Below are 68,889 nucleotides of genomic sequence, written 5' to 3'. Positions count from 1 at the left end.
GCCGGCTCTGAGGCAGAGCAAAGGGCAGGGTAAATCAGGAGAACGGTGCCCTGAAGTGATCAGTGTGAGCTGCACGCTGTTATTCAATGGCCTCATTGCTAAGGGAAACCTCGGTGGCCCTGATATTCAGGGAGGCAATATCTCCCGAAGGCAAAGGAGTGGGGCAGAAAAGCAGACTGAGATTCTGCTTTCAGCTCAGCCTTCCCTGCACGTTATTTGTAGCAAATATGTTCCTTTACTGCCTCCAGAGCGTTTTCAGTTCCCATTTCTCCTTCCCACCTGCCCCAGTAGTCCCCTCCTCCCTGCTTCGCTGTGCCAGTGCTGTCCAGCTGCAGCTCTCGCCAGCTAACTGTGATCGATGGAGGCAAGATGTACCAGGCAGCCTTGCTTGAAGGGGACATGATTTCCTGCTTTTTCTTCTGGGGCCATGTGAGGTCTCTGGAAAAGAGGTGGGTTAAAGGAATTGCTGTTTCCCCATCAGCCCTGTGTCCCCAAATACCTCCTGTCATGCTGTTGTTTGGTGCAGGGCTGACTTAGCAAGTGGCTGTTGTGCTCAGATACATGCTATTGGCACAGAGCCTCTGTGGCCTCGAAATCCCTATCTAGCAGCAACTTTTGGAGCAAGGGTTGACCACACCTGCATTCAGCTTGGCCAGGGGGATGACGGGATTGCTTTTGCATAATTTAGCAGTCTCTTGAATTATTTATGGTGCAGTTGTGCTCTGGAACAGAGTCTTCTTGCTTCCCGTGAGTTCTGGTGGCGGGGGAGGGGAGGGAAGGGGAGTTTGTCAGGCATCCAGAGTCTGTCACTTAGTGATGAGGAAATGCTATGGGCTTCCTTTCTGACCATGTTTGTTCGTATGTGCCTCTGTGCAGCCGAACTGCCCTGAAAATGCAGTTCTGGTTTCTGCATCGCTCAGGTGTATGGTACTGTGCAGCATCTCTGTGGCTTGGGACTGTGCAAGAGGTTCCTGAGTTTGGAGCCTTGTCTTTGTGGTAAAGAGACCGTGTCAAGCTAGAGACAGTGAATCTGGTGCTTGGATTTGGTCCCTGACTCAATTACAGTGCTGTGCTGTGGATCTGGGGCAGGGATCACTGGGATTGCTCTCACAGAATCACAGAATCAACCAGGTTGGAAGAGACCTCTGGGATCATCTAAAATATTCAGATGCTTGAGAGCATTTTTTTCTTTTGAAGGCTCATCTTGTCCTCCAGAAGTGTTTTTTAGCTTTGGCATGACACGGTCCATTGGACTTTACAAGAGATCATCAGGCCCTGAAGACTTGAAAGATCAGGTGGTTGAGCAGCAAACTGTGCAGCTGAAACTCCCATCATTTCTCAATGATTAAACCCTGAAGGGCAACCAGTTGAGGACAGAAGGGGACTGGGGCAGTTTTTTACAGGCTCTTGCAGCAGACGAGCATTGTGAAGATGAGCTGGTGGGCTGAGCACCCACCCCAGCTATGTATGAGCTTAACGCCCTTTGGCCCTCTGCTTCACTGTGGCAGGTTGCTGTACCATGCAGATGGGCTGTCCTGCTCCTGCCCTGCTTGTCCTGGTGGCTGCAACATGACTGTGAGTCCCCCCCTCTGTTGCACATCCTTGTTCACCACCAGTTTTCATGGTGTGCTTACTCATTAATTTTATCTTCCTCCTCTCCTTGCTTTCTGACCTGGCTGTGGCAGCTGACCTCTCAGAAGCAGTTAGAGTTCAGTATAAATGTTTGTGTTACTGGAAACCTGAAAGGGGAGGGAAAGAGCTGAGGGTGGAGAGGGAAAGGAACTTGGCCTGTAATCAAGTGATTGTGGCAGTAAACTGCTCTGTCTACTGTACTGTTGAGCAGAAATGCTCAGCTTCCCTGTTTTTATCTGCAGTGTCAGTTTGTGGCTTTTGCATTTGGGGAAGAGTTGACCAGGCAATCACCAAATGTCCCTTGGACAAGCTGTGCTGTTACACCTGGCCCTGGACTGGTTCTTGGGTCCTGCAGCCTGAAATAAAACCCATTCTTTCATTGAATGGTTTTACCTCTTGTCAGGGATGTTGGCAACTGGCTAAATGCAAAATTCCTCATCATCCTTCTCAAGAAATAAGGCAATCTAAGGAAAGAATGTGAAGACAACTGGTCCCAAAACCTGTGTGATGTCCAGGATGGCATTTAATTTCACTGATGGAGACTGGCTGTCTCCCTCTTTCCCCATAGACCTGCTCCCAGTCCTTTCTGCTTGGTTTAATCTGAAGATCAGGGTACCACTTTGCTTAGTGAAAGGGGATGTTTGTACAGAAGATGTAAACATGTTGTTGAGACCCAGGCCTGCTGCAATGCCTGTAAACAAGATCCAGCCGTCCATGGGAGGCAGAAGAGAGATTTATGTGACCCTGAGTTAAGTGCATTAGGAGGCTTTTGATTTCATTCTGGGAAACTGCCCCTTTTCGTGGTACCATATGCCTGTTACCATCGTAGAGCCGTTACTGAAGATTTGGTTTGTGTAGATTTAATCCGAGGGGCTGTGATGCTGCAAGCAGAAGGATTACATAAGCAGGGGGTTGCCTCCACAAGCTGGAGCCTGAGGTGCTCTGCAGAGCCCCTGAGCCTGTGCCCTTTGTCCACCCCAGAGGTGGGAGTCCAGGCTGATTCACTTCTGCCTTGGGGCAAGGCATTGAAGAGCTCTCTGCCTATCAGCGCTTTCTTTATGAAAATAATAACAAAGTGAAGTGGCAGCGGGGGATCCAGGCGGCACTGTGTCGAGGTCTTGCCTAAGTCTTGAAAGAGGAAATGAAGAACAAAGTCAGAAGAGACAAATAAATAAGGGTCTGTTCCTGGTCCAAGAAAAATTCCCAGGGGTTCATGTAACATTCTCAGGAAGACACGACACTCCCAAGGCTGGAGTTAGTTTTTGAGAAATGAAAGGGGAAATCGGTGAGAGAACAAGGAGTGGGGGGTCGGGGATGGGGAGGAGAGAAGGAGGGAGAGACGCCCTAGAGAAACCTCTCAGCACGGAGTCAGGTTTCTCTGGCTGTTCCTGGTGAAGAGGGGTTAATGCTCTCTCCACGGGATTGGCTGGTCACCAGACATTCAGAGAAGAGGGGGATCAGGGGCTGCCAAGTGGGACCCCTGTGGCCTGGGAGGAGGGGAAGGAAGAGGCTGGGAAGGCTCTTCCAAACAGTAACAGATTGGCTACTGTGGGAAAGTGAGCACACTGCCAAACCCCAAGTGGTTGGTGATGGATGAGGGAGGAAAGAGGGCGGGGATGGAGGGCCAGCTCTTCTCTGTGGCTGCTAAGATCTCACTCCTGTTCCATGGCCTGTCTTTATTTATTGTCTTCCTGGGGTTTAATTACTCCCCTCTTCGATCCGTCTTGGAGAGCTTTTATCCTGGGGATGCACAAACAACTGCCACCCGCTTCAAAAATAGCTGGAGGCAACGTGGTTTCTGCCTGCTTGCATGGGTCTGTGCACTCTACCCATCACCATGGCATCAAGCGCTTCTTGCCTCCATCCTTCTTTAACTACCTCACTCCAGGCCCACCGGGCACCCACCTCACCTTCTGGGCTGTTCAACCTGCATCTCCATGGTGCTTGGACTGTCACCTGGACCCCAGGAACTCTCCTGTTTTCTTTTGCACAGGGTTTATGTCCATGGTCTGGCACATCTGCCATGTGCTCGTCACCCATGGGCCCTTGGCTCCAAGGGTAATCTTGATGGCCCATTTTGATGCTGCTCTCAGGATTTGTGACTTTTACTCCACTTGGCTTGGCATGCATGGACTGCCTGCCAGGGTCTGATTTGAAAGCAGTTACCTGCTGCTGCTTCTTCCAGATCCCTCCTTGAGATGTGCTCCTTCCCTGATGCTGCTAGGAGAAATTAGTGAGCTCATGGTAGTTGAACAGCACTTAAAGTCCTGTGCTTTTGAGTATCTGAGAATGTATCTACATGATGCCACAGTTTTGGTGATAAGTGGACTGGTGAAATGATTTAGAAAGTGTCTGCTGGTCAGCTGCTTGTTCCCATGCCTAGGCACTTTTCTTGAAGTTTATTTTTAACCCAGTTAGATCTGCTGCTGATTTGACTTTACAAAGCAGACTTTCATACAATTGACAACTGGAATTCATACAACTAACTGAGGGATGATGAGCTGTGAAGGTGGCAAGTGAGGGGAGAGAACCTATGAAACAACAGCCTGTGTTACCACATGCTTCACTTGAGGTCTCTGCATGATTTTGTTTTATCCTTGAACAAAATGGTTTTGTCCTGTCCCTCTCTGCAAGGTACTGAGACTAGTTGGGAGTTCTCGCATACTTCTTTGATTACGCCATGGCCTGTCTGAGGATGTAAGTTGCTTTTTTGTACAGTTTTGTCCTTTTGTTCCTTTCCTATTCCTCATCTCATGATGGAGTGTTCCTTCCCTGTAAGACACCCAAGTCAAGAAGCAAAAGAGCTAGCCAGCTCCATTTTGCTCTGCTGTAACCACTGCACTCTTGAAGCAGTGAGCAGCAGCAGTACTGTATTTGGCTGGGAGAAAGGCCTTGCATCCTTGGGGTGGGGGTGTGTGTGTGTGTGTGTACACTGCAGAGTGCAATCAGCAATGCCTCGGCTCACCCCCTGACAGCCTGAGAGACCCGATCTTGGAGCCAAGTGGTGATGCAATCTCCAGGGCCATCACAGCAGTCTTTGTGGAACCAGATGTTTTGAGGAGACAGTAAGCAGGGTTGAGGAAGAGTCCTTCCAGGATATCAGGCATAAGTGAAGAAGAGAAGAGGATAAGAGAAGTGCTGCTTCTCCTTTAGCTGAAAGAGTACTTAGACTAGTGGTGCTGAGAAATTAAAACTGTGGCTTCTGAGAGCATCTGAAGGATCAGAGTGTGCTGAGACATCTCTGGAACCATGGAAATAACTATGGTGAGACTGGCCTTAGCTGGAGAGGGGAGAATTAGTTACAAGGGAGCCCAGAAAAGCTGAAGGATACTGAGAAGAATATTTTATAGATTTCAGTGGAGTTGTAAATCCAGCTTGAAGTTTTCTTTAGCATGCAGTACTGTACCCTTGTGATGTCCAGGTACTTCTTGGATAAAATTAAATTGGTGTCTCATAGGCCATTATTGGATTTCAGCAGAGTTTTCTAGTCTTCTTGGAGCAGATCTTCTTTTAAACCGGGGGCTGGAGAATTACATAATGATGCTGCTATTAGTATTATGGTAGTTACGGTAAGAACAGTCTGTTCAAGTGGAGGGTTCTATAATGGACTCTGAAGGTGTTCAGATGCTGGTCTATTCTACTGGAGGATCAGTCTCTTCTGGAGGATCAGTCTTGAGCCAAAATCCTGTCAACAAAGACCACTTTATTTCTGGGTCCTGTGTGCTCTGTATGGAGGGTTAAGAGCTGCTTTGTCCCAGAGTGTGCTATCTCACTGTGCCTGGGGATGTGGCACCTAAAATAACTAAGGCTTAGTCCACCGAAGAGCTGGACAAGACACTTGAGAGAACAGTTGAAACAGTGAAAGCCCATGGAAAGCATGAAGTCCAAAGGTACTGTGCTTCCAGGAGATGAAGAGGTGAGCAGCCACAGTACTTAAGGAGCTGGAGGCTTTGTATTGCATCCATCTTAGCTTCTGTATGCAGCAGATTGTAGCTAGTGGCATGGAGCACTTTGGTTTCCTACAAGAGTGTGTAGGAGAAGAGAGGAGACGTGTTTTCTTTTTGACCACAGATGCTTCTGGTCAGTTGAGGCCTAGCAAGGCCTTGCACACAATCCTGAGGCTTGTGGTTGACATGGTGTACATCATGTGTCTGCCTTCAGTGGGAAGGGGAAGGCAATGCCTTGGTTTCTCAGCTGTGCTCTCACCCTTCCCTGGCCAGCCTCACCTTAGCCTTGTGTAGATTCACCCTTTAGCTGTCTTTTTTTTTTTTCTCCATCCAGTTTTCTTCCTGGCTTGATTGACACCCATTAATGGTGTGTGGATGGCAGCTCTGGAAGTCAAATGGATGCTATGGTGGCATTCTGAGAGAGCGGTCACTTTATCTCTCTGCTTACCTCCCTGTTGAAAGGGAGGGAAGATGTTTAGGACAAAGCCTGGTTCTCCTTTAGCCTGACCTTACTTGGAGAGTGACGGTGCTGGATGGCTTGCTCCAGCTGGTTGTGCTGGCAGCAAGTCAGTGGCACCTTGTGGTCAGTTGCTTCGAAGCTGCAAAGGAAACGCATAGCATGAGGTATTGCTGTTTTGCATTAGTGCTGTGGGCAGCAGCTCTTGAGGAAGGTCGTGGAAGAACGTTGTATTCCGTCCTTGAAACTTGAATGGAAGCCGATACGGACCTGCCTGCATTCAGACCACCTTGTACTGTGGGTCCGCCAGAACTTCCTGCTGACATCCTCCTAGCTTGCAGTCCCTGAAAACACCACCGCGTCCTTCATGTGAAAGAAATGCTGAGCCCTAGCTACCTTCTGGTACATCCTGCTTCTCTCTGCTTTCCCTCCTGTCCAGCTTGGCAGGATAATCTTCTCTTCCTATCCCTAAGCAAAGAACAATCTTGTTGTCCCTGAGCTAGTCACATTTCAGTTGTAGACAAATAGTAGGTTTTATAGTTTCTCCTTGCTTCTGTGGGTGTTTGCAGGACAAAAGTAACTTGAGATTTTAGTGTTTTGGGGTACTGTGACCCCAATGCATGTTGTGATTTCTGTGCCCTGTGGGTGACAGGTAGACCTGGTACTTCAGAAGTGTGGAGCCTGTTCATTTGTCTGTAGCTGAAGCAAAGAAAGAGAGTTTGACCCTCAGTGTGGAGTGGGGGATGGAAGTCATGCTGGATTTCGATCTTCCGTGTGAAAGCAATTCTGATTTGAATTGTTGCTTTGTGTTGAAGTGTCTGAGTGCCGGGCAAATATGTTACTGCATGGGTGTTATGGGGTAATTTTAGGCAGCGGAGATGAGCATCTCGATATCAGGGGAAAAAACAGAAGCTTCTACTCTGACTTGTCCTCCACAGCAGCTTTTCTGCTGCAACAACGGGAGAGGTCTAGGGAGTCTTGAGTCCTGTGCCCTAACGCAATGGAGTGTGGGGTGTCGTGCATCCAGCGGCCTGTTGCATGGCTTCTTGCCAGTGTCCTCCAGAAGAGAACATTAGGACTGGTGAACTGCCAGCTCTTAGCGGTGCATATCTTTCTCTCTGGCTCCTTGAAACATCAGGATAGGATTTCAGGATGGTATAAATCAACTGGTCACTTGATATAATGGTAAAGTAAAACGGTAACAGGTGCCTGGGGACAACTCATATGCATACCACTTCTAGCTTTCCTCCTTCTCTGAAAGCCCTTCCCCTGCATGGTAGAGACATAACTTCAAGCAAGGAAATATCAAAGGGATCCCTTATAAAAAGAAGCTTTCAGCGTGTCTTGCCGAGACTGAATGTTGCTGAAGTGGTTTATAACCGCGTGTTCCCTGAAGAGCTTTGTCTTAATGGAGCTGACTGTCCATGCTCCTTCTGGCTTTTTCTTCTACTTGAAGATTAAAGCTTTTCTTGCTGTTGTTTTTAACCTGACAGCAACTTGATCACTCTCCCTGAGATCAAGTTGACTTTTTTTCCCCTCCTCACTCAAAATTGTCAGAAGGGAAATATCTCTTCTTGCTGTTTTCTATGTTCCTATTAACTGATGGCTGCTTTGTGACAGAGCAGCTGGGCTCTTTTATGACAAGCTGAGATGTCTCCCTGACTGGTACCTCCCTTCTCATTTCCACCACATGTAAATGTTCTGGATGGCGAAGGTGGGTAATAACATCTTCCTCCCCTGCTGGCCTCTGTCTCCAATTAGCTACCACTCAAAGACACATCTTTCATTGCAGTGCTGATCAGAGGACATGGGAAGGGATAAGTGACTGATGTTTTTTAGCATCTCGGCCCACCCAAGGGTGCATGAGTGCTCTCCACTACCTGGCAGAGGAATCCCTGGCATGTGAGAATGGAGGTGGTTTCCAGGGAAGAGGTTTTGAAGAGGACACAGCTTTCTTCTTTGCTTCCTTCCTTTTAGGAGGGGACAGGAAATGAGTTCATGTTCCCACTCCCTAACAAAGGCAACTGAGAAATGAAAATTGCCTCCTGGGACATGTCAGCAGCGAAACAGCAGAGGGTACTGCAGGGCCAGCTTGCTTTGGCAGAGCTGCAGCGGAGGGCTGTGCACACCAGCCCGGCTCTCCCAGGCACAGACCACAATAACAGGGAGGTAACGCAGCCGTGCACGGGCAGAGTTTTGCCAGTGGGTGAAGAGCCTGACAGATATTGATATATGCAAATGTCAAACGAGGACAATATGCTTTACTTCCTAAAACGATGTGTCCTGCTATGTTGACATGGCACACCACATCCCAGAAAGTGAAGCAGTTTGTTGAATGTCAAGAGTTACGACCTTTTGTCTGGGAATTTACCGTGGTATGCGGAGCATCGCAGTCATCTGGGAAGAAGATGATGTGCCTTGTGTGACTCCTTCAGCACCTGTCCTCTGTCCTGGGCTGGCCCAAAGGAACCTGGCTGCCCTGCATTTGAGTCCTCTAGGAACTGGAGTGAAACCAGCATTACCTGGCAGCCATTGGGATTGTTCCTTATTGGAGCAGGCCAGCTGTTTATCTCACCCGGGCTTCAGCATCTGAGAGAGAGCAACCTGATCTATGGAAGTAATGCCTCCGAGAAAGTGCAGGACACCTTACTGGAGAAAGCTGTACTAATTTACCAGCGAGGGACATTTTCTCCTGACAGCCAGTTGCTGCTAATTTAGTGTTTTCAGCTTCCTTGTGCCCTTCTCTTCCCCACACTCCAAGACAGAGCAAAAACTGGTGACGTGCAAGGAAAAGGCATTGGATACTCCTCTACCTTGCAAATGATCTCGCTGCTCCAGCAAGACATGAATCTTAAGGGGGGAAAAAAAAAAAAAAATACCCTGGACACAACGAGATGCTCTTGTGGGCTTCTGCAGCCCCTTGTTTTGCCCCCATAAAGAAAGCTTGACAGCAAGCCCCAAGATGGTCCTTCATGGCTTTGAACAGGAGAACATCCAGCCCCTTTATGGCTGGGCCACCACAAAGATGACCTCCCACCAGCTGGGCCATGACCAGGCACGTGAGGTCGGGCTGTGGAGCCATGGCAGGTGGGTGCAGGAGGTGAGGGCCTGCCCTGGCATGGCCCCCTGAGGAGAGCCACCATTTCCTTCTTCCCAGCCTGCCCGATGGCCTCCCATGGGTGCATAAAACAAGGATCCCACCCCTCCGATGACCTGTGTCATGTCAAAGTATATCAGAAAACTATAATAAATATTAACAAATAGGATTGTGCTTTCCCTTTTTTTTTTGTTTTTTTTTTCTTTAATTTTTTTTTCCCTCCCATGGCAATACTGTAACTTTCTGCTGCCTTCAGGCTCGCAGTGTCCCTCTTCAGAGCTTGACGTGGGGGCTCTTCACCCTGCTGCCCGAGCAAGGGGATGGCATGAGTGGACGACAGTTCTCACTAAAAGGTGACCGACCGCAAAGTGTCCAGAAATGCTTCTTGCTGAGCCATAAGGTATAACCGCAGATGACCTGTCTACCAAAGTCCGTATCAGAGGCCATCTGTAGAGAGACAGATAGTTTTCCTTTGGGTAGTTGCCATCTGTCTAAATGCTTATGGCTTTTCACTTTAGTATTAAATTCTCTCCAAGTTAATCAGTAAACACGCTTTGCTGTATTTTACTTAATACCCTCTGAAGCGGTGGGAGCAGGTTGGGTGCTTCTTCCCTCCACTCCTGCCGCAGGACACGTGTGGGCTGCGAGGAGCCCTGGAATGGCCCCTGCGTGGGGCTGGTGGCGTGGGGTGACTCCCCGTGCCCCCCAAGAGGGGGGACCGCCTCCTGCGAAGGCGTTGCCAGCACCATTGTGTGCTGGGTGGAGGGTTTATAAGTGATGGCACGGGGTGTGTGGTGCTTCTCGGGAACTTTGGCCAGGGGCGGAGAGCTGCCATAGGGGGGGAGCGTGTGGTGGAAGGGGCACAGCGGTGCATGGAGCTTGGAGGGGGTCTCTGCCTCTTCACCTGCTGCTGCACGAAGGGTTTCATGCTCCAGGGAGGAGAGGACAGCCTCTGCATTGCAAAGGGCTTTTGAGTGACCTTGTTCCCCTGCCCATCTTCGCCCCAACCTTCCCTTCCCTAAACAGCAGAAGGTGAGCGCCTTTTCTCCTTTCCTTGGGTGAGCTTAGTTTTTTATCCTTTTTTTTTTTGTCCTTTTTTCTGGATTGTGGTCTTCAATCACTTCTCTGCCTGACAGCAGCTCTGTGCTCCCTGCCTGGGCTGAAGGAGGGGATGTGGTGTAGGGAGAGGATGAAGGCAATATTTCGTGGTGTTTGGAGGGAAGGGCTCAGCACTGCTGGTTTCTTGCTGGCCTGATGTGGATCCATCTTGATGGCACATAATTACCAGTGGAGACAGCTAGGCGTTTATTTTAGCCACCTTGATCCAGATGCAAAAAACCCCCAGCATCTGGTCCACAGAAAATGGAAAGCAAAGGGCAACATCTGGAGATACAGTGGACTTCAGAAGGACACGAGAAGAGTAAAAGTGACAGAATCTTAATTTTTTTTTTTCCTGTTTCCTGTATGAACTTGGATAGCATTTCCTAGGAACAAGGGTGGTTTTCAGGGCGTGTGTTGAGCAAACACTGAAAAGATCTGGGGAGCGTAGGTGTTTTCCCGGCTCCGGCAGCCTGGTTAATGATCTTGGTCCTTTAAAGCTGCCTGTTACACTAGTCGTGTTTCAGCTGTGTACCCTTACTCCCTCTTGTCCCTCCTGCTCTCTGCTCTGTATTCATCTCCCACCAACCTTCTTGTGATGAAGGGCCTGAGGAGGCCTATGTTCATTTTGTTTCCATCAATGAATAGGGACAAATCTGCCAAGTGCAGCGAGTTCACTAGATCATGAATTTCTGCTATTCTGGATTTCTTGTCTTTCTACCCCGTTGCCTTTCTTGTCTTTGAGTTTAGAAGACTGTGACTGGTCTAGAAGAGGTTCAGCTTGGTGTAACCCAGCTGAGGCAAAAGGCCCACTGAAGATGGCAGGGGGTGGGGGGAGTAGTTCTTGGATTCAAGTCTCGAAAGATGCATGCTGAATTTGGACCAGCTTTCTGCCATCCCCACCCTGTCTTCCTACCAGTGGTAAACTTTTTGCACCTCAGTAACTACTGAATGTGACTTTCCTTTTCATGGCTTTTCCACAGGATGAAGATGAGACGCCATAAGCTCTTTCTGACTCTCTGCATGGCTGGTCTCTGCCTCATCTCCTTCTTGCACTTCCTCAAGGCCCTTTCCTATGTTACCTTCCCCCGGGAGTTGGCTTCGCTTAGTCCCAACCTCGTCTCCAGCTTCTTCTGGAACAATGCCCCTGTCACACCTCAGGTCAGCCCTGAGCCAGGGGGTGCAGAGTTCCTCCGCACGCCCCTGTACTCTCACTCCCCCTTGCTCCAGCCCCTGCCTCCTAGCAGAGCCAGCAAAGAGCTGCACAAAGTCGAGTTTGTGCTGCCAGAAGACACAACAGAATATTTTGTCCGTACCAAAGCCGGTGGCGTTTGCTTTAAACCAGGCACCAAGGTGCTGGAGAAGCCACCCATGGGAGGGCGGCCAGAGGAGCGAGTGGATGGCACAGCCTCAGGGCGGCTGGCTCGCAAGCCGCTGAGCGCCAGTGGGACCAAGCGGCGCAAGTGGGTAGAGTGTGTGTGCTTGCCAGGGTGGCATGGCCCCAGCTGTGGGGTCCCCACTGTGGTCCAGTACTCCAACCTGCCCACCAAGGACCGCCTTGTGCCACGGGAGATCCCCCGACGGGTCATCAATGCTATCAACGTCAACCATGAGTTTGACCTGCTGGAAGTCCGCTTCCATGAGCTGGGAGACGTGGTGGATGCCTTCGTGGTATGTGAGTCGAACTTCACAGCCTACGGAGAGCCGCGGCCCCTCAAGTTCCGCGAGATGCTTCTCAATGGCTCCTTCGACTACATCCGCCACAAGGTGCTCTACGTCTTCCTGGACCACTTTCCCCCCGGTGGCCGCCAGGACGGCTGGATTGCTGATGATTACCTGCGCACCTTTCTCACCCGGGACGGCATCTCTCGCCTCCGCAACCTGCGCCCGGATGATGTCTTCATCATCGATGATGCCGATGAGATCCCAGCCCGTGACGGCGTGCTCTTCCTCAAGCTCTATGATGGCTGGACGGAGCCCTTCGCCTTTCACATGCGTAAGTCACTCTATGGCTTCTTCTGGAAGCAACCAGGCACCTTGGAGGTGGTCTCGGGGTGCACCATGGGGATGCTTCAGGCTGTCTATGCTACCGATGGGATCCGTCTGCGGCGCCGCGAGTACTACACCATGCCTGGCTTTCGGCAGTATGAGAACAGCACAGGACACATCCTGGTGCAGTGGTCACTGGGCAGCCCTCTCCACTTTGCTGGCTGGCACTGCTCCTGGTGTTTCACCCCAGAGGGGATCTACTTCAAACTGGTGTCGGCACAGAACGGGGACTTCCCCCGCTGGGGTGACTATGAGGATAAACGAGACCTCAATTATATCCGGGAGCTGATCCGGACTGGTGGCTGGTTTGATGGTACTACACAGGAGTATCCCCCCGCCGACCCCAAGGAGCAGATGTACGCTCCCAAGTACCTGCTCAAGAACTACCAGCGGTACCGCTACTTGTTGGAGAACCCCTACCGAAAAGTGGAGGGCGCTGGGTGAGGCCACCAGGGCTCGCGTGGGAAATCGGAGCTTCACAACAAAGGGAAAGAGTTGGGTGTTTTCGTCTGTTCCTTTCTTTTTTGTTTTCTTTGATTCCGGGTAAGGTGTGCCATTTCTCCAGGGTCTCTGCCCTCCCTTTTCCCTTCGTCACAGGGTGACACCTGGTGACATGAATTCCTCAGTCGAGTGAAGGGAGGCCTGGGCAGGAGGAGGAAAGATGTTGGGGACCTACTCTGGTAGTAGCATAAAGACTTTCCTGCCTCTCCCAGACCTCTCCTGCTGACTGGAGAGAATCTCTGCAGCCAGCTGGTGGATTTTCCTCCGGGGGAGGCTGGGAGGGTCCCATGAGGAGAGAGGGCAGCTGTTCCCATCCACTCTCGTCCTTTGTGGATCGGAGCAAGCACAGATGCGAGCCTGGGCTATTCTGTGAGTGTGTGAGTCAGCAGGCACAAACCAATGCGAGTGGTCACGTGTGCAGATGTGTGTCACAGGAATTTTTTTGGATGAGTGAATGTGCAAAAGCATCTCAGAATGCGTTTATTTTTTCTATACCTCTATATTCAAAGAATATTTGGGGAAGGGAAATCCTTTGTTTCCAAGGTGTTCTCAAGATGCAGCCTGCTCCCGCAGGCTTAATACATCTGTCCTGGGCTGTATCTTGCCCTGATGCTCTACCAATCCTGGAGCAGGCAGATGGGAAGCAGAGGAGAAAGCTGATTTTTTTTTTTTTTTTTTTTTTTTCTTTTCTTTTAACTCCTTTTTCACCTCTGCCCCCACAACACTGCACTAGCTTGGCCCACAGAAGCTGAAGCATCTTCCCTGCAGTATGTGCTTCTATTGGTGCTGGGATAAGCTGCAGAGGACTTAATCAGATGGTGGGGCTGTATGCTTACAAGTGCATGGTTTCCTATGTGCATGAGTGCTAACATGCATGATTTTGGTATGCGCGTGGGCGTTTGTTACCGGTATTGGGGGGGAAAGGGACATAGTTGGGCTTGGGTGTGTATGCTTTCAGGAAATGGTGGAATCCAAAAGCCGTGATCTCTGTCTCAGCATGGATGACTTTTTGGGGAATTCATAGGAGAGGGCCAGGGAGAGCATTAGCTCTGCATAGAAGTGCTACACATGTGGGACTGTTGTGTGCCTCTCTTGCTGCCTCTGCAACACTGTGGGCTGTGTCTGTTGCAGGGTTGCTGCTTACACATGCTGGCTAATCCTCCTTGCTATGGGGTAAAAGGGAGAGAAGGGCAAAGCTCTGAGTCAGCAATGGGTGTTGTGGGGAAACACAAAGCCTGTCAAGGCACAGGATCCATCTGTCAGCTCTTAGGGTGTGAGGAGCTTGTGGAGAAATGGGTGATGGGCAGACTCCCCCTGGGGCCAAGAGACTGTTTTGGGACCGTCATGCAATCCAGAGAGCATGTGCAGCCTGGGCCATGCAGACGAGACCATGCAGAGGAGAGGGGATCTAGGAGGACGCTAGCTGTAGCTGGTTGGGCCAGTGTCTACTCAGAGTTTGCCAGTGATGGGTATCAGGATCTGGCTTGTTGTTGTATTGGATTGATTCAGCTCATTGAGGAGGCAGATCCACGTCTCCACCCTTACCACCCTTCCTTAGCAGATGGCTTGACGGGATGCCCGGAGCCTGGGCTGTAGCGGGCAGAGGGTGAAAAACATGATGAACTTGCTCTGTTAGCCTTGCAGTGGGAAGACTGGCTCATGTTCTAAGCAGAGAAGTGAGGATCATATGGAGGAGGAGGAAAATGTTGGCATGAGGAAGAGTGGCCCTGACATCAGGCCAGCTGTGCTGAAGCGGGAGGGTTTCCATTGCCATTAACTCACTCCATTACGGCTCCATATTCCTGTGTTGTCCAGCTCATTCCCACCCTTGTGCCTCATTCCTCTCTCTGTATCTCTCTTTTCCCCTCCTATTCCCCTCTCAAGAGAAGTGAAAAACATCAACAAAAATAACTTGATTGCCTAATAAGACTTGTCACGGTTTAAAGCTGGGCCGGCTATTAACCTGGTGGCAGACACTCTCTGTTAACCCTCTCCCTCTCCACCCTAAGGGAAAGGGAAAAGGGGGAGAGACTTATGGGTTGGAAAGTTAAAACAGTTTTAATAAACTATAGTAATGAAAAAGAGTATAATAAGAATAATAGAAATAATCAAATATATACAAACATATACAAAACCAAGATTGAGAGCTTGGAAATCCTCCTCAGGCAGAGTTGCTCCCCCCAGCACGGGCAGAGGGGAAAATGCAGTAGCTCCCCCTGCCATCACACCTGCAGGCTTTTAACTGGAGAATTGGCAAAGCTGGTACCAATCAGTGGAAGACAGGAGGGCCCCTCCTTCCTGGGCCCCACCTCCAGGAGGCAGTGGGTTAGTGATAAATAGGAAAGTGAGAATGACATGTATGAGATGGAATACCTCGTTGGTCAATCTTGGGTCACCTGCCCTGTCTGCTCCTCCCTGCCGGTGCGAGCCCCCTTTGGCTCTTCACTCATAAGCAGTGAGGAATTTAGCAGTGACCTTGGTTTCTTTAAGACTAATTGGCCTGGTTTGGGCCAAACCAGGACAGACTGAGACTGGAACAGAATGAAGATGAACACCTTTTTCTGATCAAACTGAGATGGAGTTCATCTTAGCTCCCTCCACATCTCATGTACCATAATGCCTGCTTAGAAGAACTGAAGGAACCTCTTTTTTTTGTTGTTGTTATTTTTGTTTGTTTTTTGAAATCCCTGTTCTCACTTCCGCCGTGTCTTCCCCACAGGCAGAAAAGCCCCTTTGGGAACTGAACAGAGGGAGAAGCTTTGGTAGGCAGAATGCTCTTCCCCAGAGGGAAGCTGTGTCTCTTCTAAGTCCAGACTTGTTGATGCAACAGGAGGGAGATTTGTCACAGTCGTGGGGTCTTTGTGCCAAACGGCTGCGTGGAGGTCTTGGGTATAGAGAGATTATAGAGAAATGGGGACACAGCTGAGAAAGGAGGAACCTGTGTTGAGCAGGATGAGAGCAGTAGCACTGAGTCTGCAGCACGAGGGGAACATGCTTTCCCCAGGGGCAGCCGGAGGAGGGCTGCTGTGTTAGCTCGTGGGATTCAGTAGCAGAAAAGTATGGAAGGAAGAAGTTATTTTTCATTTTTACTCTTGGAAGGGAGCCTGAGATCTGCTCTCAGACCTTTGGCTTTGCCTTATCTCAGTGACAACAACACGAGCCCAGTGCCAGGCCTTGCTGAAGACAAAGAGAAGTCATGGGTGCTTTGGCAGCACCAGAGCCCCGTGAAGCAGAGGATAAAGTGCATGTGTGCTGGAGCTGCACCTCATTATTTTTTGCAGTGGGAGCAGCATCTCCCCTGATACCAGCCCTTCCCATGCATGGGCGTCCTTGGGGATTTTTAGTGCACTGCAAGTCACATTTTCATTGCTGAAGTATGGCCCTTGTCTCTTGGGAGTTTCAGATGAGCCCACAGCTGCACCATCTGGATCTCCTACTCCTGAAGTACAGCCTGTTGCTTTCTCTCCCCTCTCCTCCATTATTTTCTCCATCATTCTCTGCCTCTCCCTCTGAATTGCCTCTCCCTTCTGCCGCCTTGGGCAGGAGGAGAAGGTCCTGCTGGAAGAGCAGCACTAGGGCTCTTCTGCAGGACTCTGGCCCTGTCCTCCTCCTGGACTTACTTCCTTAATTCTTAGGAAATTAAATTTAAAACAGACTTCTGTTGCAGTGGGAGGAAGGGACTTTACAGATGAAATGCATTCTATATTTTTTTTCTCAAGAATCATTTAAGAATTTTTTGATTTAAGGCCAAATCAGTTAATGTTTCTGTCTAATTTGTCTGGCTAACCCTGTGTTTATTATCCTTGGGGAGCTAGAGTGCTTGTCATTAAAAAAATCTTCCTTCTTGTCCCTAGAGGGGATGGGGACTAGCAAGCTGACTTTTGCACAGTGATTTCCCAAGGTGGTGGCTTGCCCTCTGTCCAGCCTTGCCTGTACTGCTGTGCCAGGACCTCTGCAGCCAGCACGCAGGGGTGCCAGCCACCCTCCTAGTCAACCTCCACAAGAGGGAACCCAAAAGCATGTGGGTGCGTGGGGTGGTGAGAGAGGCAAAGGAGGAGGCAGGTTTGACAGATCCTCGTTTCCCAACGCTGAACTCTTTGAAGTGAGTGTTGAGGCTCCTTGATCTTGTCTGAATCAGGTGCTGAGGTTTGAGAAGTGAAGGACTTAAAAAACAAAACAAAACAAACCCATCCTGCCCCTGGGCTGGAACTGGGATGACACCACCAGAGCCTGATGCCTGTTGTTAGTTGCAGCCATGAGCAGTGACGCCACGTGCCTGCTGCCTCTCTGGGAGCAAAGCTGTCTGGTGGAGGGAGGGAAAGCATCACCAGCCTTACCCTGCAGCCCTCTTCAGCTCTGTGCTTTTTGTTCCCCAAAACCTTTCCACCTTCAAATTAATTGGTGCAAGGGAGGGCCAGGTAGTAGGTGAAGCAGTGTGTGGCATCCCCAAGCCTTGCTCTTCTCTTTCTCTCTGCCCATCTCTGTTCTTGTCTGTCTTTGTGCTTCCCGCCTAAAAAAGGGATTGTGTGCCCATGCACGGCTTTGGAGTGGGGAACTCATCTTCCTCCTTTGCCCCAAGTGAAGGGAAGGATGTGGGCTTTGGTGGACCTGCAGCAGGTGAGCTTGCTAAAGTAGAGGGAACAGGGCAGGTCAGCTGTCTTTGCCCCTCTGGAGGACTAGGGGTAATGCTGTACCCAAGTGACAAGACAGAAGAGATGAGGTGGTTTTGTGCCTGTGTGGTTGGTATGAAGGATGACACATTAAAATCTGCTCTCGCTGTTGCTTTCTCTGATCCCTGTGTCCTGCTGAGGTGTTTGCTGTCATGCAGCTGAGGTGTTTGCTGTCATGCAGCTCAGGCCAGCCTGCTATATATGTGTCTGTGGCAGGTAAACGAGGGGACCTTGTGGCCTCCAGGTAATGTATAAGTTGGGGTGGGGGGAGAGCGTCAGAGCAGAATGGGTATTTGTTCCCCACCAACCCTTGTGGGATGGTAGTATCTTTTCCCCTCCCAAACATCCCCTGGGCTCTGTCCCTGTCTCCCAGCTCCTGCCAGCAATCTCTGCAGCTGCTATGCCTCTGCACTGTGAAGACACATGTCTGGGGCCACTCCTGGTCTGATTAGTGAATACTGGTGGTGAAGAGGGAAGGGATGGCTCGTCCTGGCTTCACTGACCTCAAACCTTAGAGAGAAAGGAGGGAAGTGAGTGGGAGAATAGATCCTGAATCCCTCAATCGTTGTGTTCTCCACCCCCCTCCCACCCCCTCCCCCCCAAAAAAACCAACTCCTTTCTGATTTCTGAGACATTGGACAAACTTGCTTTTATTATGGAAAGAGAGGGGGAGCTGGAGGTAATGGGGTTGGCAGGAGGGGCTCAGATCCAGCATCATAAAGGAGAGCTGTTTTTAATGCAATACACTGACATTTAAAGCTTTGGGGACTACAGATAATGGATTCAGAAGGGATCTGAACTACTCTGAGACTAAGAATTCAAACCACTGTTTTTTCCTTACTGTGCGGATGATGATGCAGTTATCATCCTGGAGGTGGTCCAGCAGCACTTCCGAGCCTGGTGTCCACCTGGACCTACTGGTGGTGGTGCTCCTGGGTCAGTGGCCCCAGAACACCCTGCTTTGGCAAAAGAATGCGTGGACCTGCCAAAAATAAAATAGAAGAAAAAAAAAAAAGTGTCTGCAAAGCTCCTTTCTACTCTGTAATTTATAAACAGCAAGTAATAATGAACTTTTTGTAAGGATAAATCAAACTGTACATTCTGAAATCATTTTCTCTGTAAATGGTTGGATTTCATTTCACCCTTAAAGGGATGCTTAAAAGGAGGAGATAATAATAAAACTTTAAAAATTTACCAAGTATGAAAGGAAACAAAGGCATGTGTGTGGCAGCTTTTATTTCTGATCGCCTAGCAGAGCAGTGGCTGGAAAACAGAGGGAGGGAAGTTGCTTCCCACAGCAGGACCATGGTCCCAAGGAGGGAGATTGAGGGGGAGCCTGGCTGGTTTGCGGAATGATTCCTGATTTTTGTGGGCCCAGGTCAGACCTGATCTTCTGCATGTAGGTGAGTATGAGCACATACAGGCACACAAGTGGGGAATGATGGCTGCCAAGCAGCTCTCAGAAGAGCTGGTGCATGTGGGAACCGGCATCGCTGCTCATGAAATGGTCCCTTGTCGCCATCTCTGCTCCCTTGGATGCAGCCACTTTTTCAAGTAAAGCTTTGGAAACCCTGGAGCCCCAAATTTAACCTCCCCACTGCAGAAATGTCTCTCTGGTGGCTGACTTTTGGCACGTTGTGTGAGAGAACGTGACCTCCTTGTTTTAGCTTATTTTTTAAACCCATCTCGTGTAATTTTGGCTGTTCCCATTACTCAGTATCAAAGCCCAGTCCTGCTCTGAATCCTCCGAAGCATCTGGCCTCAGCAGTGCCTTTGGCAAGGGCCTGGTGCAAGCTCACATGCCATCTTACAGCTATTTCACTTTCTACCTTTTAAGTGTCTTGCACTTCAGGTTCATTCCTGGTCCCATTTAGAGACAGCGACTGTAAACATCATAGGTGAGTTTCCTTATAACCATTAATCCAGCACATTTGCTCTTCCTTCTCTCTTCCACATCAGTCTAATATTTTTAATTCTCTTGTGGAAGGGTCTCCATCAAACTAGAGACTTGTGTATTGCTTAATACCTTTCTGCTGCTTCTGTCTCTGGAACAAAGGGCCTGGAATAAACGTGCCACTCAAAATTAACAATTAAAATTTGCTATTAAGAATCTTTAGTATTTTCAGTGACTGCTGTATTTTTGTGCCTGAATAGGGCATAATCCAAAAATAGATGTTTACCAGAATGCTTGAACTTCCAATTTTTCAAGAGGGCAAGATAAATATATAAGCTCAGGCCAATGGCAATTTAGCACGAAAGTCTCAGAGATGAGAGCTGACTAGGTCAAAGGTTCTCCCATGTATTTTTTCTTGCCTCCAACGCAAAATCTTTTATTGACGTATTATTTTAAGAAGTAACGTAAATGGGTTTTTTTTCAGTTTCTTACGAGGTTTTAAAAGAAGGCATTGACAGAACCCAGGACCTTTTTCCCTGCTTCTGCTGTGGCAGCTCAAAGTGCCTCCGTGAGCGAGGAGTTGGCTCTTCTGCAAACCAGTCTGCAGTAGAGGCCCTCATTTGCAGGAGCAGTGCTGACGGTCAGCTGAGCGTGGGGGGCATGTGGCTCCACCACGAGCCTTGTATACCATCTCTCAGAGGGTCCCTCAAGGAATCAAAAGGGATCTTGGTACGTGCAGCGTGCATCCTGGATGTGATATGGAGCCATAAGCGCTGCATTGAACCAGGAGTGTGCAAGCCATCCGACGCTGAGTAACTCCTGTGTGTTTTGTAGAATGTCAGTACCCTGATGGGTGATATAGGGGAAGATGCACCACGGAGGGGCTCTGGCATGACCTGCTTGGAAATAAGCTGTTTCTCCCAAGCTCTCGCTGTCAGGAGTGCCCACTGACCACCACGGGCACCGTGCAACACTGCTCGGTGGGGACCGAGGCTGCTGCAGACCCTCTGGCTGGCGGAGGGGCTGGCTCTGGCTGGTTCCCAATTGATGCCTGCAGCAGGTTTGCTGATTGGGGGCAGACATGGTGTTTCCAAACACCAGGGCGCTTGGAAACAAAGTGACTTCGATATAAATTCACAGCACCATTTAGAGAGCTGGAAGTGGGATACCAAGAGGCTGGCTTGCTGGCTGTTTGTTTTTGTTGCTCAGATACATTTGTTCCCTGTGTAAGGGCACAGCTTAATATGCTGTTTAGCAGGGACAGTTAATTTTTAATTATTAGTCCATGTTTTTTTAAAAAATCTTGCCGCTTTAGCGGCTCAGCTGGGGAAGCAGTGAGGTCTCAGCTGGCTGGCAGGCAGCCTGCAGAGCAGCCAGGGAGAGAGTCACCCTAGCCCTGGAGAGCGTCACCAGCGAATGGCTTCATGCTCACGTGCCCCCAGCTGCAGGCGCCAGCTGCCCTGCTTTCCAGAGCACCGCAACGGATAGAATTTGGCCGCAGCCATGGCAGAAGGGAGGCATATTCTTGCTCCTGGCAGCGGCACGTGTTTCTGTGGCTCACAGGGCACGCTCGTACCCCAGCTCTGTCAAACCTTCACCTAGGACCAAGCTTTGTAAGGCTTTGCTCTGTTGCTGTGAAATGGCCTCAGAGGAGCCGTGCAAAGGTGTCCCACCCGGAGAAAGGGCTCCGGGTCACTGAAGTGAGAGGCTGACATAAGGAATATAACCCACGGACGCTTGGGAGAGGAGCCTGGCTTGGGGCCAAGCTGCTGCAAGCTTTGCCTTTGTAGCTGCATCAGGGACAAGTCTGACAGCAAAAGGATAAAGGATCAGCCCACTTCAGCTCACGTTTGGCACATTACTGTAAGCATCTCTGAGAACCCCAAACACAAACCCTTACGTGAAACTAAGAAAAATTTGGCAATCCTGACATTTCTAGGATTTCTGGGTGTGCTTTTTTTTTAAGGCAAAGCCAAAAGAGAAAATAGTCCTTATCATCTTTTGAAATACATTATAGCTATGTAAAAATACAAATCTTTCATGGCCCTATCTCTCCTCACCCTGCCAAACAAAGCACAAAATAAAACTCCATTGTTTTACTCTTATGTTTCCTGTGCCTTACGGCTTCAACCATGGATCCTCTTGGCTGAAGTCCATCCCAGTAATGATTTAATTTGGGAACCACACTTCACCTTTCTAAAAATAAGGAAAACTGAGAAGAAAAACAACTAAGCTGTGCTGAATAAAGATCTAAAATGACTTCTCCAGAATCTCAAATTAAAGAAAATATGTTGCCCAGAGAATGTATAAAATCAAATGTTATAAGCCTGCCTCTATGCAGCAAACTCTTCCCTGGCATTTTAGCCATGTTCTACAGTCTGGACCTTTTCCAAAGAGAGAGCAACAAATCATCAGTCATATCTTTTTTTTTTTTTTTTTTTCCTCAGACACTTATTAAGAACCTGGCACACACGCAAAAATAAAAGAATGTAGAAAACATCTACCCGCTTCTGTTTGGTTCTCAGTGTTTTTAAAGCATTTGACTCAAACTGTTACCCAGGAATGAACGTCAGACTATTGCAAAACCAAAACCAGACAAATTTCCCCAAATAGGGCAGAAATAAATCTATATAAGGACCCATGAGTTAATGGGACAAGATGTGCAATAGGTGCCTTCACCTAAAAAAAGAAGGGAAGCAGCATCAAATGGCAGCTCTGCTCTGCTCAGGTTGTATGTATGTACATGGGACCAAACCCCACACGATGCTGGGAGTCCAGACTCCCCATACACAAGCCAAAATCCCGTGTTCGTGCTGGTAGGACCTCACTGCAGCATGCAGCGGGCGGAGGGGTGCAAAAAGCCTGGCATCAGCATGTGCAGCCCTGCTCAGGGGGCTGGTGCCACCAGCTGCAAGCTCTCAGCTCTCCGCAGACACATCCAGCACAGAAAGACCACGAGGCTGTCAGAGTGATGCAAAATTGCAAGGATAACAGGACTCACAAAAGCAGGGTCTCTGAATGGCTCTGGAAACCTGCTGCAGCACGCGGCTGGTGCACAGTACAAACTGGTGGGGGGGAAAAATCTTACTAGCCAGGGAATAGAAAAAAGTTCCCAACAAACCCAGCCACAGGGAAATTTGGTTGAAGAAACACGAGTCACGCTGAGAATAAAGGTGTGCACAGACCCCGACTGCAAAAACACCGCAACAGCATTTTCAGTCTGCTACGTAATCAAACTGAGCTTCCTCAGTGGCCATTGGTGCAGACCCTCGCAGCGGCAGCTCTGCATCGCACAGGAGACCACTCGCCGCTGCCAGTGTTTGCAGCCCGCCGGGCTGCAGGGGTGGAGGTTGGGGAGCTGAAAAGCCCCGCTTCAGCAGCAGCTGGGCTGGGAACTTTTCCTTTCTTCCCCCCTGGCAAAAACATACCCTGAGTGTGGCTCCCCAGAGTGGCTAGGTACTCTCTGTCACTAAAATCTGGGTCTCGGCTGTAAACCAGGACTGCCCCTCGAAAGGCAGCTGCGTACCTGCCGTCTCTCCTCCCTCAGCACCCCTCTTCCTTCCCACACGCGCTCAAACATCAAAGCTGCTGGGAGTTCGGGGAAAGAAGCCACCTGCGCCACCCTTGGCCCGCTGCCCCTCCTGGCTCATTGCAGCCAGAGAGCAGGAGCCCAAATGCCATTATTCCTTGCGATTGCTTGAGAAAAGTAGAGAAATAGGGCTGCAATGAAAGAGCTATTGAATGGAGCTGGACTGCCAAAAGGCCTCTTGCAAGGTCCATTACTAGAAGATATTAAGGATATTAAGCCGAAGCTCAGATGGCATTGGTGGGTCACTACCCATCTTCCCTCTCACATTTTGGGATTGTTTTCTGGCTCCTGTAAGAGGCCAGCCTTCTGTTTCCAAGCGCAGGTTTTTTCCTGACCCTGCAGAGCCCCTCCAAGATGCCGTTTGCAGCTCTGTGGGTCACGTTCACCTCCCTGCTGCCAAGGGAGGGTTTGCTGGCTGGTGGCGGGCAGCACAGGGATGTCTCCCTGGATGGGAATGGTCCTGCTCCTGCAAAATGGGTGACGGGAAGCCCTGGGAATGTCATTTGGCTCCCAGGAGCAGAGGCTGCAAGCCAGGCTCAGAGGCAGCACTTTGCTGCTTTTGGTGGCCATCAGAGCCCGTGGCAGTGGCTGCTTGAGTGGGAGGACTGGCTGCAAGCATGAGAAGACCTGCAGAGGAGTGGCAGCTCCAGAGACTCCCAGGGAGGCAGGGGACAGGGGCATGTCTGTGCCTTATTCCGGGTAACAGCATGGGTTATTGTGCCCCATCACCCATGCTGCCTTTGATATTTCGCAAACTCACTCATTTGGGGAAACAAAGGTTGTTATTGTTCTCCAGGTGCACAGCTAAGGTGTGCTCCCTCCTCTCCACCTGCACCTTGCACCATCGGGGCAAGTAAATTCCCCTTCTTGCAGGGAGGCAGGCTGGAGGCATGGGGGGCACCTCATTCCCAGTGGGTCCATGGGGAAAGAAGCCAACAGGCAACAGGGCTTTGCAGGCAACAGAGCACCAGGGCCAGCATCCCATCCGTGCAGCACAAGTCTCTGGGGCTGCTGGGTGGCTCCCTGCCGGGGTGGCTGCATGCAGCAGGTCAGCAGAGGACCCAGCCAGGTTGGGAAACACTGGGAAGAGGGGGGGGATGTTCTTTCACTGCCTCAAAACGGAGTTCAAGTTTACAACCCCCGGCATGTCACCAGAAGTCTGATGCTCGCACGGCAGCTGGGACGGCGTTGGTCACAGGTCACTCTGCCCTTGCGCTCACCCTTCTCTTTGCAAGAGAGAAGGGGCAGGTTGAACACCAGTGCCCATGTGGCACAGGCGTGGGAAGCCCGTGGCAAGCAGTTTGGAGGCACACTGCGTGGCGTGGCCAGAAGAGTTCACAACACACACATGCAGCTGCTGGCGGGGGGGCCAGGAGCTGGCATCGAGCCTGGGGGAAAAAAACAAAAAGAAACACTAAAACAGGCGCAACCCAAGGGGGCCAGGCTGAGGAGGGGGTGCTTATTGAAGCCCGCAGTCCTTGGCTGCCATGGCAGGAGGTCAGCAAGGAAAGCCTGCTGTTGCGCAGCCTGATCCGGCAGATCCCATTCGTAGCACCTCAGGGACTTGCTGCACATAGCTGTGCAAGTTTTGATCCAGACTTGGGGAGTTTTGGGGACTGGGCTCATAAGCGCACCTGCCCAGAAGTGACAGAGCCCTGTTGTGAGGAGTGAAGTATTTCTGTGGATCAACAACCCAAGGAGGAGGCAGGAAGCCAGGAGGAAGGTTCAAGGATCGATTTCCATTCTGGCAGAAGGTTAAGGGTAGGGAATATGAATGCTGCCTCCAAGGTCCTGGATAGCTCAGTATATGAACTGATGATCTGGAAAAAAGATGAGCAATATACCAAACATTTTTAAGAGATGACTCAAAGCTATTGACTCTTGAGGAGATCAGAAAGGACTGTAAGTAAAATGCAAATGTGGCAAACGGGCAACAACACACATTTGCCAAGGCTCAACTGGGCACATGCAAAGTAAACAAATCGCACATAAGAACTACAAAGCTCCAGACAGTCTCTAGCAACTCAGGAAAGGATCTGGATGTCACACAAACCCTGGCTCTGTGAGTATCTGCAGGTTAAAAAAAAAAGCATGCACAAAATATTAGCATGCAGAAGGAAGAAGGGGAGAATAATATGGAAAATATGATAATGCTATTATGTAAATCAGTAGCGTGGCCTCTCTGGGAATACTATCTGCAGTTCAAGTAAGCCTTTCTCAGAAAGGGCTGATTAGGGGCATGGCAAACTCGCTCACAAAGAGATATTGAAACGATTGGGGTTGTTTATCATCTCAGAAAGGGAATGAACAAGAGGAGATTGGTACGGAGCGAGCCAGTCCAGAGCTTCTGGTTTTCTACCTGCTCAATTCTATCGCTGTCATATCTGGTGTTGCTGAGAATTGTGTGAAGTGATGTGATTCTCCTCTGTCACACACAGTTTCGTCTTTCTCTCTCACCCTCTCCCCCATGGGAAGCATGGCACATGCAGTTGTTTTATATTTTGGTGGGATCTGGGCAGGAGGAGATGGCTAAGGAGGAATAATTACTCCCCAGAGCAGGCATATAGTAGAGAAGGTGAGAATGGAAAAGCGGAATTTGCACCTGGACAGAGGGGTGGAATGTCCTGGCTTCGGGAGGCTCTTTCCATCTCCTCAGACAGAGCCCAGAGAGGCTGACAGCTGCTGCCCTTCTCCCAGAGCCTTTGAGACTTCCAGACCAGGCCCCAGGATTCCTTGGAGGTAAAGATAAAGAGCTTGAATTGGGTAAGTTATTCTGTAAAAAGCATCAGGGTAGTCAGAGGTACCTTCAGACACGCAGCGTTAACCCACTGCTCCCTGCCTATCCTGAAGCACCAAAGAAGCCTTCTCTATTTACCCCTGCATTACCCTAGGCAGCCAGCATGCACATCTGGAGACAACGTGACAGCCTGTGCTGTGGATGTCGACTTGCTGCAGCGTGCTGAACTCTCCCCTTCCTCACACGAAGCCGTTTGATGGCATTTAAGCCTGTCAAAGCCAGAACGACAAAAGGAAACGCCTATTAGTGCCCGAGGTGCTCTGGGCCGTGGGGAACATGCTCGCAGGCACATGGAGCCGCTGAGGCCAACAGCCCAGCCTGTTCCGCCACAGCACACGAAGCCCAGGCTGCCAACAAGACCCTCCGTGGAAGAACAAGCCCGGTGTCCCGAGGTGGGGTCGGTGCGGGTGCCCACCCCGGACTCGAGGGCAGCTGCAAGCCTAAGGGGGAAGGGGAGACTCCCGTCTCCGCCATGGTGACAGCTCAAGCCAAGGTGGGAAGCGGCTGCTCCACCCTGGGCTGTCCAGGCTCAGGCTGGGTCCCTCCAGGCTGCACCGCAGGGGCCCCTCTCGCCCCTGCTCCCCTCAGCCCTTCCCCACAGCCCTGCAGGGTGTCACGGACCCCCGCCCTGCCCACAGCCACCCCCGCGGAGGCTCATCACCGGAGCCGCCACCCCTTGAGGGGCACACGGCCTCCTCAGTCCAGACCAGCGCCGGGCCCGGTCTGCCCCGTCCCAGCCCCAACTGGGAGCAACTGGGGGCGGCGGTCTCCCTCCCCGCCGGCAGGGGGAGACAGAGCCGCGCCACCGCCCCCGCGCGCCGGTCGGAAGTCCTCCGCTGAAGGGACGGTTTGGGCTCCGGCGAACTCGCTCTATGATTGGCGATCCCGGAAGCGGATCGGCCATGTTGCCGGGTGACCCTGGGAGCGGTGTCGGGAGGGAGGCGGCGGGGTCCGCCGAAAGGAAGTGGCAGCCGTGAGGGACCCGGAGCGCCTCCCCTTACCACTCTCTGTCCTTCTGGGTGAGTGCGATGCGGCCGGTCCCCGCGGGGCCGCCGCGGGCTCGAACCCAGCACGGGACCCCGGCGGGGAGCGGGCGCTGCGAGCGGCCCTGGGGCGGCCGCCCATGGGAAGGGCCCGGCCGCGAGGCCCGCCGGTTCCCCCGCAGTGGGGCGTGCGGCCTTTCGCTCTGAGAGAGCCCGTTATCCCCGTTAGAGAGGCTGTCCCGTCCATTCCCGGGCCGCAGAGGACGGCGGTGTGTGGGGGCCAGCAGTGGAGGGGGAGGCGGCGGCCTGTGCGTCCCTCGGGGAGGGAAAAGCTGACTCGGATCCCGCGCTTTGTCACCTCCCTCTAGGTCGCCCGTCCACGCACTCGTCCCCCATGGCAGCGTGGTCCCGGGAGGCTGTCCTGACCCTCTACCGGGCTCTGCTGCGCCAGGGCCGCGGGCTGCGCTACACCGACCGGGATTTCTACCTCGCTTTCATCCGCCGCGAGTTCCGCAAGAAACGGGGGCTGCAGCGGCTGGAGGACAAGGAAAGACAGTTGGAGAAGGGGCAAGCTTTCCTGCAGAGCAAACTCGGGGGCCTGGTTTAGAGATTCCCCGTGGCTCCTTTTGGCCCCGCTTCCCTCTTCTTTCCAAAATCCCCTCACCAACCAAAAGAGATGGCTAACGCTCCCTGCCCACCACTATTGTGAGGAAGTCTGGAAGGTGCTTCCACAGGCACACCAGGAGCGCTCTCCTGTTCTCTTTACAAATGCATTAGGTCACAGGTAGGTCATTTACAATGATATAACTGTGTTGCTCATGCTACTATTGCATTGTAACATGGTTACAATGATATAACCATGTTGCTCATGCTACTGTTACAGTTAGCTTTGTGAAAGTGGATTTTTTTTCTGCCTAGGGATGAAGAGTGACTGTGTTCCTGGTTCATCAAGGCAGGAACATTCCTCCTGAGACTATAGCTTGGCCTTAGAAAAACCTAAGGGCAGTTTTAAACCACCCAAGTCAGGCAGGCTCTGAACCTTTACAGCTGACTTAGAAAACAGATCTTGAGTCAGGTTGGAAGAGTTCCCTGGTGTTTTCATATAGGTTCACTGAGGAGCCACTTATGGGTACAGCAGTGGCAAAGTGTGTTTTACATGTGTGGTTGGCCAGGGAGACTCTTTAAATTTAACTATTAAGATCAGGTTAAATGGGAATTGGAGGAAACAAAAGTACACATGTAAGAAAATATTAATGTTCATGTTATACATGACTTGTATGAGAGTCAAACCCACCAGCCTTGAGGGCAGGAATAAATGCCCAGTGAAAGCAAGGAAGCTGTTCCCTTTGTGGTGCATTGTGGTCTCTACTGTTGATTCTTGGGTGTCTTTGAAGTATCTGGGTCCAGCCATTGTCCAAAAATGAGTCAGGGAGAGGGTGCTCTGGGACTGCCTGTCAACTCTTGGGAAGATTCTGATTTGTTATGGACAGGCAGTTAAGCATCCCTGCATCGCCTTGTCTGTGGGCAAAATTACACGCATTAGCTTGAGAATAAGAAAATAAATTGGCATTAAAAAAGCCTTCCTTTGGTTGAGAACCACAAATTAAAAGGAAGCGATCTGAATGGTCACAGAGTTTTACATAACATAGAGGATTTTATTGCAAAACATTGCTGAAGTAAATCTTTCTTTTTTAAAAAGCATTAGGTGATTGCACAATTAAACCTGCTTCAATGGTTAGAAGCTCCATATCAAATTTGGGATGTTTTTCTTCAGGTCATAAACGGAGCTGGAAGCAAAGAAATGCTTCATTGCAGAGCTTGGTCAGTACTGTTGTTCTGGCATGCCTGGGAATAAGCAGCTCCTTGAGGGAAGAGAATTAAAGTGGCTGCAGGGCTAGGTGGTCCCTTCTAAGACCCCAAAGGAGCCATGAGAGTGGGGCAGAGGAGAAGGGTAGTGAACTGTTAGAGTTGCTGTGTTTTGACCCGTTTGTTTAATGCTCCCTCTCCTTCCAGGTGAGATGGCAGGCGCTGGGCAGCGCAAAGGGAAAAAAGATGACAATGGTATTGGCACAGCCATCGACTTCGTGCTGTCCAACGCCCGGCTTGTGCTGGGCGTGGGTGGAGCTGCTATGCTGGGCATCGCCACACTGGCTGTCAAACGGGTGAGTGAGTGTGTGGGACAGTGGGGTGGGAACTGAGCACGGGGGCACAGGAAAGAAGGCGTGGGGAGACAAAAAGACCCAAAATGCTGGGTAAAATGCAAACGTTGTTCCCTTAACGACTGGTGGTGTTGCTTTAGATGTATGACCGGGCAATCAGTGCTCCCAGCAGCCCCACTCGCTTGAGCCAGTCGGGAAAGAGAAGCTGGGAAGAGCCAAGCTGGCTGGGCTCCTCCTCACGCTTACTGACCCAGGACATGAAGGCTAACCTCAGCCGCTCCCTGCAGACCCTTCCCACTGATCCTTCGTCTGCAAACACAGGTAAGGAGAAGGGTGATGCGTCTGCGTTGCAGAATCGTCCAGGCTCATAAACCCTGTATTCATTTAAAGGAACGCAAGGAGAGAAGGAAGAGAATATTCTGTCTAGTCCAGGATTTTTATGTTTGGTTTGTTTTTTTTTTTTAAAGCAGGGTCTACTGGTAACCTCAAGAACTAGAAGTCAGATTGGGAACTAGTGAATAATACTAATCTATTTCCATTCTTCATTCTTCTCATGACTTCATGGTGTTAAGCTTTGTTCTCCCTCAGTCCTTTCTCTTTCAAACTGAATACTTACCTGTGCAATCTTATCTGATAAAAAGCTAGTGCATTCCTTTGAAGCTCTTTGTTGCCTTTCTTTGCACCATTCCAGTTTGTTCGTGCCTTAAGAGGGGAATATTCAAATTGTGAATGTACTAGCAATTTATAACAGTATTTCCTATATTATTTTCTACCATTTTCCTAATAATTTCTGTAACACTTTGCTTGTTTAGTGCTGCTTATCACTCAGTTAGTCTTCATTGGGCTATAAAAAGTCACCTGCAGTCTCCCTTTTGAGTGGGATAATAAGTAATGTAGAGTCCGTCAGTGTTTGTTATATGTGTTTGGTTGGTTTTTCTCACTGGTTTTACTTTCCATCTCTGATCATTTTGGGAGATATACACTTGGAGATTTAAAATAAAAATCAAGGACCTTCTTAGATTGAGTGAGTTTGAATCTGAAAAATAACAACCAAGCTTTAACTTGATTTCCAGATTCTCTGCAAGAAAGTCAGCTTCAGGATAGCAGTGGATTTTCTGCTGAGGAAACATTAAATAACTAGACAGCTGCGTTAAATGGAGTCTAGATCATTTGATTGGACTCCCCAAAGATGAGGATTGAGGAATGATGATGGTATCTTGCATTCTTGACTTAAAAATAAATTAAAACTTAAGATGGAAAAATAAGTTTTTTCAGGAACAGGCAATGAAGTCTTGTTCCCTGTGGTTTTCTGGGCTATTTCCTTTTCACATAAACCCTCAAATCTGTCCAAAAGACCCCAGTGGGACAAAAGACAGCAGCTGCTGAGGTTGGGCAAGATGGGTCTGTGCGCAGCTTGGTCAGCCATTCTGCATGTGCTGCGTGGCCAAATGCCTGTTGCCAAACAAATGTGCAACAGCTGATTGCCTTAATGGGGCCACTGACATGCACCCACAGCCCTTCCAAAGATCTCTTAGATCTGTAATTCCTCCTTAATTCTCATTGACAACTTCTGACACTCTTGGTCCATATTAAGAGAAGTCTGAAAGACAGGTGGGAAGCATTGACTTATTTCTTTAGGAAACAGGCAGAGAAAAAGGGGCTTAGAGAATCTGTGCAGGTTAGACATTGCTTAGTAACACAGATGGCAGCGTAAAGCGTTGTATTGCTGTACTGTGCCTAAGAGTGTGCTCTCTGCTCTTTGGCCAGTGAAAGTTTGAGGGACGTTTTCACTGGGGCTATGATTGCCTGAGCTCTGCTGGCTCCAAGATCTGTCAGCTCACCATCCTGATAAGTGTTGATCAGACTCCTGACAACTATTTCATTTCCAGGTGTGTGATCTTCTCTGATGTCGTACCCTAGTCAGGGCTGGGTTTTGCTGATAATCTGTAAAAATCCATTATGTTAAAAACTTAATGAGATCATGATGGTTGTTCAAGAGTGTTTTATCCACTGGTCTAGCATCATGTTGAAAGCTGAACTGGTAACAGTGCTGAGTTTTTGATGAAATTGAACGGAGGTACGTAGCCATTAAAATTACTTCCTTGTACGCAATATTAGCCTTGTTCTGGCTAAATTCCAAATCTAGTAACTTGCTTTCATCCAGTTTGATGCTCGTAGCAGTATCTTTTGAAGTTTCTCAGCACATCCCTTTTAACTGGTACCTGTGTAAAGCATGCAAAATGTCTGCTGAAAGCCTTTTGGGACCTGGGAGGCTGCAGTTCCGCCCTGATCAGTTCACAGTGAAACACTGCAGACAATCAACAGTTTTCCTTCTGTCTTGCAGACTTTTTCCGACCCACAAAGCCCAAGCCATCTGCCAAGAGGAGTCAAGTGGAGCTGAAAAAATCCTGCCTTCGTCTGTCTCTACAAGAAAAGCTCTTTGCTTATTATCGGAGGAAGGTGGCTATCCCAGCAGACGAGCAGGCCCGGGCCAAGCAAGCAGCTGTGGATATCTGTGCTGAGCTGCGCAGCTTCCTACGTGCCAAGCTGCCGGACATGCCCCTGCGTGACATGTACCTCAGCGGCAGCCTCTATGATGATCTGCAGGTAATTCCTGGGGCCGCGTGATGGGTCGTTATTCAGAAGGCTGACTAAGCAGGGGCATTTCAGGCGTCCCTGTTGGTGGTGCTGGCTCAGCACAACATTCCTCTGTAATAAGGCTCTTGGTGTCGCCTTTCCCACTGTGGAGCCAGGCGTTGATTCTTGCAGTACTGTTTGAACAGGCGTGACCAAGCTGCTCTGGCTTTGTCTGCAGCAAAGAATTTGCTTTTTGCTGGTTTATTTCTCCAGATTATCTCAGCCCTTCTTTCCTTCCCCTCTGTCTCTCCCTTTAGCTGTGTGTTTCTTGCTGTTTCTCCAGTAGACCCCTGTTTTCTCTCTGTCCCTTCTATCTCCTTCCTAATACATTATATTCCCTTAGAACTCCTGTGTATTCATGTAGATTTTCCCTACTCTTTTTTCCTAATGTATGACAGACCTGGGTTGGACAGCAGTCCCTGCTGCCTGTCTCCCTGATGGCAAGATGCCCATGGCTATAGCGTGTGATTCAGAGGCACACATTTTTGTTTGAGTCAGAGCTCTGGAATGGAGTGTTGAGTGTCCAGTGAAACTTAGATCTGGGGTCTTAATTACATTGGTGAAAAGGGATCTTTAATGACATTTTTCCAAACAATGTGGCAGACCAGGTGAGGGCAGTACCTAGTTGTAGCATGGGATAATTAAACCATGGCAACTTAAGGTTGTCTAGAAACTTAATACTCTGCCTCCTGTTTTAAATTATCGTGTGGTGTTGCGGTGCCCTGGGCCAGCTGCATCTCACATGCAAGGAGGGAACTTAGAGCAATCGAAGGCAAAATGATTCATCGATATGCAGTCCATGCCAGGTCCTGAAGTATTTGAAGATCTCTAAATAATACATACCATTTAAGCACTAGCTTGGGTTATACCTTGGAGTTATCCCACTGGCAATGGATAATAGTCATTCAGAACGTCTTTTGACAAAGGGAGGCTGTGAATCCCATGCAGAGAGGAGAGTGAGACAGATGAATCGTTATTCCAAGTTGTTTTGAACAGAAGTCTGTCTAAAGGTGGTGGATAAAACTGAGTGTGGAGAGAGAAAGCTTGTTCTTAACAACTTTTCTGTCTTGTGAAAGGTAGTGACAGCTGACCACATCCAGCTCATTGTGCCTCTGATGCTGGAGCAGAACCTCTGGTCGTGCATCCCGGGGGAGGACACTATCATGAACATTCCTGGCTTCTACTTGGTGCGTCGGGAAAACCCAGAGTATTTTCCCCGTGGGAGCAGCTACTGGGACCGCTGTGTGGTGGGAGGTTACCTTTCCCCCAAAGCTGTAGCAGATGCCTTTGAGAAAGTTGTAGCTGGCTCCATCAACTGGCCAGCAATTGGGACTCTATTGGATTATGTGATCCGTCCAGCAGCGCCCCCAGCCGATTTGACACTGGAAGTCCAGTATGATCCAGAACGGCATCTTTTTATTGACTTCCTACCATCCCTGACACTGGGTGACATCATTCTTGTGGCTAAACCCCATCGATTGGCCCAGAATGACAACCTGTGGCGACTGAGCCTGCGGCCAGCAGAAACGGCTCGCCTCCGAGCTTTGGACCAGTGTGATTCTGGCTGCCGTTGCTTGTGCCTGAAGATCTGTAAAGCAGTATGCAAGTCAAACCCAGCCCTGGGCCACCTCACTGCCAGCCAGCTCACCAATGTCATCCTGCACCTATCCCAAGAAGAATCCGACTGGTCCCAGGACATGCTCGCTGATCGCTTCTTGCAGGCGCTGAAGTGGTTGATCCGCTACTTGGAGGCAGGTGTCCTCCCTAGTGCTCTGAACCCCAAGGTGAACTTATTTTCAGAGCTCACCCCTGAAGAAGTGGATGAGTTGGGCTATACCCTCTACAGCTCTCTGTCAGAGCCAGAGGTCTTGCTGCAGACGTAATGGGGCCTTACCTAGGGAAGTGTTGATAGGGTTTAGCCAAGGTGGACTTAGATTACTGCGAAATGTGTCTCCTCCACTTCTCTCTCTCTGTCTCCTTTTGGTTCATTATATTTCCTGCTGGGGAGTTGGTGCTCCCACTGGATTTCTTGGTGCTACTGGTCCATTTCCACCATCTCTGCCCCAACAGGTACCCATTGGCTAGGGAAAAGAGCGTAAAACTGCAGCTCTAAGATCTTCGCATAAATTCTGCTGATGTTTAAGTGTCTACCAAAAGAAATAAACTGAACTATGCACTTCTTTCTCCTGTAGTACACTTAACTGCAGCGAGTCCATTTTGGTCTGAAGAAGGTGGAACTGGGCTGGTAAATCCAGTGATGATTTTAGCAGACTTGCATTGAGGTCCTTTCCTCCAGTCTGACTTTGCCCCATGTTTCTTTTTCTCTACTGTATCACACTGTCTCACTTTCCTCTTTTTTCTTTTTGTTTTTCTTTGTCCCTTTGACCCAGTCATGCAGGGCAGACTGAGTGAGATGTTTTGGATAAGGTTGTGTTTTGTAATTCTGCGTGGATAATGATTACACTGTCAGTATTTAGAGCTGTAGAGCTTGGAAGAGGAGAATACCCACAGCTCCTGCTCATACGGAGCCTTCTCATCCTTTGCAAGCTGGGTTCAGGAGCAAGGGCTGAGGCTTGTCCAGTCTGCTGCAATACAACCTCTAGTATGGGCCATTCTCACTGAACCTGTCGCAGGGGAGGAAGAAACCTTTGTGGTCTGTCTGTGTGATGAGGCCAAAGGAGCAGGGCTTCCCATTCCTGCCTAGCCAGATCTGCTGGGTGTTGCTGGTGGGAATGGCCCTGGGAATGGAGAACAGGGCGGCTCCTTAGATGTCTGTCTCTGGCCTAGAGGAAGAGAGGGTGATTATGGGGGAGGGGTAGGAGACACACGTGGGAACAGGGATATTTTTTTTTCCCCATCTTTTCCTGAAGAGCTTATGGCTGTTCTGGTTTATAGGAGGTGGAAGCAAGACTGTGTGCTTCAAAGGGCTTTGTAATAAGCACATGTAAGCCAGATTCTCACCAGCTAGAAGTCTGTTAAGGTGATAGGACTGAACTGGTGTCATCAGCAACGTTCTGTCCCATACACTGATATTAGGGTACGTATGCAGAGCTGGCATTTAGAGATATGTTGGCTTTGCCATCTGCTCTCTGTGTTTTAGTCCCCTCCCCAGCCACCTCAGAAGTGAGGCTGTCCATCCCCTCCCTCATTCCCATGCACTGACTTTCCAGTGCTCCCAGTTTACAATTACTCTTAGGAAGCTGGTGAGGGCACACCTTCCCATTCTGTCTGTTTGGACTTGCTGGTAACACAGTTCTGTCCACTCCTGTTTACAGCTGCTGTCAGGCCGTTCTCCCTTGGCTGCCCTTCCATCTGCTGCTGGCCTGCAGTATGGCTTTCAGGGGGCAGCTGCTACGCTGTTGGTATCTCCTACAGTAGCCATGTGGACTCTCTATACTCTGCATTCAGCCTTCTGGCCTTCTGTCTTCAAAAAGGGGGAGGGAGGGTGTCTTCCTGAGTCTGGGGCTGTCTCTCTCTCAAAAGACCAGCACAGCTATTGTTTTAGAAACATACTTGCCTTTCCCCAGCTTTAGTACCCTTTTTTCCCCCTCGCTGTCCAGCTTCCCTAGCCAACGGGTACTGCAGCAGCAGAGTTTGGAGGGAGCAGGAATCCTTTTCTCCTCCTTTCCTCTCAGGACTTCCCCCCACTTTGACAGAGAAGTGTCAAGGTGAGTTTCAGGAGTGGAACCACAGAGGGAGTCTTTAGCCCTTATATTCTTTTTTTAGAGGCAATGCTGGTGAGATGAGGGAGGGAGCATCTTTCTCAGACAATCCATCCATTTTAGCCAACCTGTCAGGTAGTAGTCCGTATACAGTGATAATGCAACGTTGCATTTTGAATTATTTAATCCTTGGGGTACTGGTATTTTCTAGACTGCCAGCTGTGTACTTTGAAGTTTGTGTGTGTATATAAAGTCTGTAGTGTATAAAGGTTAACAGAAATTCTGTTTGTATGATTTTGTGTTTTGTAAGTTTTGCAGCAGTCAGTATTGGTCAGCTGTTGATTGCTCTTCACTCTGGTTCCCAGATTTTTTCCCCTCTTCCTTTCCTTGCTCTCCACTGCCTTTCTGATGTCAGCCTTCCTACCCTAACAGCAGACAGATGAGACTTGCAGCCTATAGGCTATTGGGGGAAATTCCCCTTTCTTCTAATTACTTGAAGGTCAACAAAAATATTAAAATATCGGGGTTGTCAGGAGTTCCCTGTAAGTTCATTTCTTCAGTGTGATCTCACCCCTCGCTTGGTGCTGACTCCAATACCATGGTCTTCACGCAAGATTTGAGCAGCATCATGCTTTGGAATGATCAAAACTATAGATACAAAAAAGGTGATACATAAGCAGGAAGAAGCCACTGTCTGAGCTGGCTTGAGAACAGTTGCCACATACATATCTGTATATAGAATTTTTTACATGAATGCTTTTACTTCCTGGCAACCTAATGAATTAATATTTTATGGCCACTTCTTGCTGCTATTGAGCTCAATTTGAGTATCAAATGGAGACTGAAGCTGCCTTTTTGCCTTTTCTGTAGACTTTGCTCCACTTCACTTGAATCACTTCCATCATTTCTTCCCTTCAGTTTTTTCCCCTCCTCTGAGCTAGCCACAAGCCCGTTTTCCTGAGGCAGATGTTCACTGCCTACAGGCAGCTGCCACAGGGGGCAATAGCTGCCCTGGCAGTGGCAGTCTCAGCAAAGGCCAAAGATGTAATGGGTCACAGGGACACTGCAACTAGGAGTATTTCAAGAGCAGGGTCAGGCATAAGGGGCAACAGGCAGGGAAGAAGGAGCAGGGTAAGTATGCAGGAAACTTACACTAATGCTGTACCCAGCCTGTGGGTCAAACAGACTGTTGCAGGGTCTTTCAAACTGGCACCTTTCAGTATTAAATGCAGTACACGTGTTGACGTATAGCCCGGAGGGCTGCCTTACCTGTAGGTAGGCTCCTTCCTAGTCAAAGCTTGTAGCACAGAGCAGAAGGACCTAAAGCTGAATGTGAAAAGGGCAGCTCCTGGCCACCTTCCTGGCCGAGTGGCTCAGAGACAAATTGATTGTAAGAGGCGCAGAGCGTGCGTTTGGTGGGTTGCTCCCTGGACTCCAAGAATGCCTCGGTGCGTTCTGCTATAGTTTAGCTCACGTGAGCTTCCCACAAGATTGTAACCATGGGGCAAGGACCAACTTGCTCAGCAATGGGGTTTCACTGCTGCTGAGCTCCACTGCTTCAAGTCAGATGGATTTTTTTCCCAGTGTTTAAAAGCAATTATGGAAACAAGAGGCTGCTTTCTGCCTCCTGGCGAGCTGCCATCAGGGCCCTCACTCTTAGCATATGGGTACTCGCAGTGAGAAGTGAAGAGATGATTCCCCATCTCTCCCAGGCCTGGAGGCTGTTGATTTTAAAGGGTAAAGTCTAAGTGCATGGTCTGTGACAGAGTGTGTGAAATTCTGAAATAAAACGACTTTCCACAGTACCCTGGTTGTCTCTGGTGTGTTTATAAACAAAGGAGCATCTCTGCTTTTGTTTCAGTGCATCACCTTTATGCTGACATAATTCTACACCACACCAGTGCCTGGGGACCGACGTGTCCCTTGCCGATTCACTTGCTTTCCCTTTGCGGCTCTGGGCATTCAGCACTCTGCAACTTGAGAGAGCAATCAGCTCGGTGCTGCAGCGTGCTGGCTCCTGGCAGCGTTTGCAACGGTCACAAGATGATGCGTAATTATGGCGCTGTGCCTCCCATCCTTTCTGTGATAGCCCGCGTGCCCGGACAGGCACCTGCTTTTCATGTGGCTCCCCAGACTTCACAGGCTTCCGTGCCTCTTTAATACTAAACTTTCCTGTGCGGACTCCCCCGCCCTTGCTCAGTCACGCGCTGGTTTCTACGTGCCAGTGCTCTCCCCTGCCAAATGCACTCCTCTCTTATCCAGGCATCAGCCTTGAGGCGGTGAGGAAGCCGCTGCGCCAGGTGCCTGTCTGTGTCTGGTGTATTGAAGCTTTTCGCAGTAAGACCCAGTTTTATGTGTCTGCTTGGGAAGGTGGGGCGGAAGAGTTGGATGTCAAGAAAAGCATGAAGTGATGCCGTTTTTGATGGATCCCAGGCTCCTTAATTCTGGGAAGACATGCTACGGTGACAACATTGTCCTGTGAGACTTGATTTAATGAGGACTCGGCAATTAACATGTAACTATTTTGGAAGATATGTTATGATACAAACGGAGTTCTACATGTCAACATTTTTTTTCCTGGTAACCCCTTGCCTGTGGTGTTTTGTTTTTTTCCTTTAATCTGTGCTGTGGTAGAAACAGATCAGATGAGATCAAGCACATTTCACGTCATACGGAGTCTTATGGGAACAGCTAAAACGAGCTGCTCTATGGAATCTGTGCCAGGTATTATGCCCTCAAGTTAATGCCCCTGGAAAGCCTAGAGCTTGCAATACATGTTTAACGTATGCAGTGGTTTGCACCTTTGCATAAAAGCTGTCTGGGCGTGAATAGGGAGGAAAGATCAAAAGATAGGGGTTTGTTTAATGTAGAGAAGAAATAATTGAGGGGAGTCATGATAATTATTCCAAGTATGGAAAAGGTTGCTAAAAAGAAGAGCATAAATGGTTCTCCAGGCTGCAGAGACTCGTCATCTCTTTTGTTCTTAGCCTAAGGAACAAACAGCTTGGGAGGAAGGTGAATTTTGGAAAAAGCAAAAGTGGTTTTTGCACTTTGTTATATAACCACAGTCCTGTCCTGGAAATGAATGTAGCCGAGCTTACATTTTACTTATTTATTTTTGCATCTCTTAATTTTAAAAATAAATAAATAAATTCCAGCCTGACTATTCTGTAGCTAATCTTAGGCTGGGGAGAGAGGCTGACTGTACCCCAGATTTGAGATTATCATGCTGAAGTGTTGAACTGTATGATGAATGTTTCTTTTTTTTTCCCTAAATACTTAATCACCTGTTTTTTTAAGGTTTATTTTAATATTTTAAACATCAGAAAAGCTGCAAACAGCTGCTGCTTTTTTAACTTAGTCTCATGGAAAAAAGAGGAGCCTCTTCCAAACGAAGAGTTTCTCTTCCAGATAAGATAAAATATGTTGGCCCACTACCTGCACTAGGTATGATTCAATGGCTCCAGCATGGCTCACTGAATCTGGGACTGGGTCTTCAAATGTTGGACTTTACTGACAGATGCAGCAAGCAAGAAATGGGATATTCTCCCTCCTACCAATGAAACCCCGTATTGGCTTCCAGCCCTAGGAGGACTGCTGCAGTCTAGACACTTGGGGAACTGTTTGAGGTATCTGGATTTTATCTTCTTTATCCTTGTCAGGCTGAGTTTTATGATCTGAGTTTATGATCTGAGGGACTGAAGAAATACCCTCCTTTTTTTCTTTTTTTTTTTTCCTTTTTTTTTTTTTTTTACGATTCTAAACCTTAAAATAGCTGTCATGTAACAAGTGTGTCCCCTACACAATCAGGGGTACCACAGTGTAAAAGTTTTACTGGCATACTCTGAGAAGGACAGCATTATTTACAAGTCACAGAGCCAGAAATGTGGTGGTGAGCAGGCTAATATTATCTTTACAGTATGTGATCCTGTGGAATGATCTTGCAAATGGTAAGGCAGAAAAAGGGTGGTCAGACCAACGGGTAAGGCAGGGAAGATCCGAAATCATTCCGTACATAGAAAGCATTCTTGTCATTTTACGAATAGCAGGAGAGTGGGAGACAGAGTTTGGCTCACAAAACTCAAGCTTTTCATGATCTTAAGCTTTCCTAAGTACTCATGCAGACGTCAGTTCTGAACAAAATTACTTTAAACACACTAAAAGTCGTATTGATTTTTATTTTGCTGCCCTGGTTCAATTTCCCTGGCTCCAGTAGCTAAGTAGTTCTTTGATCTGTCTATTAACACTCAGTGCTAAGCTTCTCAGGGGAAATATATATATACCAATTCTAACCACATTCTTCATGAAAAGCCTTCTCCATACAAATACTGGGCCAAAGTTGCTTGCTTGAGTTTTCAGGTTTGTTTTAGATTTTTAGGCAACAGTTCCCTTGGTTCAGCGCAAGCCCACCCCTTCCCCTGCCTCTTCACTGTGGTAGAATTGTCACCGTTCCACAGAAGCAAAGGCAGGGGTGATATACTGTCCCATCAGACAGCCTATTACCATAATCCCAGTCATGTAAGACTCTCTTGTCTCATTCTGCTCAGCATTGCAAAGGACAGAGACCTAGCAGGCAACACACACAAGGGCCTAGATGGGAAATGATAGAGTGTTTTGGCTCTTTACCTCTCCCGTGACAGACATTACTTCAAAACTCGTAATGCCCTGGCAGGCTCCGTACCCCCTTAGAAAGGCAAGAAGCAATTATTCCTGGAAGCAGTATGGCAGAGAGACATTTTTGCCTTCAAATTCTTGAATTTATTTAGCACGGAGGATAGTTACGGCCTTGGACATAATAACTACCGCCACTTATGTAGATAATATCTGAATTATGTTCAACTCTGGGTTGTTTATAGCAGTGGTGATACTCTGTTAGAGGGCCTGAGATATGCTGAAGCAAAGGTAATACAAGATGCAGTAATCCCGCAGGCCACAGAGCCGTAGCTCCCACGTTGCTTGTTAGAGAGCACGTTGGCAGGGGTCCCAGCTTCCTGGCATTGAAGTGGAGGTTGGTTCTTGCTGAGGCGAGCACGCGACCAAAGCACAAACCTTCTCTTTTCCAAATCACTGCCTGTGGCTGTGAGAGAGACAGTAGAAAGCATCTAGTCCAGTGCCTTTTCTTGAACAATGAGCTAGTGATTTGGATTAGGAAACTTTCTCCTCTTTTTTTTTTTTTTTTTTAATTTTGTAATTTCTTTCTTACATAAGAAGAGAAAGTTAATAAAAAGAAAAGCGATCCATCTTCAGTCCATCACTTTGCACTGCAAAGGAAGATGTGTGGTGTCACCGGCAGGTTGGACTCCCAAGCCTTGTGGCCTGGGACAGACTTCACCCTTTTGTGGTCAGACAGAGCCTGCCCTGCCTAGGGGAGACTTTTATTTCTGATAAGAGCTCAGCATCCAAATCAGTCTCACTGAGACTGCATGATTAAGGTGAACGGCTCAAATGTTACCTTCCTGAACAGCACCTATGTTGCCTCAGACACAGAGGAGATGTCTACTGTCATCGCAATCCCAGGATGAGGCCTCAACAAAGTCTCACCCTTGGAGTGCCAAAACAGCAGGCCAGCAGTACCTCCCCAGCAGAGGTGCATTGCCATGGCTGGTTCTTCAGACACACCTGGCTTTAGTCTCAAACCAGCTCTCTCAGCAGTTGAGCACAGAAACCTTGTCCCGTTAAGAGAACTGCAAAACTCCCTCAGCAAGTGCCACAGTGATACCAGTAAGAGGGGCAGTGGATTGAGAAGCCACAGCACCCACTCAATACAATACTTTGGCCACAAAGCCTTCTTTGAGGACTATTATCCAGCTTGCCCATGGCCAGTTCCCCTGTAATGCATCTGAGGAGGCTCTGCTGAGGCCACCCACAAGCCCATGTCCAAATGCAGGGAGCAGAGCAGTCTCAAAGTCTTCTGAAAGAATCTTCCTTCTGACATTGTTTGCCAAATCTAACATAGTGACCTTATGAGGGAACATGACAGTCATTCAGGAAAAAGCTATAAACTCAATGTTATCACAACTGCATCAACATCCGCCAGGAATTTCTCTCTCCTCCCACGTAAACAAGTGTATATTAAAACAGATCAAAGTCTGCTGGTAAATTCCAGCCACCAAGCAGCTGTTGCCTACAAAGAGAGGAGAAATATTACTGAATAATGTCTGCAGTGTTCCTCCTCAGGGACCTGGGGAGCTACAGCCTCAATGGTAATTTATCCCCAAATGAGTTTCAGAGCTTCATCTGAACTACGTGGTTTGTCAGTTTTCCTGCTGAAGCTGCCTGCCAGCATCAGAGACAAAGAGATCTCACACGCACACAAGATATCCCCAGGATTCTGTTTTATTTCATTGATAGGGTATACCCATTCACAGTCTCTCTTCCTGGCTTTACCAAGACGCTCTGAAGTTACGTGAAGTTAAAAACAAATCCCCAGATGGAGCACAGAGAGTCTGGTATTATCAGCCTTTCATTGTGCATCCCCTCTCACTGAACTGAGAGGCTGAAATAACTCAAGCTCAAATAACTCTTCCACCTGTTTCAGACGAAGCTGCTAGTTTAGATGCCAGGTTCAGGAGTGCAGCATAACTGCCGTTGGACTGATACAGCAAGGAGTGAGCCCTCCTTCTGACAAGTCTAAGGGGCAATGAGACAGTGGAAGGCAAATCCACTGAAGTGGCGACAGGCTGTTAACTCACCCACTGGTGTCTGTGGCTGTCTGAGCTGCTGCAGCCTCATAATTCTTACCTGCTCGTCAGGCCTCAGCTCTTGCTAACTTCACACTGCTAGAAAAGAAGGATGTGCATTGCCACTCTCATCTTCATCCTTTTGCACAGGAAGACACAATGCAGCTGGCATGTGTGACTCCAGCAGATGCTGATAATGTACAGATCCATACATTTTGATAGGCACTGAATCCACAGTCTGCAGGGGGGGCCACATTAACTACAGCCCTGTGAAGATCCACTGTTGCCCTGAGATATGTTTCTGTTCTTTTATTGCTTGGACAACTGGAAGGCTTTTGTTTGTGTGCTAAACTGCTCCCACATGTGCTAATACACAGGGGATTATCCTTGACCCCCAAGTCCGTTCATCATCATAAAACAAGGCTGGACGATGAGAAAACCAAAAAAATCCCCCAATGGTCTGAACAAAAGCCAGCACACCCCACCTCCCTCCCCCCCGCCCCGCCTTCACACATAGTTTTTGCCAAAGATCATTTTCAACCAGTTGTCGCTTTGCTCAGGAAATTCATGCTTGGGCAAGTTAAAAGTTAAAACTCACCTCCCTCTTACCAGATTTGCACAATGTTTTTACTTGTGGCAGCTGGCCACAGCCTGGCTGATTCTGAGTAACTAAAGCCTCTGGAGAACCATATTTTGTGAGCTATCAGCATGTGCCTGGCATGCCCACGTTTGTTCAGTAAGAAAAATGTAGGTGGACAACCAGGATTGTTTCCATATCTGTCTCAAATAATTGAACTGTGAGTTGCAAATGTAAATTGCAGATTCGATCCTTTTTTTTTTTATTCGTCTCATTTCAAATGTCAGTGATATTTACATAACAGGATGGAAACAGAAGACAGTGAGGGGGTGGGTAAGCAATGAATGATTTATTAGATATTCCAGTTGATGTACTAGTCCAAAACAAATGAGGCAGAGCATATGGCTAACTTACTTTCTATTTGTATGTAATAAAAGATGGATGCTAATATCTCCCAGCCTGATCTTTAATCACATATATTTGCTTTTCAATCTAGTTTTAAAATGGAACGTCTATAAAGCAATCCCTAAAGAGCTTACGTTGAGAATCTGGCAGAAAAGATCCTTCAGATACCTGTTTGTGCCGCATGAGGAGAGAAGCAACCAAGCACTGCGAATTAGCCTGTGCTGTAGAGGTTGTAGCTAATTCTCCTTCGGAATGGCTCAAAATTTCTAGCTGCTTTGCCTCATTCCTCCTTTGTGTTTCCCTCGGCACTCTGTCTCCAGGAAAAATTGCTGCTGGTCTCTGGAAATGCTTTGCTCATTGAAGTACAGGACAAAGCTTCCTGTCCCTTCTGATGGAAGATTCAAAGGACAGAAATTATCACAAGAATCCCCTTGGGGACTTGCCCTCACACTCATCCTTCTGCAAAGCAGGCAATGCCCCCTCCTCCCCAGCCACTCCAGCAGGGCCCAGGGCCAGCTAAAAACTCATCTGCCCCTTCTCCGAGGCACTGAGGCTCACCGGGGGCCCAAAGCCACCTGCCCAGTGCCACCATGGGGGTCGTGTGCCCACCTGATGCAGCATCTGCCAGCCCTTCTCCCTGGCTGCTGCTCTCCCATCACTCCAGGAGAGCGCAAACATCTCCTTCTCCGTTATTTTTATTGGTTACCCTCCAGGCCCCAGCAATACATACTCCCCCTGACCTTGCTCCCTTGCTACAGAGGCCCATGAGTACTTCCCCCTCAGTGACAGTCCCTGAGAGCATCCTATACAGACAGTCTAGACTGTGCGAGGAGATGTTACTATGGAAACATTCACGTCCTCCCTGTCTTTTGTGTACTTAATAACAGAGCATTCAGCATGTTTATCTCCTGTGTACTTGCTGGTGGAGGAAGAAAACCTCTTTTCCTTTGCAATGTTAACTTTAAAAAAAAAAAAAAAGAAAGAAAGCCCATATATTGACCTTCCATCTTAATGAAGGAGGAGGGTGAATGGAAGAGTAGTAGTTTTTCACCTCGTGATGCTGCTGTTTGGCCAGAGGTGGATTTCTGCAGTGCTGTATTTATCAGGGCAGTTTGTCACTTCCCAGCAAGGTCACTTTGGCCTCTATCCTGCAGTGAGCTCTGCACAAGCAGCTCCTTTTGCCTGCGGCTGGCCCCTTGCTTCTGCATCAGGATAGATCTTACTTATCACAGGAGCTCTCTTTGCCGAGGTACGGTACCCAGGGCAGGAAAAGAATATCCATGGTGCTAAAGCTGTTAACGTGTCAGCAGGAGTTCACTGACCATGCACACAAATTAATCTTCATTCAGAAGTCACCTTTTTGTGCTGTAAATTCAATTTTCTTCAGCACTGCCGGACTTCTCAATCTCTGAGCCACAAATATATTCTGTAATACTGGAAAGGAACACTTTTTAGACACTTCTGAGTCAGTAGTAGGTAGCTAGCAGTTCTCTGCTTAGTAAATACTTGTCATTTCCTTTGTACAAGAAATCCCAAGAAATTGTTACTTGGGCTTAAAGGAGTATCTTCTACCTCAGTCAAAAACCCCTAGCCACAAAGGAGAAACCTCTGACGTAATATGTGCAAATGCAGAGAGATGATTTGTAAAGGAATTGGGGATGGAGCTCATGAAATTAGGTAACAACAGTAATTCTGCAGTCCTTCAGGAAACAGAAAAATATGCTGTTCTCTAAATGGCTGGCTTCTGGTTCCTTGATTTCACTTTTCGGGTTGGGGATTGTTAAAAAATTTCTGTCTGGGGCTCGTAACACAGACAAATTTCCACATAAATTTACACACAAAATGGAAACCAGGCAGCTATGAAACAGGCAGATCTGGGTTAAGTTCCTCATTGCATATTTCATTTTTGCTTGCGTGATTCTTGCTCATACATACCCAGAGTCCTTTCAGAGAAATCTATAATTATCTTTTCAAGATGAAGGATTGGGTGTGTATAGCATTTCTGTTTATTTAGCTACGATTACGGTTGTACAATCACCCTTTTCACTTAAAGGAGGGGCAAGCAGGCACGGCAGGGGCTGTGAGAGCTCTCCATTAGCCAGTGGGGACCGGGAGATGCTGTCCACCCATCCACTCAGCCAATCACCCACTTGGCTTCTTTAAAAGCTGCTGCATCCTCTAAATTTTGCTTTGAAGCAAGATCTGCCTGCTCCGTGGTATATTTATCAGAACAGTCACCTTAGATCGCTCAGTTGCTACTGCGGTGTTTTCTGGCGTTGGAGAACATTTTTCTCTGCCTCCTCCATTTGAATGAGTCATTACAAAACCTGTGCTTGCTTCTAGGCAAAAACCAAAACAACCCCAACAAACGAACATGGAGGAAAAAATCACCTTTTCATTCAGCAGCTAGTGTTCAATTTACAGATATGGAGTGACATACTCTGCTTTGTAGTGATGATGGTAACATCAGACTGCTAAAAGCAGAAACTGGGTCACGCCTGTCCTCGCAAATTATCAGTCAAGTTGTTTAATAAGTTTCAGGCAGTTACACCTGAGCAAATTCAGTGAAGGCCATGGCTTTACACAAATAGTACTGAGGCCCTAACTGGAAAATAGTGGAGCCTTTTGCAGAAGTAGCTGAGAGCAATTGGACCTGGACGATGATGTTTGAACAAGCAAGGACCCACCACAGCTCTTGGAGCTGATGGCTTGCTGTGAGGTTGGCAACGTGGAAAAGCAACCATTTGCAGCTGGGTAACTCTGACACAGTGAGGAAGCACACAGGTACCAATCCTCCCAGCTCACCAGAGCTGGCTGACGCTTGTCTGACCAGAGTGAAATAATGAAGGGGCTGAAACCAGCAGAAAACTGTTGACTCCCATGAGTTTCCTGCTGGGTTAGCTGGCTGAGCTGGCTCACTGAGGGCCAGGGCAGCTGGTGGAACTGTATAGCCAGGAGTAGGGTGGGGGAAGAAAGCTGCCTTCTTTCCTAGCAGCAAGTTGATTTAGATCAGATAAAACATAATGTGAAACTGCACTTTATAAACTTTCCAAGGTGACGCTGTCCTTTACAGCTGCGAGGCTATGTAGGCGATCCATTAATGTTCACACCAATCTGAGCAATGTCTGCACAGAGAACAGAGACCCAACGGTGTCAGCATGAAACTGCATGGCAGGAGAGGAAGTTCTCATTCCTCAGCTGGGAAATAACGAACTTCATTTTCAGCTGTTGCATAGGTTCAGGACACTAATTGGACTCAGGCTCTTGGCTGCTGAGCAGTGTGGCTCTCCAGTGAAGCTCTGCATGAACCACTCCAGGTCGATACTGCACCATGGCCGCTGGAAGGCCGGCTGGCTCAGGTCAGGGACGCAGGTGCTGTCACGCATGCAAACGCACAGCCCGTGCCCCGAAGCAGCTATAATCAGAGCTCTGCACGCGTGGGGCAGGCAGGGAGGGAAGGCGTCGCTGCCCTCGGCTGACACGTTATCTGAGGGAGCAGGAGGCCGCGGCGCCTGCCGCCTCAGTGCTTCCGGGGAGCCACGCCAGCGCCTCGGCCTGCGCAGCAGCCGCCAGCTCCCGCCTGACCTCAGCAGGACTTCGCGTAGCGAACAAAAGAGGCCGGTGGAAATTAAAGGGGGCAACACACGCTGCTTCGAGAGGGACAGGTCAGCGAAGGCGCGGGGCTGCGGTGAGGGGCGCAGCAGCAGCCCCCTCCCGCCCCCGGCCGCCCTTCTCCTGCCCAGGAGCTCCCTCTCGCTCCCCTCCCCTTCCCCTCACATCTGGCCTCCTTCGGGCCCCGGCCAATGACAGCTCACAGTGCACGTCAGCAGCGCCCCCCCAGCCAATGAGCGCCCCCCGTCCCACGTGGCGAGTTGCGTGACACCTCCTATGTCTTTGTTGGTGGTTAAACCGCTCCCCGCGGGGGAGGGGGGGGGGCGCGGGTGGAGCGTCCTCAGCTGCTCTGATCACGTGACGCAGCCTCGCCTGGCAGGGAGACGGCCGGCGCGGACGTACACCATATAGTCCCTCCGCCGCCGCTCCGTCGTGGAGCGGTGGCTTTTGTCGGTGGCTCCTGCGATTAATCCGTAGCAGAATGGGAGGGGAGAAGCCCAGAAAGACAGGCGACAGCCCGGCGAGCGCTGCGGAGATTCAGGTGATGCTTGGCGGAAGGACACCTCACAGCCGGATCTCGTTTTGCGTAAGGCGGCTCCCCTATAAACTGGGCGCGCGGGCGGTGCCACCTCATTGTGTGTCTCTTTGTGACAGCGGAAGAGGCGGTAGCGTTCGTGCCCGCAGCACCTTCGCGCGCGGTGCGGCCCGGCCCGGAGCAGCCTCCCCTCCCCTGGCCGCCATGGCTTTTTAAGGGCGGCAGGGCCAGCGGCGGCATCGGCCAGTGCAGCAGGCGCAGCAGCAGCGGCGGCGGCCTCAGCACATCCCTGGCATCTGCAACCATGGCGTGAGTATTGTGTGTGAGGGACGGGTGTTCCCTCTGCTGTGTGTTGCTAGTCGCTCTCCTCTCCCCTTTCAGTGGGCTTCAGGGGCGGGTTCGTCACCCATATGGTAGTGGGTGGTATCTCCCGAGAAATAAAGTGCCTGGGTTATAACATGGGGAGGAGGGTGGGGGGCATCCTTGTGTGGGTTCAGCTTCCCCGGGGGCGGCGGGTGTCAGAAATGGCAGGAAATGCCATTTCAGAATTAAAAACCGAGCTATTCCTGTGTCTTACATCGTTCAAGAAAACTCGATTCCTAGAAGTTTGGGGTTTTTCCATTTCATGTTTCTTTTTTGTGGGAGTAAGAGTAGTATATTCTTAGGGTTTCGTTACCCCGTGTGGAGGAATGCTGCTGTGACTGAGGGGGAATGGGGCATTGGCGGCATCGGGGTTCCGAAAGTATTAAGTACTGCTTGGTGGTAATGTCGTCTCGACTAGATAAACGGGAGTGTTGATAAGCTGGCAGCAGTACTGTAATCCTTTAATACTGTAGCGTTAAGTCTGCTCCGATTATCTGGAGGGGTTTCATAACCCTCTGGAAACTAGAGTTAAAAGGGGCGGGGGGGGGTGACGCTCGAGTCGGTTTCTCGCACAACCCCCCTGTTTTGTAAGTAGGTTTATTTCTGAGAGGTCTCCTGTCCTTTTCCACCTCGTCTCTACCACTGGCGTCCTCTGTGCTTGGCACGACTCAGCCCTGTACAGCACGGGCAGCAGCCTGAGGCGCCCGGTGCCGGAACCCCGGTGGAAACGTGGCAGGGTACAAAATGGCGGCCGGTGCCGGGGTGGGGAGAGGGACGCGGGCAGGATCACGAAATGGCTGCGGCTGCTGGCGTGGGCGTGAGTCACGGCAGCGGTGGGTGGGGCCGGCGGCAGCCCTGCCCCTCTGGGGGCATGAGGGAGCCCCTGGGTGGGGTGCCCGCACCTGGAGCCTGCGGCTGGCTCTAGCGAGCCTTTAGTGAGAAATGGAGAGTGTAAAGATGTTAATGTTGCAGGCAAACCGCAGTCCCGAAAGTGGAGAAGTCACACAAGTCTGTAGAGTAGCACCATACTCCCTGAAGTGGCATTGCTTTTAAAAAGCTACTATGCTGTTTGAACCGAGTACTGATGAATTAAAGTTTTATTTGCAGGTTTTTCAAGGCACCGCACAGCAGCATTGCTGTAGTCGACAAAAAGACCCTCTACTTGCCTACATCCTTCGACATCAAAGCATTAAAAAGTGACGAAGATGAGCCTCTTGAACAACGAGATGCTGTTGGGGGATTCATTATCCCCCTTCAGCCAGCCGTGTTCGGTGGCTGAGGAAAGTCTGGGACTCCTTGATGACTACCTGGAGGTGGCCGAGCCCCTCAGTTCGCATGGGTTCTCCAGCGACAAGGCTAAGGCAGTCTCCTCCAATTGGCTTGCTGTGGACAGTTTAGGCAACACCATAGATAGCAGCCAGGGTAAGGTATTATTTATTTGCATAAAGTGCATCAATTACGGTGGCACATAATAGATTGACATTCTGATTAAAACCCAAAATTGGTAGGCTTTCATAAATGTGAAGGTAACCTCACTTCCATAGCTCTGTGTGGAAAGCATGTGTACCATGCTGCTTACACAATACAGAATTGCTGGTTACTGGACTGGCATACATACGGTAAAGTGACACTTCTGTTGCCCTTTTAATAATGTACCAACTGTTAATGGTGCTACTCCCTGGCAGAGGTCACAAGAAACAAGCGTGGCTGTGTTTCAAATGGCCCTGAATTCTTCTGGTGGTAGAGTAAGAGGGATGGAATGTTGGAACAGCTGATGGCTTTGATTGTACCCTGCAGTCTTCTGCAGCTAGTGGCAGACTTTTCTGATTGTTATATTTTATTCATACCCATAGATGAGATATGGAAGGTGTTACTATTTTTTCTAGATTATTTTCAGATGCTTGAATTGAATTGACTACTGGTTTACTGAAATGGTAATTTTTTTATTGCACAGAGGATGCCTTCTCTGGCATGGAGTGGATGGTGGAGAAGATGGATCTGAAGGAATTTGATTTTGATGCCCTGTTAGGTATGGAACATCTGGAAGCCACCGTCTCACCAGACGAGCTGATGGCCACGTTGGAAGACACGTGTGATCTCCTATTTAACTCTACCATCCAGGAATTTCACAACAAAGAACCTCCACTGATAACTGACCTAATCACCATCTCCCTGAATCCCCAATTGGAGGCAGATCCAATGGCCCCATTGGCTTCCCTTTGGTCTTTTCCCCTCTCTCCAGGGTCTCTGACTTCCACTCCAGACCATTCATTTAGTTTAGAACTAGGTAGTGAAGTGGATGTTTTGGAAGGAGAAAGAAAACAGGAGGGCCCCACCTTTGTGGTAGTGATCACCAAGTCTGAGAAAGAGGAGGAGAACCATTCTGATGATAGTGGAATATGCATGAGCCCAGACTCCTACCTGGGAACACCCCAACATAGCCCTACCAATTCAGTTGGATCCCACAATGACAACCAGTTCCCTACAGATGCCAACTGTGGCTCTGTGCGGTCCAAACCATACGATCATCCTGCAGAGAAGGTAGTGTCAGCAAAGATGAAAGGAGAAAAGAAAATAGATAAGAAATTGAAAAAGATGGAGCAGAATAAGACTGCTGCCACGCGTTACCGGCAGAAGAAGAGGGCAGAACAGGAGGCACTGTCAGGGGAGTGCAGAGAGTTGGAGCAGAAGAATCAGGCCCTGAAGGAGAAAGCAGATTCCCTTAGTAAGGAAATTCAGTACTTAAAAGATCTGATTGAAGAGGTACGCAAGGCCAAGGGCAAAAGAGCTAGAGTCCCCGAGTAGGGTAGTCAGCAGGTTTTTATGTGCATGTATATAAGCTTGCTACTGAAGCTGTGTATTGTTGGCTAATAAATTATTTTATAGTAAACTTGCAATTCTGGGGTGAGTTACTTGTAAAACAAGCGTTAGCTTGCAGCACAGCTGGGTGTAAGTACAAACACCACAAGCTGTTGGTTTTGTTACTCATGTCCTTCAGAGAAGAAAATGCAACGTAGTACATGGGGTGCTGCTTGTTCCACTGGGCAATGGACACAGTGCAAGTGTGCAGAAGTGCACTGAATCTGTTAATACAGTGGCTTGTTGCCCACATATGGTTTATGTTCGATCATACATCAGATACATACATGGAAGTGTGTGTGAGGGGTGTGTCATACTGAGGTGCCTCTAATTCTTCAGTAGCAAAAGCGTTCCATTTGAAGAATTTAACTTTAGAATCTACGTAAGATCTTTGCACACTGATCAGCAGAAGACATTGGGAGGGTTTCAAGTTTTCAGCCTTGGCAGACCTGAACACCCCCTCTAAAGGAGGTGAATGGTCTGGGGTACAAAACATGACAAAAAATTGGTTGTGAACATAAAGTAGAAGAAATGAGCAGCTTGCTAGGGGATCACTCCAGAGTGAGTAATGGCAGCGTTGAACTGGCTCTTCTAGTTTCTCATCTTGTGGGTCCCCAAAATGAGTGGGAGGGATGTTTCCTGACCTGCACTGGTGGGGTTGGGGTAGGGGCTGCCATCACTGTGGCACAGCAACTGGTCTGAAGGGGTGGGGTTACTCTTGGTGCTCTTAATGATGGAAGGCATTTGTGTTGCCAAAGTAGTGTCAAATCAAAATTTTAAGGTGTAAACATAAATTTGACTTTCTTCTACCAAGGGAAGAGATGAGTTGGTCCATAGAGCTAGTTGAGCTCTAGTCCTGGGGCAGCTGTGCAGCTGGTGAAGCCGAGGTGCTGGTGTGCTGGAGCGGTGGCGTGTGTGTGCTGGGGATAGGGGTGGGGGCTGTTGACAGCGAGCTGCAGGCTGACCTCCTGGGGCCAGCGTGTCTCAGCAGGCTGCAACAGGTGAGGGGAGGGCTCTGGTGCTGGAGCCTGGCAACAGAAAAGATGCAACAAGGGAAAAAACCCACCCTGCTGTGACGGTGTCTGTCTATTACATGCTGCGCAGAACTTGAACATGAAGATGACAGGCAGGAGCCTGTGTGGCAGGGTGGTTTCTGCCTGTAGATATTAATTTGTGCCCTATTAGAGGATAAATTTATAGTCTAGCCGCTCAATGCAAGGAAATTTTTTTTGGTTGGTTCTAGTTCTGTGAGGTTCTGAATGTCAGTGAAGTTCCACATCCAGCGTGGCCGTACTCTGCTAATAGAAGCTTCAGGATTTGGACATGCCATTTTAATCATTCTGTGTGGGGTGGTTGGTTTTTTTTAGCCACTGATACCCAGATTTAGCGGCACCTAATCCCTGCTTGGCCTGCTGAAGCCAGCTCTGGCATGTGGACATGCACATCCTTCCCTGAGGAGTTAAGATTCCTTCTCGCTTGCACCGACGTGACCCAGTAAGCTGCCCAGCTCACGCACCTGCACGTCCCAGCCTGGCTGGCACGCACATGCAGCGCAGCGGCTTCGGGACTGGCCTTAGCCAGCTCTGGGCAGGGAAAATGTCCCTAATGTTACTTAGAAAAATGGTCTGTCCAATTGCAGCCTCGTAGGGGTCCTGGTTTTTGCCACTTAAGCTCCTGATGTCCTCAAGCTAGGGCTGCAGTCCTCCAGCCCTAGTCATTGCCCACGCCATTAGCTGATGTGTGACCGGGGATAACAGCTGTGTGCTCTGGGACCTGCTGCGGGCAGGCTCCTCCAGCAGGCACGTGAAGTAGGGAACTGGTGGCAACAGGCAGCTGCTTGTTGGCAGGGAGGGCTGAGCAGGCCAGGCCCTAGGTGGTGACTTGACCTGTCTGTGCTTACAGCTGTTGCCTGAGCGACACAGATGCTATTTCAATCACAGTGAACAGACTCCCTGTCAGGAGTTAGGGCTCATACCCCATTGCAAGTGCTGTGGGTAACTGACCCTCACTTTGGGTTTCATTGAGTTCGCTGTTGTTTGAGTCATCTCAGCCCAGACTCCTCACCTTCACGGGAACATATGCTCCATCCCTCAGCTCCTGGGTGAGTGCTCTGACCACTACATACTATACAAGTGGGAAGTGCTGCAAACTGGCAGGCACATTGCGCTCCCGCTTTAAGTGCTGCTTTGTTCTCCAGAGCTTACTGGTGACTGCATGCAGGGACAAGGGACAAACAGAATCACAGAATCAACCAGGTTGGAAGAGACCTCAGGGATCATCGAGTCCAACCGTTGCCCTGACACCACCCTGTCAACTAGACCATGGCACTAAGTGCCATGTCCAGTCTTTTCTTAAACATATCTAGAGATGGTGACTCCACCACCTCCCTGGGCAGCCCGTTCCAATGTCTAATAACCCTTTCTGAAAAGAAATTCTTCCTAATGTCCAACCTGAACCTCCCCTGGCAAAGCTTGAGGCTGTGTCCTCTTGTCCTATCGCTAGTTGCCCGGGAGAAGAGGCCAACTCCCACTTCACTACAACCTCCCTTCAGGTAGTTGTAGACTGCAATAAGGTCACCTCTGAGCCTCCTCTTCTCCAGGCTAAACAACCCCAGCTCCCTCAGCTGTTCCTCATAGGTCAGACCCTCCAGACCCTTCACCAGCTTGGTCGCCCTCCTCTGGACTCACTCAAACCCCTTAACATCTTTCTTGAAGTGCGGGGCCCAGAACTGGACACAGTACTCAAGGTGTGGCCTCACCATTGCCGAGTACAGAGGGACGATCACTTCCTAGACCGGCTGGCTACACTATTCCTAATAGAGGCCAGGATGCCATTGGCCTTCTTGGCCACCTGGGCACACTGCTGGCTCATGTTTAGCTGGCTGTCGATCAGCACCCCCAGGTCTCTTTCCACCAGGCCGCTTTCTAACCACTCTTCCCCCAGCCTGTAGCGCTGCATGGGGTTGTTGTGGCCGAAGTGTAAGACCCGGCACTTGTTCTTGTTGAACCTCATGCCGTTGGTCTTGGCCCATCTATCTAACCTGTCCAGATCCCTCTGTAGGGCCTTCCTACCCTCCAGCAGATCGACACTCCCACCCAGCTTGGTGTCATCTGCAAATTTGCTGAGGGTGCACTCAATCCCTACGTCTAGATCATCTATAAAGATATTGAACAGCACCGGCCCCAGAACTGAGCCCTGGGGAACACCGCTAGTGACCGGCCGCCAGTTGGACTTTGCCCCATTCACCACCACTCTCTGGGCTCAGCCATCCAGCCAGTTTTTAACCCATTGAAGAGTCCACCCATCCAAGCCCTGGGCAGCCAGTTTGTCTAGGAGGATGTTGTGGGAGACAGTGTCGAATGCCTTACTGAAGTCTAGATACACTACATACATCCACAGCCCTGCCCTCATCTACTAAGCGGGTCACTTGGTCATAGAAGAAGACCAGGTTGGTCAAGCAGGACCTGCCTTTCATGAATCCATGTTGGCTGCCCCCGATGCCCTGACTGTTCTGTTTTGGGAGGTAATCTAATAGGTTTCTTTCAGATCAGCTGGACCTGCAAGGCTCGGGGCAGGGATAATTTGAAGCAGGAAAGCCCAATGAGCAGGACAGTCTTGCCCTTAATGGGTCAGACCTGCACCTGAGGTGACTGTTAATGTGCTTGGTCTCAGCTGAGCCACGGAAAACAAGGTAACCTGTATGAGTGTATGAGCAAGTGGCTTTGTGCAGGGCAAACCCCTCCTCTCCTCCCCAAACTGATCCCCCTTTCCAACCACCTCTGCTTCCCTTAGAGCCATTGCAACTTCTGCTTAAACCGGGCAGCAGCCCCGGCTGTGGGGGCAGCAGATGTATTTTGCAGCCCTCACTCAGCTCACCCGAAGCTGGGAAAGATGTCAGGACATTTATCCCCCACTCCACCCCATGGCAGGGCTGTCTGAGAGCCACCCCTGACTAAAATAATTTTTTTTCTTTGAGTCTGTGCTCTGCAGGCAAACGAGGCAGCGTCTGTGCTGGCCAGTAAATACATGATTCTGGTTTTTACAGCTCTCCAGATAATATGTAGCTCCAATTTACCAAATGACACTCACTCCAGGGAAGGAAGATCAGAGCTGGAACAAGAGACAAGGAATGCATGACACACTCATGCTGCTTTGCTCTCTGCCCTGTATTCATGTGTGTGTTTTATAGGACTCCTTGCAGGAGAACCAGAAACCTGCTCTTAAAGAGCAGCTGGTGTCATTACTATTTGCCGAGGCTCTGAGCTTGCAGCTTTGCAGAGGCAGCCAATATGGCAACCTTATGCAACGCCTGCTGAAATGACGCCGCGTTTCCATACTTAGTAACTTAGTTAAGATTTTACACTGGCTAGAGACTAGGGCTGACTCTTCCTCTCTGCGTTTTTCATTTAGCTTTTTCCTCCAGGCTTGTGTCAGGCACAGCCAGCATCACCCCACTTGGTTCTGCAGCCAGCAGCTTGTCCAGCGTGCCGCAGGAGGCCGGAACATCGAGGACAGCGTGGCGTTACAAACCCCAGCCCGTGAGAGAAAAAAAGGCTGGTAGCCTCCTGCCTGGTGACTGATTTTACATTTTGCAGGCTGCAGGAGCTATCTTCTTTTTCTCATAGCCTCTCAGAACAAACGTGCTTCAATCGAATCCTTGCAGCTTGCATACAGCGTAATACCGTGTCCAGAAATTGATTGTAGTGCCTGAAACGCAGGCTTTACCTACCCCCGGAGGAGCCCAGTTCTTCTACACACTTGGAAACAGCAGAATTCCCCAATCTATGTTATATAAAAGCTATTTGAATCTGAAGTTGGCACTGCTGGTGGGATTTCTGTCTCAGTTATTTTTTCCTCTGAATTAAGGGCAGTGAAGTGGACTGCATACACACAGAGCGTGTGTGAGTGACCCTCAGGCTGCCAATCCCTTAGCCGATTTTGTACTTCATGGTAAACAGGAGTCCCATACATAACCAAACAACCCCTGTCAGTTCACTGCTTGCAAAGCTCCTCTGACAACATACGGCCCCTTCTCATGAGCTTGTTTCTTTCTGCTGTTATCACGATATTTATAACTACCTTCCTCTTTGCCCTGCCTTTAGAGAGACCCAGGTGCTTGCACTTCTCTGTGCAAATGGAAAGAGGAAACCACCACCACTGCTGACAACTTCTTTGCATCGCCTGTGTGGAGAACCAGCTGCACCTTTGCAGCACGCTTACAAAAATAAATCCCCAGCTGCAGCTTTGGAGAATGAAGAAAGAATGACGATAAATCTTCCAAATAGCTTTTGCCCTGGCAGAAAGCCCCAGAAATAGCTGCAAGGACAGGCTGTCCTTTGGGACATGAATGCTCCCCCAGCGCTGCTGAGCTGGACTGGTAGAAAGAAAACGTGGGTTATTCTGATCAAAACAATTTCATACAGTGGTAGCCCGGTGACAGCCTCCTACCACCCGGCCCCAAAGCCATGTTGTCTCCAGAGGGGGGTCAATGTGCCTCTTGAAAAAAAAATACATTCCTTGTCTTGCCCACGTTTCCCACAGCCTCAGTAAGTATTGCCTCACCTTTTTTTTTAGGTATGGTTCAGCTTCTGTTCTTGGCATATGCATATACTTTCTCTGTTCTGAGATGTCCCTTGCTTCTCAACCCTCACTGTTGTAAAGCTACCCTTCTTCTCCACTTACTAAACCTGTTTCTAATTCAGAAAGCCTTTTTTTGGGATGGGAAATCTGTACATTTTTGGCCAGAATAGCACCAGGTTTCTTTATCTTTCCAGAGGCTTAGGCCTTCAGAAAAAACAGGATCTATATTTTCCTTCCTATATGCATAATTTCCATCTTATGCACACTCATTTTTTCTTAATACAGCTCAAGTAGCTCCTGGAGACAACCTGCCTTCCTCTGTCCTCCTGCTGTGTTCACAGCCTTGCTGTGCAGTCCAGTATATATATATATATACTTCTGTTTGTTATAATTCATTTCCAGTGCAAAGACAGTCTTGGGGTCTTACCATGGGCATCCCTTGCTGGGTCAAAAAGCTCATCTTTGCTGACTTTGCCATTGAGCCTTGTGAATTAACAGAGGAGTTTGGTCCCTAAACCTAGCCAATACTATTTTGGCTGCCCAGGTATCCCAGGTATGCCGTCTTTGCGTTATTTTCAGTGCACTCATGCAGTGTCACAAGCCACTGAATGAAGCTAGCTCTACCCACAAGCTCCAATTTCCCTATTACATAGGTGCATGTTCCCCAAGTAAAGGCTAGCTGCCTCTCATTTCTCCTTCTCTTTTCCTCTCTTTTACATGTACACTCCCTTTTAAAAAATGGCAGGGAGCGAGTTCCAAGCGCAGCAGATGCGTCTGCTTAATTTATATAGGGCAGAGAATCTCCTTGTTCTGTAACTAACTCCTCTGCATCTCCGTTGCAGTGCGTGGATGGTCAGAGAAAGAGACCTAGCCTTTGCCTCCCATTAAAGGAGATGATAGATAAATAAATGGACTTGCTGGCATGCAAACAGTGCAGCTCAGGACAGACCAGCTTGGCTAGGTTACTGGTTAGCTCTGCCAACAGACAATTTGTTCAGAAAAAGGTGCATGTAACCCTGTAGACAGCTGCAGAGCAACCTTCATGCTTTTTGTTTCCCCTGCCCCCACCAGACAGTGACTGGCACTGTTAATCCTATTTAATATAACTATGGATAGACATGCAAATCTTTAAGCCATCTCAAGCCTACCAACCCTTCAAGCCTGGCTTGGCTGGAGTTCCACATTTGAGCTGTAAGCAAGCATTGGGCAGCCTGCCTTCTTTTACACTTCTCGTTTTTAGTTGAATTGATGGGTTCTTCTTGTCTCAAAACGAGAAAATTCCTTTTGCTGTAACTTTTGTGAGTTATTCAGGGTGCTGGTGCTGTGCACCCTTTCTACAATAACCAGTCCCTTACCCAAGGTGTTCAGGAGCCCGTCAGTGTTGTAGGTGCTCATGTTGGTCATCAGCAAGACTGGAATGAAATCAGTTGTGAAAAAGAAACCAGAGGCTGAGCTTCCCAAAGGTTTTTAGGACCCTCCTCCCCAGGTTTTCCCCCCACAGCTTTTTCAGCATTTTAAGTCCTGTTTGCCTGAGCAAGTTTTACAGTCTGCCTTTGGCAGCCACGTCTGTTTCTGCTATGTCATTTCAGAGGCAAGAAGTTCACGTTAGTGTCTTGAGCAAACCACGTTTTCTTGTTTTACATTTCCAGTCCTCCCCTCTCCCGATACACATATAACGCTGATATTAGCCGTTGTTGCTTTCTACGCTAAAGAAGTAAAGACTTGCTGATACCGCAGAGGCTGTATCGGCTTACATTAGCTTGTACCTGTCCGAACACATTTTCCTGTTTGCTTTCTGTTCACATGACAAGGGAGCAATAGGCCATTAACCGGCTTGTTGAATCTTATTCACAATAAGCTAGCTCAACACCTAGCATCTGGGAACTATTCTGCCTCATCTAAACTGTTTCCCTGGAAAGGTTCTACCATATTAATAACACTCCAGAGCTTTTATTTGCATTTATATTAAAGCTGCTGCTGCCACCTCCCTTTCCGACTCCCTGCTGCATGTGGGTGGGGATGCACTGCAAGATGGCTCCCTCCTCCTTCTTCCCTAGCTCAGCCACCTCTATTTTCTGCTGCAGGATGCTCAGCCGGTGTCGCAGCACTGGGAAGAGAGCCAGCAGCCCGATGAGCTCAGCCAGCACACCGCCCTCGCCCCACAGCAGCGGGACACCTCCCTGCGCTGCTGCTTGCAGCTGTGCGGGAGAGAAATGCCGTCCGGCAGGTCCGAGGGTTGTGGGCTGCAGCGTGTGTTAGCCTCCAGCGTTGGAACCGGAGGTCAGAGGCCAACTAGGAAAAGCAGCTATGGCAGCTGCTCCTTCCCCAACCCCCTGTTCTCTCTTACATGGGGCAGAAAAGTCTTTCTGAAGGGAATAGAGACATGGCACAGGTTGCTCTAAGATAGCCACCTCCTGGGGTCCCAGCACAGCCGAGGAGTTGGCATGGTCTAGGCACAACTAGACCATGACATACCATAATATAGACTGTTGGGAGTATGAGAAGATGCTTAGTTTTAGCTTACCACCAGGCACACGCAACAGGCTGGTACCTATTCTTCCCTCTAACACATTCCCCCCAGGGGCCAGCTCCTGTCCTTATCTACTCAGTGTGCAAGTGGCACTGCTGTTGTTCTTTCATAGGAGCTCCTGCTCTGCTAGAGAGGGGGAAAATCAAGGCTAGAACATGTCAGATCTTTGCCCTTGCCGAAGACTGTTTGTCTAGAGCCACCTGTTCACTTCTGCTTGCTTTTCCTTCTTCCTGCAAAATAGGGCTTAATTTATGTAAAGATACTGTTGGCTGTACAACCAAGTTTGATTTCAGGTAGCAAAATCCAGTCTGTCAGGTACCTTTACCCTCTTCAACAATACACCACCTCATGGCATATAGCCACAAGTATGTTGATTACTTGTGTTGGCCCTAATAGTCTTTCCAGCCAGTAATGAGAGCTGCCATCCAACTTTAAAACACCACAGATCTGGATGTTATTGTCCTTGGGGAAAACTGCTCTTGGCCCCACTTTAAACAAGTTCCTCATTAACTTTGAAAGCACAGCTTTCCTGCTTGCTTACATTTTCAAGCAAACAAGGTAGGTTTTGTACAAAGAGAGTGAACCGTGCTACCCTACTGCTCCTTTCTGGAGCAACAAAGGATGGTTTTGCTTTCCTCAGGCTGCAGAAGAAGGGCCCAGGAGCTGAACAGCCACAAGAAACAAGGGTGTGTAGGAAGAACTGGTAAAGGAAGTGCAGGGGGTAACATGAAGGACCTCTGTAAGGTCAGAGGAACTGCCAAGTACTGAAGATGAGGGCATGAAACAAAATAACAGCGCAGAAATCCACCCCTTTCAAAAGCCAACTTGTGGCAACGGCCAGCTTTTTCACACTGTTAATAGTCTCCATGACAGCTCCACACAGAGCTGCATGGGTTCGACAAGCTCACACACTGCAGCAGGCACAAAGTGCAGAGGTTTTAGGAAGACATGTGCTGCATACACACTTTGCTCAACTACTTTTTTCAGATAATAGTGTTTCCATTCTTTTAAGCAGCAAACAGTCATTCTCTTTTTTTACATGTTTTTTTTTTAATTTTGGGAGCAAGAACAAACTGAAAAAGAAGGGAATTGGTCTTTGAACTGTTCTATATTTACCACGTTTGGCTGCAGATAGTTGAACTTGATCTTATTACAAGAAATCCCCTCCCACGTGCTGTTACACAATTTCCAGTACACACACTTCAGTATGTTTACTATTTCCCCTGTCTGGACCTCATACATCTGGGTGACCTTCCCTCCCATGCAGACAAGAGGGAAAGAACACAACAGAGGAGGCACAGATTTAAGAGGATGGCACCAGGAATTAGAATCAGAGGGCAGGGAAAGGATACCAAATTCCCACCAGTGCTGACATCCAAGCAGCTGCTGCTCAGGTCAGCCAAGCCCCTTGTAATCAATTCCCGAGTCTAACCAAAGCTTGGCATTAGTCCTTCTCCTTACCTCTTTTTTCCAAAGGGAAGAGAATTCCCATTTTCTTAGGTAAGGGGCAGGAAAGGGCAGTGGCAGGAGCTTCCCAGAAGGACGTTTATAGTGGTTTAGTGAGGAAGTGTCTGGAGCAACACTCCCACCTGCTGGGCCTTCTATTTGTTGCAGCCGGGAATTTGGCAGTAGTCGGATAGAAAAAACTTCCCTTCAACCCAGCAGCCCAACCTCTGGCTTAGATGAATTTAACTTCATGCTGAGGCTAACACCTGGGTCACAACCCCTCCTGGCTACAGGAGCTGTCAGCGCCCAGCAGCGCCGCCCTCCTAGCGTGGCTGAACCTCAGTGGGAGGCTCAGGTGTAAGCATCCAAAGGACAACTTTCTCCATGTATGAGCTCTTCCTTGGAGGGGAGACAGTGAGTAGGCAAAAGAGAGTCATCTCCGTTCCAACCTGCACTCTTTGAAGGCCTGCGCATGTCAGAGAGAAGATTAAATACATGTGTCAACATGAATCAGAGAGGCCACTCACACAACTGAGTCATCCTAAAGAGAGTGATGCTTTGATCAGAACGGTGACACGGTTTCTTCATCAATCGTAGCCTGTCATAATAATCACTACTACAAAAAGCAAAGAGAGGCAGTGTCTGCAATAAGTATTTAATCAAATGACACATACGAAGTTTTTGCAGTGACTGAAAAACCTGAGAGAGGCTGTAATAAGAACAAAAACTGCAGGGCTACTCTGGTTTAACAGTCTTTTAAAGCATCCTTCCCTTCTGATGATTTATTACTGCTGGTCCAAAACATTTCTCCATTCAGATACAGTACTTTAAACACTCCCTGCCAAGTAATATAGGTGGCAGAAGCCTTACATCCCAAGCAAGGAGAACAAGATTTATATTTGGCTTGGTTCACCCTTCTACATTAAGAATGCAAGAGATGCTGGCTGGAGGGAGATAATTATAAGGACAACGCATCTCAGAGCCCAGAGAACCTCCATGGCTCTAGCTGGCCAGTAACAAGCTCTGGACAGATGCAGAGTTTCTCTGCAAGTGTGACATCAAAGCACTTGCTGCCAGAGGCACACCTCCTATGTCCCATCTCAAACACACCGAGGAAATGGCCAGTCCTGCGAGCTGAGCACTCAGCTGCAGAAAGACTGGAGCTGCAAGAATCCCCGTCACGTTGTTTATGGTCTCCCAAAGTATTCTCTCTCAAATTTACGGAAATCTTCCTCAGTAAAGACAGTGCCCTCAGGCTGCTTCTTTGCCACCTTCTTTGGAGGCTGATCTTTGGACTTCCTGCCTCTGTTCTGAGCGAGAACCTTCAGATAATGAAAAAGGAAAAAACAACAGTCATTGTTATCCAGACCAAACCACAAAAGGGAGGCATTCCATATCCTAGAATGCCTCCAAAGAAAAGTGAGAGGCAATCACCGATGTTAACCAAAGCAGGTTACTGGAACAACAGTAAATATCAACTTAGTATTCGGAGTCAAATATGACAACTACTCTCTGGTAACTGTCACAGAGATAGAAACACTGATTTCAATTCAACCCTTTCTGAAACCGTGACATTCTTTTACCCTGTCTCTCCATGAGACAACCTGAAAACCCAACAAGTTGGTGGAATTCCTTCAGCATTTTCTAATACACCACCATCTCCTTTCACAATCTCCAGCCTGAGAAACACTGGCCTCAACCACTTGGTTTGTTCATATAAGTTAATAGCCTGTATCTCATAAAATAGCCCAAGATTCTAGCAGTGTCAACTATTCCCCTCTTCAAATCCTGGTGTGGGACTACCTTTTGAGGAAGACCACTGGTTTAATTCTCAGGTTATGAGAAACATCATTCGAGATGCTATGAAATTCCTATCCTGTGAGCCAGCAGCACATCTGGTTCCTTACTAAACAGCCTCCAGCTACAGAAAAAGCCAGTTTGATCAACAGTAAGGAGAAGGTCTGAACCAGGGCTTCTTTGCCAGCAGATGCTATGAAATATCTTCGGTAATTAAGAAAAGCCAACAGTTGTCAGCACATTTCAACTAGTATCAGAGAACATCATAGGGGACAATATATCAACAAGAGTTTAAAGCTTAATAAGTTGTTTTGCCAGTGCGCACAGAAATTCCTCAAGGCCACTTGCAGACAGAAACTTAACTCCTTTGCACAGGGTCTAAGCTGGAAGATCTGTGGATGATTCCCATTCACCTGTGTTCCTCAGTGGAAGCAGATCCCCAGAGAAAGAAGTGACAGTCTTACTTGTTCTGTGATGGCTTTGCTTGCAACAAATCGTCCCTTCAACATGTACTGTAGGTTTGCTCTCAAGTGATTCACGGCCTTCTTCTTGTGATACTCCTCTAGGTCAGAGCAGAGTGGGACAAAACACATCAGCTGCTCACCCAGGCAGCACGTAAGGAGAGACATAGGAGGATCAGCAAGGCCCCGGAAGAAAGAGACACCACTGCAGCTCAGGGATAGGGGTGCTTCCACAGATCAGGCTGCATGTAAGCGGGGGACACCAGAAGGGCACCCAGGAGGACGGGAAGGGATGCATACAAGCGACCGGAGAGGTGTGCTGCGGGACACCACACGGGGACTCAGTGCGAGGGCTGTGGAGTGCGGCAAAGCTGCTCCCCCCTCCCCCCGGAGCCATGCCGGGACTCACCTATCGCCGACTTCACGACTCTGCCCTTGATAGTGGCCTTGTTCCTGCCGGGCTCCGGAGCCGCCTTCCTCCGCCTCGCAGCGCTCGCCGCCCTGGGGCCCTCCCGGCCCCGCTGGGGTCCCGGCGGGGCCTTTCCACGGCCTGCAGCGGGAAGAGGGGCGGGGTTACTCAAGCCGTACGCCGGGACTAACCCTGTCCCCGCCCCCACATGCCCCGGTCCCCCGCGGGCCCACCCGGCGCCTCCAGCAGCTCCAGGCCCCGCCGCAACAGCGAGGCCGACATCACCGCACGCCCCACGCCGGTGCCCAACTTCCGCCCGCGCGTGACGTCACTTCCGTCTCCGCAGTGCCAGACTTCCGGCCTGGCGCGCATGCGCAGAGGTAGCTGCGGCGGGGGCTGGGGAGGAGGGGGAGTGGCGCCATATTGTGGTACTGTGTTTAGTGGAGGTCATCTCAGAGCCGTCCTGAGCGCGGGTCGCCCAAGGGAGCGCGCCGTGTTCTTGCTGGTGGCCCGTCATTATCGCCCCTCTCTCCCGCCTCTGCAGTGTGTGGTCCGGCAGCCGGCCTGCAGGCCCTCTGTGTTACACCCTCGCGGAGCCGCTGCAATGGGGCCAGGGCTCTGAGGGGCTCCCGCCATCACGGGGATAGTAACAGGGCGGGAGGAAAGGGGATGGCCATCAGCGGTGCCTTGTCTTGTCTCGGCAAGGCCCCAAAGCCCAAGTGTAACTCTTAATGCCAGACTTCTTAGGCTCAGAGGTTCACTCTGCCATAAATTGCATCTATTATTATTACTTTATTTATTTAAAGCTTTCTTCCCCTGTTTTCACCCCTCTAGAGACTTGATGCTAATATCTGCTAAATTTAGCTTTCATCTGAATAAAGCTTATTCAATTATAGCCAGTGCTGGCAGTAATAAGCTGACAGTGGAGAAGAGGGGAGAGGTTTATTCTCCCTCAGGCATGTACTGCAGGGAGAAAGAGATACAAGCGTCTCTCATTGTTTCTCATAGTGATGATCCCTAGCGGGGACTGATAACAGTTAAACCTCGGTTCATTAAAAGACATTCATTCTCTGGAAATTGTTCTTCAGCCTCTGCAGATGGCACCTCAATGCTTGTCTTTTTATTGTTTGTTCTCTTTCAAATCCCTCCCTGGATGGATCACAGCATCTGTGTCATTATCTGCTGGTGTGATGGTGCTAATACATTTTTCTGGACAGGACCTACTTGGTGTTCATTCCTGGCTTCAGGCATGGGGAATATTAACCATTTACTGCTTGTTCAGCATGTCGCTTCTCACTATTAATTTGTCTTTTGCAGTAATCTGAACGTTTTTTTTGATTGATTCGGAGGGACAGTCACTGGGTGTGTAATGCAGAGCACTTCTCCATTTTCTTGTTTTCTCTTAGTAGCTAGTGGAAGATAGAGCTTGCTCAGCTCATAGTTCCCTGCCAGGTTTGTCCCTCCAGTCATGTGAAAGTTAATGCAGTTACGACGAGGTTATTGTAGTTTTGCAAGGAGAAGCTGAACAAGCAATGAGTTAATAGCCTATTGCTGAAATTGAAGAGAGCACCAGAGAGCATTCTAGTCAGCAGAAAATTTGTTATTGCTTGTATACTTAGATTATCTTTATCTTGGTCAGAGTGAGATAAATGATAGCTGACAGTGATCTTACCATGGGGAAAGTGTTTTCAAAAATACCTCATCAGTCAAACACTCTCTTTTAGCCCCTAAAATACATTTTACAGGTTCTTTGTAAGCTGTTCATGGTTATGTATTGCATAGTATATTCAAGATAGCTTATTCTACTGGTTAAACACTACATTTGCATCATTTAACTTTATTAGGATCACCTAATACATTGTTACACATGCTTAGTGTCAGAATGCTGTAACCTCATAAATGCCTTATGAAGGCACCTGATGCAAAAACATCTTCATTACTGACACTGCAAAACACGTTTAACAAATTAGTGTGGTACAAGCAGCACTGATGTATTATCCTGTTGATGGAAAATATATGCCCTTTTCTACCTCAAAAGTAAACCATTACCAATGCTATCCTATTTCTATTTCTGTTGCGCCACTTAATAAAGCTCTCAATTATGTAGGTCTCAGAAAATCTGACTCCCTTCTTATTAAATACCTTCAGTAGCAAGAAACTGTAAAACAGGCAACGCCTCCTTTGACCAGCAAGGTTGAGTGCATACTTGCTATGATTTTAGTCAGCAAATACCTGCAGACTAAAATTTAACGAGCGCACAGGGGTCACTTTGCTGAAGAAGGAAGGCAAGGCACTTTCTTTAACTGCATTCGCAGTCTCCTGCCTCAGAGTCTAGTCAGGCCTTTGGAGCTAGTTAGGGCACCAAGAAATTAAATGGATGAGCGCTTCGTGGTGTGGCATGTTCCCCAGGTTTGGATCTGTTGCCAAAGGTCACATTCCAACATGGGCCGTGGATTTTTTAACACTTTGTGAAATCATGTACCTATTATTAATACATTATATTTCTTCAGCTCCTTTTAACAAGATCTGGCAGCTTTTCTTGGGGCATGATCATTAATGTTCCTCCTAACTGCATTCTGGCTTCAGCTGTGCTCGGTCTTGGCAGAGATGGTGATAATAGCGACTGTCTTGGCTCTGTCTGGGTGACTTTGGTACAACTAATACCTGTCACGCTCCTGCAAATACAAGTGCAGAGTCTTCCCTTGCTCTTTGACTTTAATAGAAAATTATGCTTACATCTTTTCCCTGCAGTGCTAAACAAGATCAGTTTATTAACTTACATTAGGAATGTATGATCATCTCTTAACACGAAGTGGCTTTTGCCTGTACATTATATATTCCTTTAAACCTGTATATATGTAGAATTTCGGCATTTGGATCACATAATCTCCTCTCCTACATGTCATAAACTGTAAAATGTCCTCTGTTGACCTTAGATTATCTAAGTCGACTAACCTGTCTTTGATAAATCTGCTTTATGCTGAGCACAGCATATAAAATGGTGTATTTCTCTTTGCAGGAGCTTCCATAACTTTATTACTCTCACAGTGAGGATATAGTCCTTATTTAATCATTATATATACATTTAACTATCACTTTTTTTTTACCTGGATCACCGTTGAAAGCAGTTGAGCAGACCCTAAAAATAGCTTTTCCAGACTAGTACGTACTATCAAAAATTTAATGTTAGGAGACTTTGTGTCTGTGTCAGTTAAAAAAAAAAAATCAATATTTCATTGTACTGTTTTAAGGCCTCTGCTCAAATTAAAATTTCATTCAAGAAAACTTCATCACTTTGTAATCCCTCAAAAATCAGTGCAGTTAGCTCTTTGAAGCGCTTTGGGGACAGAATGAATGTCAAATTGTGTTCATTTAAGCGTGTAACATCAAATAAATCGCTATCTTAGAGCCTGAATAATCTAACTTTGGATGGCAAAACCACAGGTGCTGCATTTCAGATTGAGAATGGCTTTGTGTCCGAGAGGTAAGCTATCTTCGAAAGCTTTCTGATGCTAATGCTCATATTTTATAGCATTCTTTAAATCTCATGCCTCAGTGGGCACCCATGAGCTAGCTGGCTTTTCAATTACAAATAACCCAGCATACAGATCAGTTTAAGTTTTAAATAACTTCCATATTTGAATATTATCAGTTCACTTTCTGCTTGCTTTCTTATGGCATTGAAAAATGGAAATTTTTTCCTGTTCGAATATGTTGATAAAGTTTCTGGTTCAGGTTAGAGGGACTGTTCTTCTCCCTATAATTCTGGGCTTTGGAAGACGTCTCAGATTATTGTACATTTGGCCTGTTCCACCTTATTATTCTGTGCTACATTCTAACAAAGACATTATTGATATTCATGGTTAATCATATTGCTGTCTGTGGCAGTTCATAATAGCTGTTTCTTTGCTCTTACTTTATGTTCCAGCTTCTGGATTCAGCGGGTTACGTAGGAGTCTCGGTCTGAAGGAATATTGTGAAGAATGTTAGAAAACAGAAGCTGAGGGCAGCATTAGAAGTAAAATACAACAATCACAAGCATTTCTTTAGCTTAGGGCTTTTTTAAAAACAGTCTTATGATTTTGGGAAATGGGATCCTGATGTTTGAACACTTGGTGTTGTCCACACTGACACATGTATCTGTATTTTCTCTTACAAAATGAATCAGACAAATTTTCAAGCTGATTTATAACAGATTTTCACCTCTGCATGTGTCTTCACATGTGGATTATGGAATGTGCTTTGCATTAGACAGTTGTCCAGTTTCACCACATCCCGTGTTCTGTATTTTCTCTTGAACAGCAGTGTTCAGAGCTGCTGTCATTAATATTTAGCTGTGTTTGCCAACTTCAAGCGATTTGTGTTGTGGCCACCGTTCCTACAGAGAACCATGGATCACTGCCTGCCCTGTACCTCAAGTACACAGGAACCTTTGTCCTTTCACTGTGTGACATGCCTTTGAAAGCAATCTGACTTTCTGGCCTACTGAATTTGAACAAGGGCTGGACAATGCTTTGATTCATACACTTGCATGGATAAGTGTCTAGTTACTTTAGACTGACAGAAAGTCTTTTATTCTGATTTTTGAATTTTTTTTTTTAATCCAGTGCAGATACCTACCTCTTCCATGCACTTTTCAGCCTGTTCCAGGTCACCAAGAAGCTGGCTCTGCCTTGCACAGCTTCTGCAGATAATGTTGGCACAGGTTAAGATTAAATTGGCTTCCCACCATACTGATGCTGTAGTAGGAAATGAACTGTGCCCCTGAACAAGACAAGAGTTATTACCCTCCTATACAGATAAGGATTCACAAAGATTAAGCAACTCGCAAAGTATCTGAGACAGGATGAATGCTCAAACTAGATCTTCTCAATGACAATGTGGAGGCTCAGCCCAAACCATATCCATGTTCTCCACCTGTATTTTTTGGCTCCAAATGGGAAGAAAGCAAGCTTCGGTATCTTTGCTGAAGCTGTAAGAGCCTGCTTTGTAGAGAGAGGTTATATTTTAAGAACATAAATGTTGTATTTGGAAAAAAACCCAAGCAAGTCCTTCTTCAGGGCTTAGAATACCAGAAGAAAGCACTTTGCTAGTAATATTTTGCATATAATATTACTTGGTGGTGTCACAAGCTTTTTGTGGTCAGAAATAATGGGGTTCTGCATCCAGACTCACAAAAATGCCTGAACTTCCAGTACCCTCATGCTTTCTGTCTTTGCCGGAAGGGAAAAATCTCTTCAGAGGGGCATCTGCTGCTCTTGCGTGCCCCCTAGAGTGGAGCAGGCAAACAGGTCTGCAGCTGGAGGTGAATGATTTCTCTGTTTCCCACCACTGTCCTTGAATGTCAGGAGAGGGAGGAAGTGGTAGAAGGATCCCAGGGCTCAGAATGACTGACCTTTCCCTTCTGTGGATCATGGAGATGGTTTCTGGGTCTTCCTCCTGCCCTCCCCACCTATTTCATTCCTGTAGGATTGGCTCCGGATGAAAGTGGCAGAGCTTACTGCCACTGTTTCCTCCAGTCTAGAAGGCCAAAAGGTATCCCGCTGTAGTTGCTTTTCCTTTTCCCTAAAAACCTGGGAAAAGAGGATAAAGATCCTTTGGTGGAGCAGGGATGGGCTTGAGTGAACAAAATGTAGGGACGCCGTGGACCACAAACTGCTAAATGCAAGCGAACAGGTCTAACACATGGTGGACACACAAAGGAGGCAAAGGCAGGATTGATACAGGGATTGGAGTGAGTACAAGTTTGCTTTATAGATTGTCAGGCTGAACGAAATGCATTGTAGGAAGGCGAGTAAAGCACAGCGAACACCTACTGCCACATGTACGCACTGGGGGTTATTGAAAAACTTGAGAGCTTTGGGCCATATCTTGCTTTTTTGGGGATCCAACTTGTTGATTTTTGTGTTTTTGTGTCACTGGCAGTGCTGGATGAGCACAGCTTCCAGGAGTTATGAGCTGTTTGGTGGAAGCCCTTGAAGAAAGAAAGGAAGCTTACAGTTAGTGATGGGCTTGTTGAGACTTGCACCTCAGTTACCAGCATCTGAGCCTCCAAGCTTACCAGGAGCTGTTTTCCTTCCAAATCAGCTTCAACCAGCTGGACTGTTACCTCTTGACTTTAGTTTTTTTCCTTTTCTTCCCTCTGGATTTCAGCCTACCTGTTTCTTTTTGTGCTTCTAAACTTGGTCTGTCCCTTTTCAGCTGCAGAGTGGCCTCCCTGGCTTGACACTTGACCTTCTTTTGTTTCACCTTTGGCTTTCGACTCAAGTCTTTATTCTTCCCTTACGTTGTTTGATTTGCTCTTCATAGCTTTCTTTGGTGTTTTATTCAGAACTGTAGGTATTCCATGCCAGAATCTGAGAAATTCAGCCCTGAAAATATTCTTCTGATGAATACACAGAAAATGGACAGAAATTGAAACAGGGATTTTGAGACAAGGAACTGAGTATAGCATTCTTTAACT

General features: G+C 48.5%; 5 protein-coding genes across 5 annotated transcripts in view; 4 read left to right on the top strand and 1 right to left on the bottom strand.

The window, feature by feature from the left end:
- Positions 1-20,018, top strand: part of MGAT3 (beta-1,4-mannosyl-glycoprotein 4-beta-N-acetylglucosaminyltransferase) — a 25,715-nt gene extending 5,697 nt beyond the window's left edge. The window contains exon 2 of the mRNA XM_068401097.1: positions 11,215-20,018. Within this exon, the coding sequence (XP_068257198.1) occupies positions 11,216-12,724 (1,509 nt within the window). The 5' untranslated portion in view covers position 11,215 and the 3' untranslated portion in view covers positions 12,725-20,018. The remainder of the gene's footprint in view (positions 1-11,214) is intronic.
- A 6,599-nt stretch (positions 20,019-26,617) lies between these two features.
- Positions 26,618-27,331, top strand: MIURF (mitochondrial elongation factor 1 upstream open reading frame). Its single transcript, XM_068401920.1, has 2 exons — positions 26,618-26,750; positions 27,083-27,331. The coding sequence occupies exon 2, from the start codon at positions 27,109-27,111 to the stop codon at positions 27,319-27,321; it is 213 nt and encodes a 70-aa protein (XP_068258021.1). The 5' UTR covers positions 26,618-26,750; positions 27,083-27,108; the 3' UTR covers positions 27,322-27,331.
- An 80-nt stretch (positions 27,332-27,411) lies between these two features.
- Positions 27,412-36,977, top strand: MIEF1 (mitochondrial elongation factor 1). Its single transcript, XM_068401919.1, has 5 exons — positions 27,412-27,498; positions 28,728-28,876; positions 29,014-29,194; positions 31,218-31,480; positions 32,587-36,977. Exons 2-5 carry the CDS (start codon positions 28,733-28,735, stop codon positions 33,391-33,393), a joined length of 1,395 nt encoding a protein of 464 aa, XP_068258020.1. The 5' UTR covers positions 27,412-27,498; positions 28,728-28,732; the 3' UTR covers positions 33,394-36,977.
- A 9,871-nt stretch (positions 36,978-46,848) lies between these two features.
- Positions 46,849-50,234, top strand: ATF4 (activating transcription factor 4). The gene is made up of 4 exons (XM_068401021.1): positions 46,849-46,987; positions 47,101-47,290; positions 48,452-48,766; positions 49,299-50,234. The coding sequence occupies exons 3-4, from the start codon at positions 48,550-48,552 to the stop codon at positions 50,147-50,149; spliced, it is 1,068 nt and encodes a 355-aa protein (XP_068257122.1). The 5' UTR covers positions 46,849-46,987; positions 47,101-47,290; positions 48,452-48,549; the 3' UTR covers positions 50,150-50,234.
- A 10,166-nt stretch (positions 50,235-60,400) lies between these two features.
- On the bottom strand, positions 60,401-62,741 carry RPS19BP1 (ribosomal protein S19 binding protein 1). Its single transcript, XM_068401539.1, has 4 exons — positions 62,660-62,741; positions 62,427-62,567; positions 62,021-62,118; positions 60,401-61,081 (listed from the first exon to the last, which is right to left on the bottom strand). Exons 1-4 carry the CDS (start codon positions 62,706-62,708, stop codon positions 60,947-60,949), a joined length of 423 nt encoding a protein of 140 aa, XP_068257640.1. The 5' UTR covers positions 62,709-62,741; the 3' UTR covers positions 60,401-60,946.
- Positions 62,742-68,889: the final 6,148 nt, after the last annotated feature.

The sequence above is a fragment of the Nyctibius grandis genome, chromosome 5 (assembly GCF_013368605.1).
Source record: "Nyctibius grandis isolate bNycGra1 chromosome 5, bNycGra1.pri, whole genome shotgun sequence".
Taxonomy (NCBI): domain Eukaryota; kingdom Metazoa; phylum Chordata; class Aves; order Nyctibiiformes; family Nyctibiidae; genus Nyctibius; species Nyctibius grandis.
The sequence above is the reverse complement of the archived record's forward strand: the minus strand, read 5'-3'. Positions and strand labels throughout refer to the sequence as shown.

What these genes read in the sequence shown, in the direction of transcription:
- MIURF (XM_068401920.1), top strand. Translation starts at nt 27,109, where the DNA reads ATGGCAGCGTGGTCCCGGGAGGCTGTCCTGACCCTCTACCGGGCTCTG.
- ATF4 (XM_068401021.1), top strand. Translation starts at nt 48,550, where the DNA reads ATGAGCCTCTTGAACAACGAGATGCTGTTGGGGGATTCATTATCCCCC. An exon ending in CACCATAGATAGCAGCCAGG is followed by an intron (nt 48,767 to 49,298) that starts GTAAGGTATTAT and finishes TTTATTGCACAG; the next exon opens with AGGATGCCTTCTCTGGCATG.
- MIEF1 (XM_068401919.1), top strand. Translation starts at nt 28,733, where the DNA reads ATGGCAGGCGCTGGGCAGCGCAAAGGGAAAAAAGATGACAATGGTATT. An exon ending in CCACACTGGCTGTCAAACGG is followed by an intron (nt 28,877 to 29,013) that starts GTGAGTGAGTGT and finishes GTGTTGCTTTAG; the next exon opens with ATGTATGACCGGGCAATCAG. An exon ending in GCCTCTATGATGATCTGCAG is followed by an intron (nt 31,481 to 32,586) that starts GTAATTCCTGGG and finishes GTCTTGTGAAAG; the next exon opens with GTAGTGACAGCTGACCACAT.
- RPS19BP1 (XM_068401539.1), bottom strand. Translation starts at nt 62,708, where the DNA reads ATGTCGGCCTCGCTGTTGCGGCGGGGCCTGGAGCTGCTGGAGGCGCCG. An exon ending in AGTCGTGAAGTCGGCGATAG is followed by an intron (nt 62,119 to 62,426) that starts GTGAGTCCCGGC and finishes GCTCTGACCTAG; the next exon opens with AGGAGTATCACAAGAAGAAG. An exon ending in GCAAAGCCATCACAGAACAA is followed by an intron (nt 61,082 to 62,020) that starts GTAAGACTGTCA and finishes CATTATCTGAAG; the next exon opens with GTTCTCGCTCAGAACAGAGG.